Here is a 72,089-nt window from a genome sequence, read left to right as displayed (position 1 = left end):
CGACTGATCTTCGTGCGGCCAGTGTACAGCGCCGCATACGCCTCGATGTCTAGTTGCTCGCCACTAATGATTGGCCTGTGACGCTTTGACTCGTCACCATCTTCACCGCCATTAACGTATATCTCCTCCTCCTCGATCATATGTCCAGTTGCCTCGTCCTCCGCATCCATTTCGTGATCTGTAAACACCCAAACGATGATGTGCTATCTAGGGTTTTCGTTTCTCCTGCTCTCTCTCTCTCTCTCTCTGTGGATTTCAGCGCTATATGTTGTATGCGTGTAGAAAGTGAGAGAGAATAATAAACGTGGGCTTCGCACGTGTAAGATTATTTTACCATATGTTGTTGGGCTGGCCACAAGAGCCCAAATCTCTGTATCTTGTGTCTTTCTCAATAAACTTTCTTTGTAACTTGGCCCATGCTCTTCTCTAGACTTGTTATTGGGTTATAGTTCGCTTACACTGCAACTTACGGATACAAGTGGATTTCAAATCTAAGCCCTTGTTTGAGTCTTTTTTTTGAAAAAAATACATTTTTAAACAGTATTTTGACATCATTTCAATCACATTCTTCAATAAAATAATATTACACGTAAATTCAAAATTTTTCCTTATTTTTTAACCACACATTTTTCATCAATACACTATTCAAAAATTCATTCTTCTCCAAAAATGGGGCTCAAACAAGGGCTAAATATCGCCCGCAAGGACTATTTATTCATTATCAATTTTTTATTCTAAACATGGCTTCAAATTATTAAACTGGTGTGGTAACCAATTGACGAACCAATAATTTAGGTTAAAACTAAAATTATCTAATCTAATCGACGTGTGAGACTTTTTGGAAGAAGAAGACAAGGGATTAGATGGTTAAGAATTCCAATTTCACGTATATCAATTAATATCCTCATAATCCAACATCATTTAGTTTCTTTTTATGTGTTAACAATAAAATTAGACCTATTCAGTCCCAAATGTATCACCTTTCAGTCTCAATATATTTCCTAAAATTCATCGGTTGATGATCAAGCAATTGAATATAATTAAGCACACACTAAGCAATTAATACATAATCAAAGTTGTATGGAATTTTTTGAATTATATAAATATTAAAACTAAGTTACATCGTTGTTCCTAACATTTAAGAAATTAGTCGCTCATAATTGCATAATGAATCAATTAAAAGATTGAGAATATTTACAACAAAATAATACAAGAATTTCAAGCTATTGTTGATCTTCAACACGAATTTCAACGACAAATCTTCAATCTCTTTCTTGACAATAGTAGACCCCTTGACGAATCTTTGGTGTTCCGCCTTCGAAAACTCAAATTAAAGCCACAAATAGTAAGAATCTATGAATATGATATGTCGAGCCCTAAATATATTGTACAATCAACAGTTGATTCAAATTAGGAGAGCGAAATTTTGGCTGCATGAAAAGCCATGCAATTGCACTGTAACACCCTGAATTTTTTTTACTATTTTTCATATGGACTTAAACTTAATATGGGTCACTTAGCAAGTGAAATAATTCATGTTTAGATTTTTCTTCACACTAAAAGTCCAAAGATTAAAAGATAAGCTCAACTCACTTATTCGCGTAAAATATTTACCTTGCTTACAAGTTTTTAGAATTTATCGTCAGTTATTTGGATCGAATATTTAATATTTTAGAAGTTGATGAAATATATTAAATATTATAGTTATTTTGTAGCTAATATTAAATAATATAATTTGAGCTCAAGAAAAAGTAATTTTGAATTAGTCCTGTCCAAGTTATTTTAATAAAAAGAAATGTGTTAACCTTTAATATTTTATTAATATAAATAATTAAAAAACAAAGAAAAAAGAGGCAAACTTTCACATAGGAATTGAAAAGATATTTAACATAATTACCAAAATAATTAACAAAATTAAGTCATAAGTAACCTTATTGATTTTGAATTATGTCACCAACCTTTTGAATTTCTTGAAAGTTACGTGCGAATGATTATATATAAGGTATGAGGTGAGAGTGTTTTGTGTTATAAAATTTATGAGTTCATTTTTATTATAACACACACACACACTATTCACTTCCATATTATCATTTCAAATCACTTTTTTTGGGTATCAACTGAAGTAAGAATACATCATGTAAAGTGGTAAATTTTTATTCATTGATATTTGTATCATTTTTGGTATAAAATGCTATGAGGCTTTCGGGTCGAACTCTATATTAAATCCTATGGGATGGACCATTTGGTCAAATATATTAAATCCGACGGGATACGGAGATTTTTAAGAAATTTCTTGAGTTCTAAATCTAAGAAATGTTGGTATATTATGTCAGTTTTATATTTATATCATGCGAATAAGAAAGTGTACATATTCTTACTGAGTATTTTCAAAATAATCATTCTTATAATAACCTTTCAGATTAGAACGGGTCGTACGAACACTTGGCTGATTGATCGAGTGATGCTCATGGTGTTGTCAAGTAAAAGCTTATGGGATTGCCAAGAAATTTTTTTAGAAAATATAATTGTCAAACTTTTGTTTGAAGAATATCTTCATATTGAATTTTGTGCACATTGTTTATTAACTATTTTTTTGCATCTTCAACACTTAATGAAAGTGATATTTCTGATTAAATCGGACAAAGAAGATATTGGTAACATCTCGAACTATTTTTCATTTAAAAATAATAATAATAATAATAATAATAATAATAATAATAATAATAACAACAACAACGAAAAAAGATTTCGAGGTGTTACACACACCCTTTTAAACTCGTGTGATTGTATGATAAATGGTTGGTGGTTATTGTTTGTGCTTGTTGACCATTGCGATTGCAACTATCAATATTTTTCATTTGCTCAAAGTTAGGTGTTCTTCAATTTCTTTTTCAGTCCAAGTCCTTCAATATTGCAATGGGAGGTCCTTCAACTGTTAAACATGACAATTTGATCCCCAAATTCCAAAATTCATCCAACTTCGACCATTTGTCAACTAATGTTTAGTTTTCTCCTAAAATAATGAATAAAAATACAAACCGAAGTGTTACGTGTTGTCATACTTGGACAACATACTTGGGCTTATGGCCCACTCAATTCGAGCCACGTGGCACTCCAGTCGAGGTGGCATGTATGGCCAAGGCTCTTCATGCCGAGGCCCCTATACCGAGGCCTTAAAAGCAGCTGAACTCCATATACCGAGGTCTGTGAAGATTTCTGAAGCCCTGAAATGGAAGTACCACATAAGCTGCAGAAGCCCCGAACCATGAAGGAACGTTTTCCATGATCACCTCTCCCAAGAGATCTTCTACATAAAGATCTTGTTTGAATGATTGATGGAACGTTTGTCATGAATGCATATGTCAAGTCTTATCACTAGTATGGGGGTTCTGCACAAGCAATAAATGTACAGCAAGCTAGCAAGTCAAGGATGATGCATAGGATTGGATGTTTGAATTAAGGAGATGATGCCACATGCCAACTCATCTAAGGGCTGTCATTTCACATGTAACACTATAAATACTTCTCTTGTATAACATTGAAGGGCTAATGCAAGAATCAATACAAGAACCACACTTTACTCTCTCTTTCATATTATCTTACAACACAGTATGAGTTCATACATATTTACATGCACACTCATGAGCACCGATTAGTAATTATTGTACAATCGGATAAAGAACATCCCGTCGGATTTCGAACGTTCTCGTCCCGCATCGTTGAGCTACTCCCACGCCCCTGATTTGTTCGCTCTAGACCGTCCACGTGTCTTAGCGTGTAGGACCTTCGCTCACGTGTGCGCGGGTGGGTCCGTTATCTATTGGCAACACTTTTTGGGGTCAACACGAAGTATCTACTCATTAAGAGTAATCACAAACGCCTACTTTTAATGATGCAATAAGTGATAAATCACATTTATCAATTATGACTATTGAATTGCTTTTCGATTACGTGAAAATATGATGTTCTAGAAAGATGTTAAAGGTTTTAAGCAAACTTTTTAAAGCGTTACTACGTTATACTAGCGAAATTTCTATTTCCCCTCTAAGATAGTTTTTGAAATGGTATACAGAGATTTTGCTAACTCAGCTCCATTTGCAAGTGTCTCATTAGCCTAGATATACACTAAGCATCATTAACCTTATGCTAAAAACAATAACCCTACTTATTTTACTGTGTTTTTTTAATTTTGATGTGTTGCTTTTCATTTTATTTAATCTCTAATTATGAGAAAAAAAGAGATGTCTTGATGTTAATTAAATGGTGTTTTTTCCACGTGGAAGAAAAAAGGAGAGTGCGGCCCCCTAACCATGGTAACAAATTAAATTCTATGAATATGGGTAAGGTTTAGCTAAAAGTCAAAAACGGATGGATAGGAATATTTACGGTTTTGGACAGGGCCAAAAACGAGGCTCCCACATGGCCCTATCCTTCCGCCTTTTCTTAAAAAGGTTGAACCTCAATTTTGAGAGTCCCCATCGTTTCGTTTCTAGAGCTTTGTGGGGAGGTAAATCATGAGATGTGCCTTATCAGATCAGGGAACAAGAGCTGTCTTTACACTGCGCCTACAAGGAGTCCAATTCCATATTTCAGGAATTGAACCCTCACACTGTGGTTGCCAGCAAGTTTGCACCACTAGACTGTGCCTCGGGGGGCAAAAATAAAAGAAAAGAAATCCTTTCGCCTTTTCTGTTCCGACTTTGGGCTATCCGTATCTTTCCAACGTCGAAAACCTTATTTACTTGTCTGTGCTGTTAGTCATACTGAAATACATATCAAGTCAAATTAAGTTGAATTCTCGTAAATTTTTAGTTAAACTAAAGCTGAGCTATAAACTTAAATCTAATAAATTATTATTGTATTTTAGTGTCAATAATCTCAGGGTTCATGTGGCCAAATTTATAGAGTTTGGTATATCTTTAATTTTATGTCATTTTCTTTGCAATTGTTATTTTATATTAAGCTCATTATCTAAAAAACTTATTTTTTAATATTCATTTTCAATCACACATTTTTTTCAATAAAATATTTTGCACATAAGGCCAAATTTATAGAGTTTAGTACACCTTTAATTTTATGTCAATTTGTTTGCAATTGTTATTTTATATTAAAGCTTATGTTTGAATCTCATTATGTAAAAAACTGATTTTTTTCAAATTCATTTTCAATCACACATTCTTCTCATAAAATATTTTACATGTAAATTGAATTTTTCTATTTTTTACCACACATTTTAAAAAAAAAATTTACTATTTTTTTGCAGAATATGTGGTTAAGAATAAATTTGAAAGAAAAAAGTAGTATTTTGTTTTAATTATAGTCAAACGAAAAGAAATTCACCTGATCGCATGTGTACACACAGAACAAGGAACGTGCAGCAATGTCTCAATGCACTGGATAAGAGCCTTTCTGCCTCCATATTAGATCCCAATAAAACGAGTCATTCTCCTCCACTACCATTCTCTTATCTATCTCCAATACCTCTATGAAGCTACATTTCACGTGTCAACTCTTGCAATATTAACCTCGCACGATTTTAAAACCTATGAACCGCACTGCACTGCATATAATTTGTACACAATGAAAATGTAGAAACTACCGTTCCTCCCACTCTAAAAACTTGCACCTCTTCTCAAATTCTTGAATTAAAGAGGAATTTGGGAATTCCTCTCTACTCTCTCTCACTCTCTCAACTGCAATTTCATTAAATTCATTAATAGGTGTGTAAATGCATCTGGAGTTAATTGTTTTAATGGACACTGAACTTAAGTCCATGTTTTTTATAAATCACCGAAGTTTAAAAATATCTAATTTTGGTCATTGAATCTAGGTTCATGTCTTCGATTGCTCACTGAAATTTAAAATATCGAGTTTTAATCATTGAGTTTAGAAAAAATATTGTATACTACTCACTGTAAACCCAACATTTTTTCAAAGTTCAACATTTATGCTAGTGAGTAACGTACAATATTTTTCAAAGTTCAGTGGTCAAAACTCGACATTTTACAATCGAAGACATAGACCTAAGTTCAATGACCACTACTTGATATTTTAAACTTAAGCGACCAATATAAAATATGAACTTAAATGCAGTAACTATTGGAACAATTAATTCATGCATCTGCTATGACTGGGGAACCTAATAGGTCGACGAGGCCCAAGTTGGAGGATAACCAGAATCATGTATGGCCCTAGTTCTCTCCTACTTGGACCCGACGGAGATTACGAAGCTAGCACGGATCAACACGGGCTTTCTGGACTGCCGCCTACGCAGATTTCATCTAGGTCCCCAAATTGCCCTCCAACTACACTTTATTTCAAGCAAACTACCTGATCAAGGCCTGATTACCATGGATAAAAATGACATATATGCCAGGCTTTGTAGACCTAACCCTTTTGACGGTAGCACAAAGGTTTGCTTGTTCAAATTCTTATTTTTTCCCTTTCTGGTCCCGGATTATGAAATTGATTCTTCTTTTTTCTTTTGTTGGGAATAGAAAGTTTGTATTGATAAGAGAGCATGAAGCACATGTTTGTCAATTTCTTCAAAGGCCATGATAATTACGAGTATAGATGATCGGAGGTATTGGAATCACATTCAAACGAATAAATTCATGTGGGTATTTTAAACACACGCCTCTTTGTGTTGTTGTTGTTAAGATCTTCCTCTTGCTGCTCAAGATGATTTCCGGGCTCAGTTAACCTTTAAACACCGAATCAACACCAAAAAACCGAAGGTACCTGACCGCCGCCGCTCCTTTCTACCTATGGTTGCTTTGCTTCCTTTTGCTTGTTGTTTGCTCACTCACAAAGGATGAATACCACACAGGTAAGGGTCACAAAGACACAAGCAAGAGGTAGAGAAGATCAATCAATAGGATGCACGAAGAAGAAGGTAGCCTCTCTCTCTCTCTCTCGGGTTCTTTCAAAACGGGACAATTAGAAGGCAAGAGAGTTGCTAATATATATAGTAAACCAATGACAAATAATAAGGTAAGTTATACATATGATAAGTAGGCTCGACTAGGGTTATGGCCCAATAGCACACCAACAAGCCACAAAGGTTTATTAGCCATCCAATAGGTAAAACAACGTTAAGTCGGGTCATCCATTATTCGGTGTTGATTTATCGTTCAGTCATTCATGTCGACTGATAAAACTGGTTTACATCATCGCCCGAGAGATCATTTGACAACATGATGTCTAACAACCTCCACCTTGGTGTCAAAGGACCTTCAAAGAGAAAATATTTTCCATTAGTGACACCTCTAACAGAAAACCGATAAAATTGAAAATCATTTACCTGTACCGATGTTTAGAAGCTCCTTGCAACTTCTAAACTTTACCAGTGGTAGCACTTTCGTGCCCATATCCGAAGGGTTATATTGTGTGTGAATTTTTTCAAGTCTTACTACTTCTTGTGATATTATATCCCTAATGAAGTGTAGCCTAACATCGATATGTTTAGTGCGTTCGTGAAAAATAGGATTCTTACACAGGTGTATGGATGACTGACTATCAGAATACACAACCACATATTCATTCAAGACACTTAGTTCATGAAGTAGATCTCTAAGCCATAGAGCCTCTTTAATTGCTTCAGTGGTGGTTATATATTCTGACTCTGTAGTGGATAGTGTAACTATGTGTTGTAACTGTGATTTCCAACTAATACACGAATTTGATAAGGTGAATACGTAAGAGGAAGTTGATTTCCTACCATCCCTATCTCCTGTATAGTCAGCATCTACAAAACCCTTTAATTTCACGCCTTCCTTATTAGCACTAAATTTTAGACCTACGTCACTTGTACCCTTCAAATATCTTAAAAGCCACTTTAATGCTTCCCAATGTTCAGGACCTGGATTAGACATGTACCTATTGAGAGTACTAACAGCGAATCCTAAGTCCGGTTTAGTGCAAACCATCAAATACATTATGAAACCAATCACATTTGAGTATGAAATTTTACTCATATATTCCACTTCACGTTCTTTGCAGAGAGCTTGTTCTTTAGATAGAACAAAATGGTTTGCAAGAGGTAACGTGACAGGTTTGCAGTCACTCATATTAAACCTTTTCAACACCTTTGATATGTATGGAGACTGATGCAAGAATACGATGGAATTTGACCTTTTTCGTTCTATTTCCATGCCTAGAATCCTTTTAGCCTTTCCTAGGTCTTTCATGTCAAATTCTCCACTAAGATTTGCTTTTATATTGTTTATCCACTTAGGAGATGATCCAACTAAACGCATGTCGTCCACATAGAGCAACAAGAACAAATAATTGTTATCAGTCTCGTTGTGTTGAAAGTATAGGCAGTGATCGAATTTACTTCTTTAAAATCCTATAGTGAGTACAAAGGAATCAAACCTCTTGTACCACTGTCTAGGTGATTGATTTAGACCGTATAGGGATCTTTTCAGAAAACACACATAATCAGGTTTTAACTTGTCTTTAAAACTTTTTGGTTGATTCATAAATATTTGTTCATCAAGCTCTCCATGTAAAAAAACGGTTTTTACATCGAGTTATTCAAGTTCCCAGTCAAAGAGCGCAACCAATGCGAGCATGACCCTAATAGTAGTGTACTTGACAATTGGTGAGAAAATCTTGTTATAATCAACACCTTCTTTCTGTGTGTAACCCTTCGCTACTAATCTAGCCTTAAATCTTAAAGGTTCTGTACTACTAGTACCTTTCTTAACCTTAAAGACCCACTTGCAATGAACGATTGATTTATTCTTAGGTCTCGGTACTAACTCCCAAGTTTGATTCTTTTCTAAAGAGTTCATCTCTTCTTTCATAGCCTTAAGCCACTCCTTAGATTGACCACTATTCATAGCCTCTTCAAAAGTTTCCGGCTCCCTAATAACTAGTTCTTCGTAACTAGCGTATGCAAAATCCAATTCAGATTCAAACCCGAACCTCCTAGGTTCTCTCATTTGTCTTCTCTCTCTATCTCTAACTAAATTATAGTTAGCTAATGGATTTTCTTCCCCAGGATGCTCTTCTATCACTACTTTATTTTCCTCTTCAGGTTCTTGGACCTGAATCTCGAAGTACTAGGTACTGATGTGTTAAATTTTCCTAACTCCACCTTAAACCAATTTCTTTCTTCACCTGATTCAGTTTCACTTATAGGTTCGATTTCGTTCCTTAGACAATGCATCTCACTCTCATTAAATGTGACATCCCTACTCACGATGATCTTAACTCCTTTTTGGCTTTTATCCCATAACCTATAGCCCTTAACCCCTTCGAGATATCCTAGAAAGACATACTTCCTGGCTCTAGGTTCTAATTTTCCCTCACTTTGATGAGAGAAGGCAGCACAGCCAAACGCTTTAAGCATTGAGTAGTCACCCAATTTTTCAGACCATTTCTCATGTGGAGTATCACCATTTAATGTAGCCGATGGAGTCAAATTTATCAGATAACAGGCAGTTACAACGGCTTCACCCCAAAATGACTTAGGAACCCCAGAACTTAACATCACGCAGTGCACTTTATCTAGTATGATCATGTTCATTCTTTCTGCTACCCCGTTTTGCTAGGGAGTATAGGGAACCATTTTTGTGCCTTGTTATTCCACTTTCTTTACACATCCTATCGAATTCAGCATTACAGAATTCTAGGCCGTTATCTGTCCTTAAAAATTTGATCCTTTTACTAGTTTGGTTTTCCATTTGTTTCTTCCAATTGTTAAATTTATGGAAGGTTTCAGTTTTGTCTTTCAATAGATAGACCCACACTTTCCTGGTGTAGTCGTCTATGATAGATAGGAAATACCTCGGGTGGGATTACTAGCAGGACCCCACAGATCAGAATGCACATATTCAAGCATGCTTTTAGCCTTATGCATACTAGTGGAGAACGACACTCTATGATGCTTTCCGAGCACACAGTGATTACAGAACGATAGGTCAGACACACAGTCATTATCAAATGTACCTTTTTCATTAAGTAGCTTAAGTCCTTTAATGCCTATGTGTGCAAACCTACTATGTCACGTATGTGTGTGATCGATTTTGGCGGAAGAAATAGAGGAGTTTAATCCTCTAATCATTTCCCCAGTAGTGATGTAAATATCGTTTTTCTTGATTCCCTTAATAGAGATTAATGCACCCTTCATCATTTTAAACATACCGTTTCCAATTTTACCGGTGAAGTTGTATTTCTCAAGTCTTCCTACTGAAATCAAGTTCCTAGATAATTCAGGAATATATCTAACTTCCTTTAACATGTACACAAAACCCGTGTTAAATTTTATCTTTATATCTCCAATTCCAGCAATTGTATAAGCAATGTTATCACACAGAACTACTTGCCCATCATTAGATTCTTGCAAGTTTTCAAACCAGTTCTTTTCAGACGTCACATGAAAAGGCGCACCAGAATCTAATATCCATTCATACATGTGAGAATTAGTAGTTAGATTCAATTCAGTAGTGTATGTGACTGGACTAGTGATCACATAGACTTCACCATTTTCGGTATCGGAGGTAGAGGATAACCCATTTACCTCATCTCTTTCCTTAACCTTTTGTTTTCCCCCTTCTTTATGGCAGTCTTTTATAAAATGCCCCGTGCCTCCACAGCCATAGCATTTTCTAGCCTTAGTTCTAGACTTTGCCCTAGGTCTATCATTCCCCTTCTTTTTCCAACTATTACTACTTGATTCGCCACTACTTTGGTATCCATCATGACTGGCTTGCCTAAATTGAGTTCTATCCCACATCATATGCAACTTTCCACTCCTCCTATCTTTTTTTCAGCCCTCGTTTCTATCTCTTTACTCCTAAGAGAATCTACGACAATTTCAGGTGTTAACGTGTCCCTACCATACTTAATGACATTCTTAACTTCTTTATAAGAGTCCGGGATTGAAATGAGCAAGATAATAGCCTTATAGGTCTCAGACACGGTTTCGTCACAATTGACAATATTTTGCACCAATTTGTTAAATACATCTAAATTGTCGTCGAGATCCTTTGAAGGATCCATCTTAAAGCTGAAGAATCGTTCGAGTAGGTAGAGTTTATTCGGTGTAGATTTAAGCAAGTATAAGTCTTCTAGTCTTTTCCAAAGTTCTTTGGTGGTTTTTAGTTTTCCCACTTTTCTTAAGACAACGTCAGACAAGTTTAATATTATTGAGGTATAGACAAGCTCATCGGCTTTTGAGATGTCAGGTGCAAAATTGCCTTCGATGGCTTTTGACACCTTTTGTTGGACTAATATGTCTCTCATCTTTCGTTACCAGATAGAGAATTCCCCTTTACCGTTAAATATTCCCAAATCAAAATTATGTGTTGTCATTGGTTAACAAACTAATTAAACCACACGAAGTAGTATTGGGAAGCGTGATAAGGTAATATCTTGTTAATTCTTAGCAAAAGTAACAATGAACCTAAACGCTACGTCCACCAAGAAATACCAAGCACTTAAATCAAAAGAACAAGCACTCAATTAACGCAAGTAATCCTAGTTCTAGCACAAGCAATGGTTACCCCTTCACGGTAATCCCAAAACCTAACGATCACCCCACACGATGATCTTGCTATTGCTGAATTTAAATGGATTAAGCTAATTTATCAGAGTGGACCTACATGAGTCCGTAGAGTGGAGAAAAATGAGCTTGTTGTTCAATTTCAGTCGGCGTCGCACCAGGGGCAAAATCGTCCAACTTTTTCTGTGTAACCTGAAACACAAGACAAAGTATATCAGCGCGTTCAGGAGATCGAAACAAGCAAGTTACCTGAAGATAGCTTCGCCGGAATGCCGCCCACGCGCCGCCTCACCAGGGGCACCTCGACCTGCTGGTAAAGGGTATGGCCTCCGTTTGTCCAACCGAGCTTTGGTCTGTGAGTAATTGAAGAATTTCAAATTCGGGTACAATGTTGAAAACGCGAAAATCAACCGATTTTGAGCCGATTTTTGCCAACCAAGCTCTGATACTAGATGTTAGGATCTTTCTCTTGCTGCTCAAGATGATTTTCGGGCTCAATTAACCTTTAAACACCAAATCAACACCAAAAAATCGAAGGTACCCGACCGCCGCCGCTCCTTTCTACCTATGGTTGCTTTGCTTCCTTTTGCTTGTTGTTTGCTCACTCACAAAGGATGAATACCACATAGGTAAGGGTCACAAAGACACAAGCAAGAGGTAGAGAAGATCAATCAGTAGGATGCACGAAGAAGAAGGCAGCCTCTCTCTCGGGTTCTTTCAAAACGGGACAATTAGAAGGCAAGAGAGTTACCAATATATATAGTAAACCAATGACAAACAATAAGGTAAGTTATACATATGGTAAGTGGGCTCGACTAGGGTTATGACCCAATAGCACACCAACAAGCTACAAAGGTTTATTAGCCATCCAATAGGTAAAATAACGTTAAGTCGGGTCATCCCATTATTCGGTGTTGATTTATCATTCAGTCATTCATGTCGACTGATAAAACTGGTTTACATTATCGCCCGGGAGGTCGTTTGACAACATGATGTCTAACAGTTGTTACACGTATAAATGCACAAATATTTGTCAGAAAGTGAATACATATGGAAAAAGATTTGTTTTTGTAATTGCTATAGGTTTCAATTTTTAGTTTCTCAAGCTTCCAAACATGAGGGATCAAAAGAAAATGGAAGAAAGAATCCCGAAACTAAAAACTTAAATAAAAATGATTTTGTGATTGAGTTTCTGTAATCGTGGTAAAAACGAGATGGGAAAATTAGTTCAAAAAAAAGTCATTTTAAGAGTCCAGAGATGGTAGTTGAATTATGGAGTTATTGTCCAAATCTAGGTTCAAAAGAAATAATTCTTTGTTCCATTGGGTGCGCTCCTATCAACCAATTTGATTCAGTAAACATGTTTTCACTTTATATGAGCAACATACACAACAATTCTTCTATTCAATTTTATTCAGTTTAACTTAGGCGCAATAGGTAAATCTTGCATAGAATACAATATTCACATTAAAAGATCTAGAACCTTTCCGTTCAACATATAGATGTTTAAAGAGCAAGAGATGAAAAGATTTATCCGAAGAGATGGGAATGGTGCAGAAGATAATGGTCTGCTAGCTCTAACACAACTCTGCCTCCACCCCTTCGATGCTCGCTAGTTCGTGGATTTGCTTAATATTTTAATAAAATTGATTAATTATAATTGACCTACATTGTTTTGAAGGAAAAAAGTGTGAATGTATTACTAGTTGTAAGTTTGATCTATGAGATTTTGATGTTATCTTATAAGCCAGCAATGAAATAGATTACGAAGTCAAATTCAATGAACATGGTTAAGCAAGTGTGGCTGGGACATTATCCTTTTGGTAAAACAATTTGGCCCATGAAAAGTTGCAACATTGATAAACAACGAGAGCCTATATATATATATATATAAAGTTTAGAGTTTTCAGAACCAAAATTATTGCCTGAGTTAGTTCATGCAATAACGTTAGGCTTATAGTTATTTTGGCCTAATGTATTCAGATCCTATTAATTTTGTTCGGTTTTTTTATGTGATGCTTTTGAATTTATTATTTAGCAATAGAGAATGAATTGAATGATTTCTTGTTACTTCTTATTATAGATTTAATACAATTGCATATCTTCAGCAGATTCGATGGCTTGAAGTATGTGGGGACCTTGAGTTCCAATTTTTCGACAGGGACATACAATTTGTTCTCCAAACTCAAGCTGGGAAGGGTTGGCAAGAGATTGGGTCGTTAGGTCTGTAATTCAGACAACTGGTGGGATATAAAACCTGTACAATTTCAATTGTCGACGTTGGATGGGCAGCATGCTATATCCCACCACATGTTGGACAATCTTGGAAAATGAGTACACTACCATGTGGGAGATTTTGTTGTCGATGATCCTAATACATCAACAAAGATCCAATATTCTTTGACTCGGATTGATTGTACTCATACCAAAGGTGGTTTATGTGTAGATTTGATTTTGATATGCCCGATAGCCTGAGAAGTTTAGGTAAAGAGTTATTTTCAGTAGGTGAACCTTATAAAAAATAGTAATTTGCTGGATGTTGAAGTGTCCAAGAATAGATTGCTACTCGGGGTCTGGGAGGTTTTGAAGTGTGGAGGCAGTCTGTGTTTTTGTTTGAACGGTTACTTGATATTTTCTAGTTTGAAGATTGGTGGTACCTAGATAATTCTTGTACATAATTCGAACAAAATGTTCAGAATGTATTTATTGCCTCGTTGATATGCTATTTTCATTTCTTTTGTACTCAATTTTCTGGTATTTATTTAGAATGCAATTGTGGGGGATGGATTGTTCTGAATCAATCCTCAACAAATGGAATTAAATTCTGAATTTATTTAATAATGGAAAAAATCCAGAAAATTGAAAAAAAGCATATTCTATGGCCTAAACGATGAAATTTGGTCAAAGAAAGTCGAACATCAGGGTAAAGCACTGAGTTTTGCTAATTAGACTATTTTCACTGGAAATTAATTAAAACTTCTCTGAAAATGGAAAATTTACTTCTTTTGACACCAATCCCACTTTTCCATGAAATCTTCTGCTTTCTATATTGCATTAGCTTCCAGCACCGATAATTATCGAGATGAAAGTGTAGTTAATACTTTGAATCCACGGGACAGATTTATTAGGAGAGCTTCATACTGGTCTCTAGTATAGGCTAAAAAGATCCTGATGTGCCAGAGATGTTATATATAAATTGAGAGATGGTATTTGGCTTGTCACATAGATTGACACAGTTTTTGAGATTAATTTTTATCTACTTTACCTTTCCTTGTTAATTCCTTCTACTTTTGTTCAATTTGTATGCATGCGTGTGTTTGTTACTAACAGAATATTGTGTTGCCTTTAACTTTTCTCCAGCTGAGCAAACCGTTACCCATATATTTAGCAAAATTTATAATATGTAAGAATACGAATAAGCCATCCTAATCCCCAAGGGAGATTGAAAGCAACCTCAAACATTTGCCAATGCAAAAAGCTAGCTGATGACATGTTTGGATGAAGAATGTCAGTAGTCATTTTGCATAGTTATTTGTATTTTCTCTTGAATCCTGTCTTTTATCTTCAAACCCTGGGGAGATGGTCGAATAATAACTACGTGGAATGAAATACGTTGGATTTTATAGGAAATCAAAAGATACATAATTCTAGTTCAAGAGAAGGTTGATACATTTGATTTTGACATCTTTTACAAGTGAATTGGCTAGTAAAATCTTCCACTCCCTAGCATGGCAAGTGTTATTAATACCAAGTACCAATGTTGAGAGCGATAATGAACGAAACGGAAAGTAGTGTAAGTGTTATGCCCTAAATCCAATCGATTTAGGTTGTAAACGCTTTTAATATGTTTAATGCGTTTAATTTTGGCGAGATCTATTATTTATTTAAATTAATTTTGTGATAAATAATATTAAATAATAGAATCCGAAGATCCAAGTTTAAGTGATTTGTTAATCACAAGGAATTGTGATTGTGAGATACAAATTACATATAATTGGATCTTGAATACACCATGGTCGTAAGTAATAACGAGATACGGATATCGTTAATACAGTTAGACCATCACGTGTGGTATTTCTTACTTATGAAGTAAGTAGCTGATCTCACGAGTTAAAGTGTGGTTACACTTAAATGAACACGTGGATGTTTTGTTATAGAACAAAACATTGGAGACCCGCTAAGAGATTCCACATGGATAACTATCTGAGTGTCAGTGGTTAATCTCTAACGTTCGTTAATGAAATTGGTCCTATAACTTGAAGTCATCATAGTGCCTTGTATGAGGACAGTCATATTTTGATGATGTTACATCGTTCGGGTATATCAAGAACCATATGAAGGTTGTGAATTACCAATAGAGGATTCGTCACTCTTAGATATTAAAAGATTGTGATCTGCATTTCGTTCAATTAAGTCAGTAACGAAATCCTTGACCAAGGTATATATATAAGTCGAAAAGGAGTTTTCGACTCATATTGACTTAATAGTAGAATGAAAGATATGATCGATAATCGAGATTGACACACTTCCATATCTCGTAGTTGATCGGATCATATTGACGAAGGGATTATAATTGCATGGTAAACGAACAGTTTTGGTTTTGTCATGCCACGTGACATTTCTCGTCACATGTGCTGCCCTGATACATTGCTAAATGTCAATCTGGGACGACGAATGTGAATTTGTGATAAATTAAAAGGGTGTTTAATTTATCAGTTTTGATTAGATCAAAATAATATTTCACGTCGTTAGGCATCGTGGTCGGGAACTTAATAGGTCGCACACAAAAGAGAATTGAAATATTGCAAATTGCTAATTGATTAATTTAACAATTGTTGGATAAATTAATTAACTGAATTTGTTATTTATATTCCCGAATTAATTAATTGGATTAATTAATTCACGGATCGGGTTTAATTAAATGGATTAATTAAACATTGGACCGGATCGGGCCGAGCCCGTTTGGGTTTATATAAATACATGACTAGGATTTGAGGTCCATTAGGTTTTCATTATTCTTGCTGGAACAAGAGGAAAAACCCTAGCAGTTGCAGTCTATTCTCTGTGTGGATTTCATTGGAGGCTGGACAATTGGACAGCTGTGGGAGGCAGATTCAAGCTGCTGGAAAGGAATAACATGAAGGAGTTTCCAAAATCAAGAAAATGTATATTTCTTATCACAGTTCTTATCTAAATACAAAGTTGAATCTTGAATGGGAATTGAAATTTGTTTAATTTCGCTGTGCATGTTTAAGTAAATTCTCAACAGTGGTATCAGAGCCAACTTTGTATTTGTTAGGAACTGTTTTACATGTTAATTAAATTAAATGTTGATTTAATCATGTTCATCCCTAAGTCTAGCAAATATAGGTTTTAATTTTATTTTTCAGAATCTGTTCTTGAAAAAAAATGTTTTTTTTCTTGGAACGAGGGCGAGAGCGACGGTGGTCGCGCGCCACCGCGGCCCATGCAGCAGCGCCCAGTAGCGGCATTGCAGCGCCTTAGCGCTGCTAGGTGCCGGGGACTGTCGGGCCCACAAAAAACAAAACAAAAAAATAAATAAATAAATTTTAGGGTTTGGTGGTGGAGACGGGGGCCTCTTTGCAAATAAAGCAATTAGGGGCCCATAGTTGCAATTACGAAAATGGGGTCAATTTCCAACTTTAAAAATAAGGGACCTGTTCTGCAAATTTTTAATTTGGAAGGGTCTGGTGTTAATTTTCAACTTGGGTCAAATTTGTAAATTGTGAAAATGGTTTTGATTTTGAATTTTGAATTGTTTTAAAATGAGTTTTTAATTGAGTTTGACCCATACCCTAATTTTGACTCAGAATTAAAATTTATTTAAAATTTGACGACTTTTATATTTTTGTTAAAATTAGATTTTAACTTAAATATTTAATTTTGACCTTCAATTGAATTTTATTTTGTTTGGGAATTTTGTCCTAAATTAAAATATTAATTCAATTTTATTAGAGTTGGACTCTAATATTATATTAAATAAAATTTGATTTCAATTAGTACCACTTCCCAATGCAAATTAAAATTTAGAGTATGACTCTAATTTAATAAATAATTAAAATTCGATTTTGATTAAATCACTTCGCCCAATAGTTATGGAATTAGAGTTAGACTCTAATTCGGGATTTAGTTAAAATTTGATTTTAATTAAAAAGGCCCGCCAATTAAGTTAATTAATTATTTAATTATCTCGATCCCAAAATCTTTGAATTAGTTTTGATGACTATAATTGCTAGACTTATGAGACATTGCATATAATATTAGATATTATACATAGGAAACATTTATGTGATGAATGTTAATTGATGATTATGGACTCGATCATATGGATATGTTGAATGGTTGATTTACTTCTTTTTGTTTTATGGGCCTGCGAGCCCTTCATTGTTTTGGATCTGCGAGTCCGTTGTTATTATTGTTGTTATGAGCCTGCGAGCTCTTTAAAATATTGGACCTGTGAGTTCATTATTATTGTTGTTGTTATGGGCTTGCGAGTCTGATTTTTTTTAGGCCTGCGTGACAACTAGTATAAGATACATGTTCCAGTTTGACTAATTGGAGGCGCAAGAAGAGGTGGACACCATGGAGATGGTGTATTGGTATAGATCCAATGTTGTACCCCTTAGAAATTGACCAACTATTTTTCCCTTTGGTTCGGGAAAACTAGATAGAACAAGTCCATAATTAAATCCCTCGTTAAAAATATTAAGTTAGTATTATTTGCCTTCCATCATTATAGTGAAAAACGAGAATCCTAAATCAAACTTAGCTTGTTGAGTACACTCAAGGCTGGTCTATTAGGGATATGTTTGACACTATGAAATATTTGATATTTCTGAATGATGGGTTTGATTTAACTAAAATTTATCTTTTGTTGAGTACACTCAAGGAGATAAGTTTTAGAGGCATGTTGAGCTAACACATAAGATGTGTGAAGACAAAAGAGTTGTTAGCTTAATAATCTGGGAGTTGTATGGAGATACAATTGATAATAATATCTACCCAAATGTTTTATTAGGATTTGTTGAGTACACTCAAGATCTTGATACAACGAATGGGATCCCAGCCCACTGGGAATCAAGTGTGAATTCAAATAATTTATGTATGAGGGTAATGAATTTATTTTAAACACTGGGAGCACGTTTAATTAAAGTCCATATTGAATTTATGCATGTGCATTATAATACATATTAATTCTATGTTTTTTCATCATTTACAGTTTTTTGAATCATGAGTAATCATATGAATTTGAGAGGCATACTGGATGCCAACAAACTGACCGGACCAAATTTTCTCTATTGACACCACAATTTGAGAATTGTTCTCAATCATGAGAAAATTGGATATGTCCTTGAGCAGCCATTTCTAGTGGTGCCTACTGAAAACTCCACTCAGGAAGAGGTGGCTGCTTACAACAAACAACAGTGATGACGATAACACTGCATCATGTGTGATGCTTGCAGCTATGTCACCTGAGTTACAGAAGTAACATGAGGGTATGGATGCTTACACTATGATTTTTTATCTCAAGGAATAATCTTGTGTGGATAGGTATGAGACCTCTAAACAACTATACCAGTACAAAATGGCAGAAGGATCATCAGTCGGTGCTCATGTGCTGAAGATGATTGGTTTCATTGAAAAACTGGGTTCATTGGGTTTTATCATGGATCATGAACTAAGTATTGACTTGGTTCTGCAATCTCTGCCAGATAGTTATTCACAGTTTATTATGAGCTTTAATATGAATAAGATCGAATGCACACTCCTTGAGTTGCTTAATATGCTTAAAACTGTGGAGCCCAATCTTAAGGCTAGCACTGGGCATGTCTTAGCTATTTATTCTTCCAATGGTACTAAGAGGAAAATCAAAGGAAGTTTAAAAAAAAAATCCAAAAAGGCTAAGGGCAATAACAAAGCAGTCAAAGCAGGCAAGGACAATACCAAATTTGATGACCCATGCTATCACCGTGGAGTGAAAGGTCATTGGAAGAGGAACTGCAAGGCTTACCTCGCCAGCTTGAAGGGAAAGAAGTCTTTTGAAGCTTCTACTTCAGGTATTTTTGTTATCGAGGTTAATATGTCTACTTCATTAGCTTCTTGGGTATTAGATACCGGATGTGGATCTCATATTTGTATAAATATGCTGGGACTAAAGCGAAGTAGACCACTGCAGAAAAGAGAAGTTGACCTGCGCGTGAGAAATGGAGCAAGAGTTGCTGCATTAGCTGTAAGGACATACTTCTTACCACTGCCTTCAGGCTTAGTATTAGAATAGAAAATTACTATTTTGTTTCCGTCATTACTAAAAACATTATTTCTATTTCGTGTTTGGGCATGAATGGTTTTTCAATTAATGTTAAGAACAATCGTTGTTCGTTTTATAAAGATGAGATCTTTTATGGTTGTGGTGTGTCACAAAATGGAATTTATATTCTTGATACTGAGTCGTCTATTACGAATATAGAAAATAAAATGTATAAAAGTGATAATCTAAATAATACATACCTCTATCATTGCAGATTGGGTCGTATTAACAACAAATGCATTTCCAAATTACATAAAGATGGATACTTGGGGTCAACTAATTTTGAATCATTTGACACATGCGAGTCGTGACTGTTAAGTAAAATAACCAAGTTCCCTTTTACTGGAAAATGAGAAAGAACCACAGAACTGCTGGGACTAATACATACTGATGTATGTGAACCCATGTCAATAATTACCAGAGGTGGTTTCTCTTACTTCATCACATTCACTGATGATCATTCTAAACATGGTTATGTGTATCTGATGAAATTCAAGCATGAAGCACTTGAAAAATTCAAGGAATTCAAACTTGAAATAGAGAAATATACTGGTAAAAATATTCTCACGCTGAGATCAGATCGAGGTGGAGAATATTTAAATGGAGAATTTTTAAATTATCTTAAAGAGAATGAGATTCTCTCGCAGTGGACTCCGCCATATACACCGCAACATAATGGTGTATCTGAACGGAGGAATCGCACTTTGTTAGACATGGTGCGATCTATGATAAGCCATGAAAACATCCCAAAATCATTTTGAGGTCATGCACTAATTGCTGCTTGTTACACACTTAATCGTGTCCCATCTAAATCGGTCGACAAAACTCCATATAAGCTATGGAGAGGAAAAAGACCAAACTTATCTCATATGAAAGTTTGGGGCTTTGACGCTTATGTAAAGCGAAATGAATCAGATAAGTTTGAGGCTAAATCTGACAAATGCGTATTTGTGGGATATCCAAAAGAGACAATTGGATATCAATTTTATAATCCCGTTGAGAAGAAGGTGTTCATCTCAAGGCATGCCATATTTCTAGAGAAAGAGTTTATTCTAGGAGAGGGTAGTGGGAGCAAACTAGAACTTGAAGAAGTTCAAGAATCCACAGATACTGTTGACCAATTAGATGAGCCTGAGTCCGATCCTACACGTGTTGACAGACAGACTCTTGATCAGGATGTAGAGAACCCCGAGGACACTCCAGCTCAACGTAAATCAAGTAGGATCATTCGACCTCCCAGAAGGTACGAATTCACGATTACTAATCAAGTATTATTAGTCGAAGATGATGAACCTACAAATTATGTAGAAGCGAAGTCAAGTGTTGACTCGAAGAGATGACAAGATGTCATGGAATCCGAAATGAACTCAATGTATGAGAACAAGGTTTGGACCTTGGTCGACCTTTCAAGTGGGATAAAACCGATAGGTTGTAAATGAGTTTACAAGAAAAAGGTCGATGTGGATAAAAACGTCTATACATACAAAGCAAGGCTAGTAGCGAAAGTTTACACACAAAGACAAGGTGTTGACTTTGATGAAACCTTTTCGCCTGTAACCATGCTAAAGTCCATTCGAATTTTGCTTGCAATAGCTGCATACCGTGATTACGAGATATGACAAATGGATGTCAAAATTGCTTTCCTTAATGGAAACTTATAAGAGGAGGTGTACATGACACGGCCTAAAGGTTTTGAATCCAAAGGAGCTAATAAAGTATGTAAGCTAAATCGATCCATTTATGGATTAAAGCAAGCCTCTAGAAACTAGAATCTTCGTTTTGATGAAACAATCAAAAGGTTTGATTTTATAAAAAATGAAGATGAACCGTGTGTTACAAGAAGACAAGTGGGAGCGCGGTCATATTCCTGATATTATATGTCGATGACATATTATTAATGGAAAACGACATCCCAATGCTTCAATCGGTAAAATTATGGTTGTCAAATAATCTCTCCATGAAAGATATGGGAGAAGCAGCGTATATCTTGGGAATCAAGATCTGTAGAGATAGATCTAAAAGATTACTAGGCTTATCCCAATCTTCGTACATAGATAAAATATTGAGAAAATTTAATATGGAAGAGTCTAAAAGAGGTTTATATCCCATGTCGCATGGGATTTACCTCTCAAAAGATATGTGTCCTAAAACACATGATGAAAGGAGTCGCATGGATAAGATTCCTTATGCTTTGGCAATAAAATCTATCATGTATGCGATGCTATGTACGAGACCAGATGTTTCATATGCTCTAAGTGTTACGAGTAGGTTTCAAGCAAATCCTCGTGAGAAACACTGGATAGTGGTTAAAAACATTCTTAAGTACTTGAGAATGATTAAAGATGTGTTCTTGACCTAGGGAAAATTCATGGGTATACTGATGCCAGCTTTCAAACTAATAAAGATGATAGCAAGTCTCAGTCAGGATATATGTTTACTGTCAACAATGGAGCGGTTAGTTGGAAAAGTTCCAAACAGGAGACAACCGCTGATTCAACAACAGAAGCCGAGTGCATTGCTGCTTCTGAAGTAGCGAAGGAAGCTGTCTGGATCAAGAAGTTCATTAATGAACTTGGAGTCGTTCCTAGCATTGTTGACCCCATACCTTTGTATTGTGATAACAATGGAGCCATCGCGCAAGCGAAGGAACCGAGGTCTTATCAACGATCCAAACATGTGCTAAGATGATATCATCTCATCAGGGAGATTATACAAAGAAATGACGTAACGATAGAGTGAGTTCCCACAGATGACAATATTGCAGATCCACTGACAAAGCCGTTATCACAATAGAAACATGATCGTCATGTGGATGCTTAAAGTATTAGATACATAAGTAATTGGATCTAGTGCAAGTGGGAGTTTGTAAGTGTTATATCCTAGATCCAATCGATTTAGGTTGTAAACACTTTTAATATGTTTAATGTATTTAATTTTGGCGAGATCTATTATTTATTTGAATTAATTTTGTGATAAATAATATTAAATAATAGAATCCGAAGATCCAAGTTTAAGTGACTTGTTAATCACAAGGAGTTGTGATTGTGAGATACAAATTACATATAATTGGATCTTGAATAAACTGTGGTCGTAAGTAATAACGAGATACGGATATCGTTAATACAATTAGACCATCACGTGTGGCATTTCTTACTTATAAAATAAGTAGCTGATCTCACGAGCTAAAGTGTGGTGACACTTAAATGAACACGTGGATATTTTGTTATAGAACAAAATATTGGAGACCCGCTAAGAGATTCCACATGGATAGTATCTGAGTGTCAGTGGTTAATCTCTAACGTTCGGTAATGAAATTGATCCTACAACTTGATGTCATCATATTGCCTTGTATGAGGACAATCATATTTTGATGGTGTTGGATGTTGCTCTGCCAAGAGCCGCTAATACGACATCGTTCTGGTATATCAAGAGCCATATGAAAGTTGTGAATGACTAATAGAAGATTCATCACTCTTAGATAATAAGAGATTGTGATATTCATTTCGTTTAATTAAGTCAATAACGAAATCCTTGGCCAAGGTATACATATAGGTCGAAAATGAGTTTTCGACTCATATTGACTTAATAGTAAAATGAAAGATATGATTGATAATCGAGATTGACACACTTCCATATCTCGTAATTGATCGGATCATATTGAAGAAGGGATTATAATTTCATGTTAAACGAACAGTTTTGGTTTTGTCATATCACGTGACATTTTCCGTCACATGTGTTGCCCTGATACATTGCTAGATGTCAATCTGGGACGACGAGTGTAAATTTGTGATAAATTAAAAGGATGTTTAATTTATCAGTTTTGATTAGATCAAAATAATATTTCATGTAGTTAGGTATCGTGGTCGAGAACCTAATGAGTTGCACACAAAAGAGAATTGAAAGATTGCAAATTGCTAATTGATTAATTTAACAATCGTTGGATAAATTAATTAATTGGATTTATTATTTATATTCCCGATTTAATTAATTGGATTAATTAATTCACGGATCGGGTTTAATTAAATGGATTAATTAAACATTGGACCGGATCGGGCCGAGTCCGTTTGGGTTTATATAAATATATGATTAGGGTTTGAGGTCCATAAAGTTTTCATTATTCTTGTTGGCACAAGAGGAAAAACCCTAGCAGTTGCAGTCTGTTCTCTGTGTGGATTTCATTGGAGGTTGGACAATTGGACAGCTGTGGGAGGCAGATTCAAGCTGCTGGAAAGGAATAACGCGAAGGAGTTTGCAAAATCAAGAAAATGTATATTTCTTATCACAGTTCTTATCTAAATACAAAACTGAATCCTGAATGAAAATTGAAATTTGTTTAATTTCGCTGTGCATGTTTAAGTAAATTCCCAACAAGTAGAACATGCGTACATGCAAACACAGATTTATAGTGGTTCAATCTAAGTCCACTTGCCCATTTAACCTGCAAACATTTTGTAACTAAAATGACCCAACAAAGCTGTGTCATGTTTGAGTTCTTGGGTAGCCTTTGTATACTGCATTTGAAATAGAGATCCTCGAACCACACGAAAAGTTCTTGCCTGAGTATGGCCCCAGGTTCTCAAAAGCTTCCCATGACGAAATCACGCGCATGCGCTAACAAGAAGAAGAGATGATGTGGAAGAGGGTAAATTTGCTAGAGATTTTGTTGCGTGGTCTATAACGTGGGTCGAACCACTTCAATGTTTGGGTGATGACGGATGAGGAGGACGAAGATTTGGAAGAAGTTATTAGTTATAATTCTGCTGCATTCACCGACCTGTAAGTCGGGATATTTTAAGACTAAAGAAAAACAAATTCTCAAGTGCTGAAACTGTAGAATTAGTTAAGCTTTACATGTATGTAATAAGAGAACATGAATTGATAAGTGTGGGAAATGTAAATAATTCTAGAGCTTATACTTTTTTAGAAGTAATGATGCAATCCAATTTTTTTTTTTTTAAAATAAAATAAATAAGAATTGACTTGATGCCTGTTTGATCTGAAAAAAGTTAACAATACTGAACAATTTCTTGATAACAAGTGATTCACACAGTTCAGCTAAGGGTAATTATATTTTCACTACAAAAATTGTTAGTTACACTACATATTTTTTATTTACTTAAATAATCTTAAATAAAATTACATAAGTGGATTTTTAGAGGGTGTTTGAACCTCATTTTTATGAAAAATACATTTTAGAATAGTAGACTGATGAAAAATGTGTCGTTGAAATTTTTTTGATTTATGTGTAAGATTATTTTAATGAAAAATGTGTGGTTGAAAATAAGAGAGTGAAAAATGTATTTTGGAAAAATGAGAATTAAACAAAGCTTTAATAAATTAATCACATGAAATAATTTATTCTTCTACCACAATCATAAAACCTTTAGAAATTTATCTTCTTTCCAATCCCTCCAACCCCCACCCTTAAAATTTCATCTTTCAATTAAGTTTTGCCATTAAAGAAATTAAATCTCTCTCATCGAAATTAAATTGATTCCTTGAAAGAATAATGATTAAAAAAATTATGTTTCAATGATGAAATTGATAAAATTTATTCTCATTCACAACCCTGGCAACATAAATTTTTGAACAAAACATGAAAGTCGATTTAAAATATCATGTTAGAATTTTTCATAAAGATCCATACAAAAAAATGGAGCTTCAAGTACCGCATGAATTAACTTAAATCATATCAATTTACCTCCATGAGAAATAGAAAGACTTTCAAAAAAAAAAAAAAAAAAAGGAAAGAAAAAGAAATTGATGAAGAACCGGGAAAAACTTCTAGTAACTTCCATAATTTCAGCACTCTGAAAACTGCCATCTAAATAAGGGGTAAGGGATATGGAGGAAACATGGGATTGGGGAATGTTGAAGTGGAGAACCAAGAGAAGGGGGTATTGATTCATGTGAGGAGATTTTCAAGGGCTTTAGATTTTACATAGCCAGGAAGATGAGTGAACTGTGTAATGACTTTTGATTTTCAATGTTTTATTAAATCATTTTGTAATATCAGAAGATTTTATGGGAATTTTATGGGGGCAAATTTTGTTTTTATTCTGGAGTTTTCATTGAGACTATAACATGATACTTCATTGTGTCTTGAAATGTTGTTTTAGTTTATTCAAATACACACACTAACACTTCATACCACTTCATCCTACCAATTATACCTGATATAAAGTCGTTCTATAACAATTAAAAGCACACATATATGATAAGTACACTACAATATTGTATTATATTATTTTTCATTTTTTTTGTTTTTATTGAATTAGGAGTATAATTGTAAATTTATTGTGGTTTATTTATTAAAAACATATTTTAATTGTGATGTAATTATAATTTAGTGTAATAATTAAAATTTGTAGTGGTAATATAATTTCCCTTCAACTAATAGAGTATTTAGCTACCCTTGAAAAGTTTATCCAAAAGTAAATAAGTTTTAAAATCATTTAACTTATTACAGTTAAAATAAATTACTCATTTTTTCAATGATTGTTTGGTGGGATTAAAATAAGATTTTTAACAATTTTTGATAAAAATTGATGAGATGTTTATTTAAAAAGTTGTGGGTTTATAAAATTTGTAATTAAAATTATTTGTTAACTTTAATTTAAATTTTAATTTATCCCAAATGGGACACATATAGATGATTATTTAAGGGTGCGTTTGATTGCAAGTATGAAATTTGTATAAAAAGAAAATAAATTTTAGATAATTCAATTTTTTAGAACTTATTTGCATGAAAATTGTCAGACAAATGTGTTTGATTGATTTAATTTTCAATTTAGAATATATAATATTTGTCCGATTTTTATTGATGGATAGATTCGTAAATGAGATAGAATAGATAGATGCGAGAGAGAAAGAGAGGGAATCCTACTTCATCTAGTAAAAATATATTTTTTTGATTTTGAAGAAAATATGATCACGTGATTAAAAGTAAAAAAATATTTTTTATGAAAAAATATTAGTCAAACACTATAAAAGAAGAAATTTGGAGGGAAAAGCACATTTTTGATGAAGAATATTAACCCACCCTATAAAAGAAAATACGTTCTATATACACGTGTAGAGAAAAAGAATGAAGAAATACAAATTCCAAATAAAACCTAAAATTATAGACGTCTGTTTCGGTTTCCCACAAACAACATTGAAGACGAAAGATGAGGGCACCTGCCTAAACATGCTTGATTCAGTGAATTCGACCTCCCAATTCACATTATTTCGTTCTCTAATAGCTGTATATAATTGCAGTATGTATTAGGGTTCTAAGTAGGAAGGTACCCTTCTTTCCTTTTCCTCTTTTACCTCATTTTAATATATGATTGCACATATATACGTATATACATTGGGATATTGTTATGTTTTCGATAACTAATATTAATTTTGTTACAATTTGCATCGCTTTTTATTTATTTATTTTTCAGAATGTTTATTTTTTTCAATTATTGGAAATCCTCACCTTACGCGACTTTTTTTTTTTTTTTTTTTTTTTGGGGTTTTCTAGTTTTCAGAATTTGTTGATTTTCAGATGTTGAAAATGCCACCTTATGTGATTCTGAACTAGTCAAAATACTGAAGCTTTAAGGGAAAATATTAACTGAATTGTTATTTTATTTTATTTTTTCCTGGGGTGGGTATAGCATTTCTTTTGGTTCTGGTTATATTTTTCTGAAAATTGTATGATGTGTTATGGGAAAAAAATTTGTTTCGTATACAGCTAACATTATTGCAGAATTCATTTTCTATAGACAGTTATGTATAACATTACTATTTTTCCACGGTGGCAAGTCTTAATGTAGGTTTGAAGTTTTTTACAGATATACAAAAGTTAAAAAAGTTTATTAGCTCTGCTGAGTGCCAAAGCTCAAATGAAGAAAGGTATAAATTTCTTAGACTACCTGGACGTTGACTTGGCCTTGAGTATCTTGACGCGCTTGGACAACCCAGCTGATGTGGTCCGTGCCAGTGTTGTCTCACAGTCTTGGCACCATTTCGGTGAGCTGTAAAAGTTGAATAAGTTTAGCTGTTATTGATGATTGTTGCCATTATTTAAGATGTACTGCCTTAGAAAATATAATTGGCATGAACCATCTTGTTTGCAATAATTTTAATTGGCCATAGATTTGGATTTTTCTGCTATATTGGTACACACGCAGGCACACTTGAATTTCACGTATCCTGTTGTTAGTTATGTGATGTTTCATTTTATTTATATATTTATTTTTTTATATAGATGCTGATCATAATTGTCACATTGCTCTGAGCGCTTGATTCAGTTTGCTAGGGCAAGTCGGTTACATATAATGTTTAACATCTCACGGAACATTAGATGTCCTGGGTTCCTTTTTATCGTCTACAAAAAAGCACGTCTTAGGTTATGTTAACTTAGGGTTAGCCAGTGTTTTGAAGAGTGCCCTTTGACGCTCAAGTAAATGACAGGACATGTCTTAGTTGACACTGGGGCTAGCCAGAGATCAATTGTAGAGGGAAGTCGCATCTTGCGTTTAACCTGGGGACTAATTTACACCGAGTGTGTCCAACTAAAGAAATCTGCATATTTAGTCACGAATAATATGAATTAAAATTTTGAAACCTTCTAGGTAAAGTTGACGAGTATTTAAATTTGAATGATGAAAATGATTACAATTGTAAGTGGAGTCCCTGGAATTAATTCTTGTATTTGGAAATTATGAATGCTAGGCTGGACTATCCTAATCAAATGAGAGCAGGGAGTTCGACGTGTAAGCATTTGCTTGCCCCCATTTTAGTTTTACAAGCTATCAACTCACATTAGGGGGTTTCCATATAGTTCCCTTTCTCTTTTCTTGATCATGGAAGCTTATGGGAAGAGGTGATGACTTAATCCTCACTGAAGAATAATAAGCTTTGGCCTGGTATGGTCCAGCTTGCGAATGAAGTAGAAAATTGGGCCTGGACTGCAGGGGCGGAAATAAGGGGTGGCATGGGGGTCACATGACCCCCAAACTTTTGGGCAATTTTGTCTTCATTTTTGTTTTTGTCTCAATTTTCAAAATTATTACGGAATGTCAAATACAGTCGAAATATTGTATTCTCAATATCATTTCAAAGGACTCACAGCCTAGTTTTCTACGTCGTTAATGGGGTACGAAACGGTCAATAGTAACAAATGTTAGGGTTTGTCAAAGTAGGTTGTTTCAAATTATTATTTTGAGAATTTCGGAAACATGCTAATTTAAAAAAAATTTCGACAATCATATACTAACCGAATCTATATATTGGCTACATCATCTTGAAACTTACTTCGAGAACTACATAATAGACCTATTGAATGTTCCAAACAAATATCGTAAATTGTTAGGGCATCTCCAATGGTTGCACCATTTTACTCCATTTTTTCGTGCAAAGTTACTCTAACGCAACACCAAACTTTGCACCATTTTGGTGTAAAGTGTAAAATGTCTCTTTTGCCCTTATTTAACATTTTCCAAATAAATTTGTTAAGAGTATTTATGTCATTTGTGCTATATGTTTTTCAATACAATAAATTATTATTTACCTATCAAAAAAAAAAAATACAATAAATTATTATTATTTTTATTAATATTAATATTATTATTATTATTATTATTTGCATTTAAAATAAATTTTAAATGTAAGACATAATAATTAATAAATTAATTAAAAGACGAAAATAATTTAAAATACAACAACACGATTATTTATTAAAGTTAACACGAAATATATTAAACAACAACAACATACATACGATAATCTAATTTGATTTCATATGTTCGTTGTTGTGGTGTTTTTATTAATTGTTCCGTATTTTTTATATTTATTAATGAATTTAATTTTTTTTGTAATTTAACGTAATTATTTATTTAGTAATTTATGTATTTATAAAATAATTAAATAGATAATATTTCAAATAAATAAATTATAAAGAATAAAAAAGGGAAGAAAATGGTTAAACACTATTCATTTGGTATAACTTTTGGTGTAATGGTTGTATATGAATTTTAGTTTGGTGCAAGATTTGGTGTAAAATGATGCAAAATTTGGTGCAGGGTTGGAGATGGCCTTAGGTACGTCAAACTTGAGACTTAAAAAGAGACGGCTAACTCGTTTTTTCTGTAAACATTTTGAATTATTTCATTACATTGATTTTTTTTTGCGTGACAAATTTCTCGTCATAATTTACATCATTTTATTAAGAAATTTTACATGGGGTATGACATTAAAAATTTTCGAAATTTTATATCCGAAAAAGTCATACCCCATGTTAATTTTTGGATGTAAAATTCGGATGTAAATTTACATGGAGTATGATTTTTTTCTATGTAAATTTTCAAATGCAAAATTTCTCACAACTTTTTTGAAAGTTTGATTGTGCTCCCTAACTCAAAATCTATGCGTTCGCCATTGCTGGATTGGACACCTATAAATGGAGATGAAGAAATAACTTTGGCCTACTGTTGCCTCACTCATCTCATCCAAATCAAGCAAGCGAGAAGGAAAGTGACAATAGCCTAGACGTTCCCAAGCTAATTTTGCCACTGCCAAGAAGTTGGGTGTTACTTGTGTGAAAATACGTTGCTTATGCGTTTTCATGAAGGACGCCGAGTCACGTCTGCTATCATATGCCATCATCATCTAGCGCCGCCAATAGCCATTCAGTTTATATCTCTTTAGGCCTCGCTGGAAAAAAAAAATTGTCTATCCAAACATCACCCAAAGACATCCTGCCAGCAGTGTCGGACAGTCTGGTCAATCTAATCCTAGTTTTGGAACTGCCAAGAAGTTGGGTGCTACTGCTACTTGTGTGAAAATACGCTGCTTATGTGTTTCCATGAAGGACCGCAAGTCAATTGAGCTGTTATATGCCATCATCATCTAGAGGTTATCTTGACCTGGGGTCCAATGACCATTCAGTTTATGCATATCTTTGGGCCTCCCTGGAAAAAAAAAAAAAAATTCCTATCCAAACACCACCCTAAGACATCCCGTCAACAGTGTCAGACAGTCTGGTCAATCCAGTCCTAACTGGATGAGACGCCAATCTTTCCAAACTGCAGCAAAAGACCGTATGGGTTGCAAGCTCCTCCTTGCCATTGGCCCAGCCTAGGAGATAGTGAATCAAAATGCGTCTGGGATAAAATGGTTGTCTATGAAGCGTTCATCAGTCAATGGTGAGTGGTGACATTCACTGGTTCTGAGTCAATTTAACATTCTTTTGGCAAACATGTGGGACTGTAAATGGATAGGGAAGCGATTAGCTTCTCGGGTGACACAATTAGCTGAGGCAAAGTAGCGGTTAGTGCTGTATTTATCTTTGGCGAGCATGTCCTTTGGAGTCTGAGAAATTCGCTATAATTTTCATCTCTCTAGAATATTAGGCTTACATATTCACTGATCTTTCCTGGAGAGGTGGTTGGAGTGAGAGTAATGCTCTGGAAATGAAATCCTTTTGACAACGACGAGAAACTTAGTTTTGTTTTTGCAAAGCTGACGAGTGGCTACGATAATCGTATTGATAAAATGCAACATTGAAATCAGAGGTCAGTGTAGGGTCCGGGGGGATATATTTTCTTCATTTATGGGGTCAATCTTTTGCTTTTTCTCGAACCCAAGCCACACTCAAGAATCCCCACCTGTCCTCATTAGTGCAGGTCCTCAAGGATTTTTGTCATCCCTAAATTCTACTTTCAAACAACAGAACAGATAATTTTCTGTCTGAGCTAACTCCCCCCCTATTTATGTTTTTCATGCAGTCATGATCATTCTGTTTTGATATCATTGACTACCATAGAAAGACTTCTCACGTTTGCTATCTTATATAAATGTTAATAATCAATTATAAAAATTGATGATGCTCTTCTTATATCATATATGTAAATGTGGATGTCTTTACGATCATTGTTCTGTCTTAATCCTCGTTCTTTTACATAAGATTTATTGCCTCTTCCATTCATTTCATGTAAGAGAAAAATTTAACCGTTCTGAGCAAATGATAATATCAATTATATTGCAGTGGTTGCGAACAGACTTTTTAAACAGCTGTGTCTGAGAATGTTTCCTCATATTTCCGATCTTCGATTCATTCGACCAAATAATGAATCATTATCAGTGGATGTTGAAACTAGCAACCCGATGGAATGGAAGATTCTTGAGAGGGATCATAAAGCTTATGCTTCTCTAATTCAGGCCTTCACAAAGTCTAAAGATAATCCAAAGGATTGCATAGCGTGTGTAATTGGTGCTTCCAGCACAGATCGTGATCCAGAAGAAAGTGTAGTTCATACTCTTTTTCCTATCGACAGATATATGTGGGGAGGCTCATACTGGTCAAGTAAAGGACAGACCAACCCTGATGTGCCTGAGACGTTAATATACAAATTAATTTCTGATGTTTGTGTTGTTACTGAAATTGATATACGACCTTTTGCTGGTGATTACTCAGCTTTCTTAAATTTTTCCTCTTCCTTCCTTTATTGATTTTTTATCGGTTAATTTTATGTACACGTCGTGTTTAAAAACTATTAGGTGCTTGTCATTAACTGTCTTTTGCATTACCCTACAGTCTATTGGGAGCCTGGAAGTCCCGTTTACTCAGCGAAGTCTGTGCGATTCCGAATGGGTCATCTCAAATCCCCAAGGAAGAATGGGATAGATTTCTGGCATTTACCGTTGCAACAACCTGCTGAAGACAAGTTTATATGGTCATACACTTCACCAGAGTTCCCAATGACACAGGTGACCTTTTGAAATAGATATATGCAAATTTTAGGAATTTTTTCTCGTGTTTTTTACCACTCTCATTGGGCCTGCATATTAGTTTCCGTCCGGGTGACAATCAACTTAAAACTGTCACATTCTATGATATGAATAATCCTTATAAGCAACGTCTTGTGAGCGTGAAACCAAATTGAGTGGCAGAAAAGGATTTATGTGGCCATTTTCAAATTTATGGGGAACTAGACTTGGTTATTGCCATTTGGGTTGACTTCCCCAGGGGAAATAATGTCGGGTTTTAACCATTGGCAAGTTAAATTGCTACTTGGAGGAATTGGATAAAAACTTTGATAATCAGCAGTTGGCCCGAACATTGTGATTTTATGCATCCAGAGGAAAGAAACCATAACCATTGCGTATTCTACAAGAATCATGCTCGAATAACTCTTCCTCTGCAAACAGGAAAATCATCTGCAGCAATTCAAGCTACCAGAACCTGTTCTTTGCATTGGTGGATGTTTGCAGATCGAACTGTTGGGGAGGGCTCAGAGAGAAGAAATCGACGGATTATTCTATATATGGTTAGTCCCTTCAGTTAGTCCATTTTTCCTCTTTCATCAGAATTGGGATTTGTTAATTGTTAAGATTTTGTTCAGAAGAAACCGATTGATCATTCTTCTTTTTTTAGAGATCATGGTAAAGCAGTAATTATTGTATGGGTCGTGAAGCAATTTCCTTTACCAGTGGCTGCCATTGGATCTAACTGCTATATTATTTGCATGCTGCAGTGTGTGTTATGTTCGGGTTCTGGGACGTCCCCTGAGTCCTGCATTTGAATTACAGGGCCTTGAAAAATCTGGAGACTTGCAACTGAAGTATAATCCTGAGGCTTTCCATTCTGTTCTGAAAAGTTTTTCTCATGAAGAGGAGACGGATACAGCTGAACCAGAAGAAGGGGCACGGTGGGAGCACGTCCGTCAACTGGAGAATTTGTTGCAGATACAGAGTATCCCCAGCCATCAATTTGTATGGAATGATGATGAGGATTAATTGGATGAATATCTCATTCTGCAATATAGTTACATCTGTATTGACTGGATAAATATTATGTCACACCCATCTGATTTAATAAAATATCGACGCTCTTCTATGATAATGAAACCTACGAATGCATTCAGTTTTGGCAACACACTCCCAAACATGCTAGAGTTGGACCAAGGATCTGTATGTTTTTCAGTGTGTGTGTGCATATGCATATATATTTATGCATTTCCTAAGCCATTAAATAAAGGCGCAAGAAAAGTGGATAGAACTGAAGTAATACTACTTGTAGAGTACAAGTACTGCGTTTTTTTACAAAATAAAGGCATTGATCACATTGATTTCATGTTTATGCTTCTCAGCTTATACCATTATCACTACGATTCATTCAGGCAATGAAACAATTATCAAATGTATACTTCCATTGGACAACATTGAGTTCTACTTCTTGCTGAACAAGCTTTTCAGTTTTCCTCTCTCTAGACGCTCAAGTAACTTCTTGGCACCGGGAATGTCCATCTCGGTAAGCTTCTTGAGATAACCAATAGCCCCATATGAAATCATCAACTTCTTACACTTTTTGCTCAAGGAAAGCAAGGAAAGGCAGGAAATTGCATATTTCTTGGCTGTGTTCTGAGGACTTGGATCGAGCAAGACCACCAAATTTGGTACGCTTCTGTCGTCTCTTTTAACTTCCCTACAATTATGGGAAAGGGTCATCAAACTTGAAATTGCTTGTGATGCAATCTCCCTCACACTGATAGATTTAGCCTCCAGCATTTTTATGAGAAGAGGAATGCATCCAGATTCACCGACTAATCGTTTTATTTCAGTTGAGTTGCAGATTAGACAGATTGCTGAGGCTGCTGCTTTTTGTGCACCAAGAGAACCCGATTTAAGCACTTGGGCCAGCCTTGGTACAAGGCCTAATGAAACCAAAACATCAACTGAAATCGCTCCAACCAAGTTTCTCAATGCCCCAACTGCAGATTCTTGAGGCAGTGGACCATCTAAATAAGCCAGAAGACTTCTTATTCCACCTTCTGAAATAACACATCTCCGAAGATTGTCAGTACTTGATGTGAGATTTTGTAAGCAATCTGCTGCATACTCTTTAGATCTCAACAGGGTTCTTCCGCAATCAAGAAGATCTATCATCACCTTTATAATCCCTTCTTCAGTAAGGGCTTGCCGTACCTCAGGCACAGCGGATATATTCTTCAATGTACAAGCCGCGGCATCTTGCAAAACAGACGCATCATCAGTCTGACAGATCTCAATCAGAGGCCTAACTCCACCATGGCCAACAATTGAGCGCGACATTTCTGCTGACATGGACAGCCTCTGGAGAGAAATCGTAGCCTTCTCTCGACTCACTGCATTACCAGATTCGACAAGCCTTATAAGGGGCGGAAGAACACCTTCGGAAACAAGCCAATTCTCACAACTTCCAGATTCTGCAAGCCAACAAATAACAGTAACAGTTTTTTCTCTGATCCGAGGAGTAGTAGCAGTGAGCAATTGAACTAAAGCTGCAATATTGCTTCGTCCTAAAACGGCCAAGACGTTCTTCTCATCATTTTTCATGACTTCTACAAGGCAATCAAGTGCTTTATGCTTAGCTTCGAGGTGTCCAATCTGTAGTCGAGCGAGCAATTCTCTTATATTGCCATGATCTGCAGCAGCCACGTGTTCAGCCAATGGCAAACTAACCTCTCCAAGCACTCCAGTTTTGATCAGAAGCCCACAATCGCGTAGATTTAAATCAAGTTTACCCGAAAGAGAATCCAAATCACTTTGCATTCTAAGTTTTCCCTCAAATTTCTCTTTCACACAACACTCTGCCAACTCAAATGATTCATTCAATGTCCTTGAAACAGCCTGCAATTGCTCCTTACAGAGTGCATTCTTGGAGAAGAAAGGGTGGCTAGACAAATCCGATAATTTTGAAGGGATTTGTTCCAATTTCGAAATGATGATCTTCCACCTTCCAGGGAATCCTTTAACTTCCCTGGCTTTCTCCAGAGCCTTCGGAACAAGCCCTTGAGCACGAGATAGCCATTCCTCAGCCGACACATTATTAGCCACCAAATTTTCTTTTCCGTCTTCGTCCATGATTCAACTATATTAAAAAAATCAAACCTTAAACAAAGCTGGAAGTACCTGAAAACAGGAAAATCAAACCTTAACAACAACGACCCATATGAGAATTAATGCAGAAAATTCAATTTTTTCAACATAGATCGATCAGAATACCTTATTAACACCGATTATTCAAATTTTGACTACAACCCACGGACTTAAAATGAAAAACTTGGATAAGAAAAAATGAACAGGTAGGTACCAAATAGATCGGAAGACACGAAAGAGAAAACTTCAAAGGAAGTACGAGATTTCCATGTCGGTGGCTTGTTTTCGCAAAATGGTAAAAGGCACAAACTTTTGAAATAGAAAAATTAAAGATGTGGACCAGTTGCAATCATAAAATATTAATCAAAAGCATTAATAAAGAAGAAGGGGATAAAAGATTGGAGGTTCGAGAATCTTGCATTATCACAAAATGCCCGTTTACTGAAAATGATGGCTGGCCGATCCGACAGGTAAAAAATTATCATGGACTAACCAAAAGCCCCCACGAGTTTAATCAAAAGCCTTTTATCAATGATCTTCAAATGCAAAAGAACGTAAAAATAAATAATTATGAAGATGTAAATCGACTGCTGAAAGCCTGAACTGACGAAAGTGAAAGTTCCAACGGCGTTTATTGCCGTCCAATAAATGCAGGTGGAAGAGTTTTGATATCTCGAAAATGCCCTTACACCCATGAAGTACAATCAATTATTTGCATGTTAGATACGGAAGAAAATAAAACAGATTTAAGGGGTATAAAGGTAATCTGGTGTAAATAAGCAGCTTTACTTTTCAAAACCTGTCATGTGAACTGCATGCAATGGATGCTTAAAGATAATCACAGCAGCTTTGGATAACAGTTAAAATTAAAGGTTGACGTTGATCCGTCGAATCCAACGGCAGGCAGGATTCCCAAAGGGCCCCACAAATTCTAATTTTGATTTTTTTTTTTCCTATTTTAAACTTCTTTTCCATGGATTAAGAAATGACTGTCTTGAAGAAAAGATAGGAATCTCCATCTCCAGTTGTTTGCATATACACGAATTTATTTTAATTTCTGATAAATATTTCAAAAAAGAATTAATTACAAAGTTCGTTTTTAAACTAAGTGTTAACAATATTCAGGCCATTGATTTTCAGATTAAATGTATTTGATTGTAGGTATGCAATTTGCATGGAAAGAAAATATATTTTAAACAATTGAATTGCCTGGAAATTATTTGCATTTGTCAATTAAATGTATTTGATTGATTTTATTTTTAACTTATTTTAAAGGAAAATATGATTACGTGACAATACAAAAGTAAGAATTTGGGTGAACCATTTGATTGCAATGATGAAATGTGGTTGGAAAGAAAACAAATTTCGGGAAATTGAATTGCCTAAAATTTGTTTTTGTGAGAATTATCAATTTAATGTGTTTGATTGGCATAATTTTTCACCTGAAAAATGTTGAAATTTTCTATCTTTTGGTATTTGTTTGACTTTATTTTTCATGAAATTTGTTAATTAAAGGGACAAAATTTGTTATAACGGGGGCTATAATTTATTCCAATTGCAAAAAAATTAAAAAAATCCGGCTGAAAAATCAATTTTGATTAAACAATTTGTATGAAAAATATTTGCTATCAAACACTTTCAAAAGCTGGAAAATGGAAAAAAAATCATGGAAAACATGCCCAATAAAACAGGGAAATATTTTTCATGGAATTCAATTTGATTTTGTTTCACCATGACCACTTAATTTCATATAACATTTTACCATGACCCCTCAACTTCGTTTCATCCTTCGCAATAATTTTAAAAGGGTAAAACAATAACTTTATATTATATATATAAAAAAATTGAAAAAAAATTTATTTTAAATTTAGAGTCCGTTTGATTCGAGTGAATTCCATGGAAAATGTCACATCTAAGAAATTCGATTTCTACTTTGGCTATTTGATACGAAAGGGGAAATGAAATTCGAATTCCAAGGTATAAACAAGCATTTTTTGGCCAATTTTATAGAAAATGCATTCCTATGATTTTTGTGGTTTTTTCTTTTCCAATTTACATGGAATTTGTTTCTCTTTTTCCACCTTTGCAATCAAACGAGCTCTTAGTGGAAATATGAAAAGAAATTAGATGATCATTGTGAAACGTTATATAAAATTATGTAGCTATGGTGAAATAAAACCAAATTGGGTGGCTATAGTGACACTGAGTATAATGTCAGGTGGTTATAATGAAACAAAATCAAATGAGATGGCCAAGATGACGCTAAGTATAAAGTTGGGTGATCATTGATGAATTTAACACTTGATTTTCATTGATTTCAAAAATTGTTTTTGAAATGATTAATTGATATTGTCAACACATAATTAGTAAATCTAGTTTGTAAACTTAATTTGTACAAATTGCATGACTTTTCAAAAAAATAATTGAAGCAAATACGACCCCAAAAAAGGAATATTACCTCAAATTGAAAGCTTGTTTGGGAGTGATTATGAGAATTAATTTTTTAATCGTTGGAGAAAAATGGGGTTCACCTGTAAGAGAAGAAGTCAAATATGACGGTTAAAATAGTGAAATAACGATCAAAAAATTAATTTTTTGGGGCAAAAAATCGCCCCCAAACAAGCTGTGATTCATTTATCGAAACCAGCCAAAATGCTATTCAACTCTCTCCGCCAAAAAAAATGTCAGCGTTAGAGAAATCATTCAGAACATTGATAGATCGATCAGTACCTATTTTATCCATTTGGCCCCTATTAAATTACATTCTATTTTTTTCTCTCATATTTTTAACTACACAATCTCTCATAAAATAATATTACACGTATATTGAAAATTTTTCCTTCTTTTTCAACCAATCATTTAAAAAAAAAAAACACCATTCCACCAATTTTAGAAAAATATATTTTTAAATAGTGAATTGACGTTATTTTAACAACACATTTTTCAATAACATAATATTACACGTAAATCTAAAATTTTTCATCATTTTTTAACAACATATTTTTTATCAATCTACTATTTCAAAATATGCTCTTTAAAAACAACGTGGTTCAAACACACATAATCTCGGAAAAATTTGAAACTTTCACTATCCATCACTTTCCAAGGGAGAAGATCCAACCTTTAAGACTAGACCACCAGAATCAACAAACTCTCTCTCCAGAAAGAAGCCAGATTACACAATCCGAAATTTCACAAAAATATTGTGACCGAATATTTAAAAGAACTAAGGCCTTGTTTGATTGGCTTTTTTTTTTTTTTTTTTTTCCATTTCCTACTTTTTCCTTGTTTTTTACCCCAAATTTTCTTGGCAATCCACTCGCGCGCCTCTTTTCTTGAATTTTGTGGAATTCCAATTTCCGGATACTGTAGGGTTTTTCTTTTTTTTCTTTTTTTTTTTTACAATGAAAACAAATTCTAAGAATTATTGTAAAAAAATATTTCTCTTTAATTGACAATTTTCATGTAAAACAAAATCAAACGAATACTAAAAGATAGATGATTTTCTTGAATTTTTTATTTTATTTTTTTGACAATGGAAACAAATTTTATCCCCAATAACAGTAAATTATATCCATTTAATTGACAATTTTCATTTAAAACAAAGTCAAACGAACACCAAAAAATACTTATATTTCAACATTTTTCACGTAAAAAATTATATTAATCAAACACAATAATTGACAATTCCCAAGAAAACAATTTCTAGACAATTCATTACCTGGAATTTGTTTTATTTCTACCCAAATTCCATTTTTATAATCAAAGGGATCTAGGAATTTGGGCAGAAAGAAAACGAATTCCAAGTAATTGAATCGGGAATTGTTAATTATTGTGTTTGATTAATATAATTTTTCACGTAAAAAATGTTGAAATAGAAATATTTTTTGGTGTTCGTTTGATTTTGTTTTACATGAAAATTTTCAATTAAAGGGATATAATTTACTGGTGTTAGGGATATAATTTGTTTCCGTTTAAAAAAAAAGTCAAGAAAATCATCTATCTTTTGGTATTCGTTTGACTTTATTTTACATGAAAATTGTTAATTAAAGTATATTTTTTTACAATTAGGGATATAATTTATTTTCGTTGCCAAAAATAAAAATAAATAATAAATAAATAAATCGACAGCATAGCCTAGAACTTGAAAACCAAGAAAATGTCCATGTGACAATAAAACCAATTACTTGAAAAAAGATATGCTATCAAACAGTCAAAAAGTGGAAATTGAAATTTGAATTTCATTTTCCATGGAAAATAATAGTCTATCAAACGGACCCTAAAGAAAACTGCAAGCAAAGTACCTAAATGTGTATGATGCAAGGCTATTGTTTCAGTATCGGATAGGGCTGGACAAATCTCCCGAACCGAATCGATCGAACTGAACTGAACCCGACGGTTCTTGTCAAATTAAATACCCGAACGGGTATCTATATTGAGAACCGACGGGTACGATTTGGTTCTCGGTTCTAGACCAAGAACCGAAGAACCGAATAAGAACCGAATCTTTTTAATTTTTTTTTATATTGAATAAATCAAATTATTTTAATTTTAATTTTTTCTAAACAAATTAACAATTTCTAAATCCAAAATTTTGGCCCAATAATTTGTTTCATTTCTAATTTTTGGCCCAATTATCCCTTTTATTGTCTCATTTTTTAGTCCAACAAGATCCAACTTACTAAATAACCCTAAACACCTACACTAAAGTGCATAACGCTGCCTCGACCTCACAGCCTCGCTGACATTCCAAAACATATACAATCGTCGACCGACGTTGTGATCTCCGATTGAAGCTATGACCTCCTCTAATTGAAATTTTGACTATAACGATCATTTGAACAAGGTAATCTACGAGTTTCTGACATTTCAAAACCATTGAATGTGTCATTAGTTATATTTATATAATGTTGTTATAAATGTTAAAAAAATTAATTATAGTACAGAACCGAACCGAACCCGAACGGTTCCATAATTATATTTGGATCCGACGGTTTCATTTACTAAATACTCGAAAATTTTAATTTGGTTCGGTTCTCTTTAAAAACGAACCGAATTGACCTGCGCCCACCCCTAATATCGAACACGTTTTGAAGATAAAAATAAAATTAAGAAACATTTCCATTTGGAATAGAAGTTGATGCCAATGCTCTCTTATTTGAATCTTTAAAGAGAAAACCGGGAAACTCAAGCTTAGAACCAGAGGTGGCCCTGAGATTTTGGATGTCCTGTGCGAGATTTAAAAATGACGCCCCCTCAAGTAACTAAAATATATAATAAAAAAAATATTTTAATATTATTATTTCATTACAAAAATATGATTTTTAAATTTATTTATTTATTTATTTTACATACATGAACAAGAAAAACATAAATAAAGCTCAAGAGCATCTCTTGAACTTCATGAAAATTCATATTTCATCAACAAATAACCATCCAAGCCACTAGCCTATTCGTGCAATTCCATATAAGCAAACTTTGAAAAAAATTATATATTAAGTGTAAAGTTTGAAATGCAACAAATCATGTAAAAATATTTCTTTTCGCATTTTTAAAAGCAAAATCACTAACTAAACTTTTGTAATCAATATTTTCTAAAAAGTCTTGCTCAATATTTTTTTAGTGTTCAACTTTTCTGGAGGAAAATTATGTCGTGCTTCCTCAATCCTTAGTCCCCACGTTCTGGCAAAACGAATTCAAATCAGTGAAATCACGGAACGCGATTGACGAAAAGATAATAGGTAATTCAGATTTTCAACGAGGGTTTAATAAAAAATATGAATCATCAATCATCGCTTAAGGAAAAAGAGAAATTTTTTTGAAATTTTTTTGAAGCCAGATCAAAGATAATTGGAGAAAAAGACGATTTTTTCAAAAAGATGGTTGATTTCTCTCTTTTCTGTCTCAATTATCTTTGAGGCAATTGGAAAATACGGTTGGTTTCTTTAATTTTTTTCTCCAAAGAGATGATTGGAAAAGGCGGTTGCTCAATTTTTCTTTCTTCTCTCAATTCTCTAGCTGACCTGATCTTTTATCGATTTTCCCCTTTTTTCTCGCATTATTTAAGATAGGAATACTATTTAAGAATATTATATTCAAAGAAGTTATAATTAGTTAGTCACATTATTCTTAATTTTAATATCTTATACATAATAATAAAAATTTTATATTTTAAACACTTAATTATAAATAAATATACAATTATAACCAAAATTTTTTTGATGCTCCTACAATTTTGAAATCCTGTACGATTGCTCAACTCGCGTACTCTTAGGGCTACCTCTGCTTAGAATTTCACTGTAACAAAAAACTGAGATCGTCAACTTATGTTCAATTCAAAATACAACACGACAATGCCAACAGAGACAACACTCACTCCCATTGACAAATCCAAAAAAATTCAAAATCAAAATCATCCCACCCCCGCTCTCTCTTTATCGTGAAAGAAATATGTCAGAGCCATCTGTTTAAAAAACACACTTCTCCCTATGCGTATATTTTGTGGAGTCAAATCGAACAATAAGCAAGCAAGACAGCGAGTTGAGGAATGGACGGCAAGGATTAAGGCGATGGAACAGTGCTAATGACCGTTGGGATTGGTGGATTGGTTGAAATTTGAAAGTTTTCTCCACAACTGAGGAGTGGGGGCTGATATGGTAGATTTTTATTTTTGCACGTGTGAGGTGAGGATAGCTCAGTTGTCAATGTTAATCCAATCATGGTTTGTGTACTGTAAATCAAATTTTACACTCTTAACAACATACAATTGAATAGTTTAAAAAAAATAAAAAAAATTTACCAATCAAATCTTGACACCAAGAATGATGTCAACAATGATGTACAAGTTGCTTTATTCATGTTAATCATTTTTGTGAACTTATCCATAATTTCTTTAATAGAAATAAAACTTCAATTGTATCATATATGTATGTCCCTCTTATATGAAGTAGTCAAGTTTCTAATTACTCAACTAACATAAATGATACCATGGAATGGACCTCGAACACTTAGTGAAATATTAGAAGAAAAATGAATTTGAGAGCAGTTGTAACATTAAGGGCATGTTTGAGAGCGATTTTTTAATCCAAAAAATTGATTTTTTGACCGTTATTTCACTATTTCAGCAGTCATATTTGACTTCATTTCTCACATGTGAACCCCACTTTTCTCTTAACGTTCAAAAAATCAATTCTCAAAATCACTCTCAAACAGGCTCTAAATAAGAACGTGTTGACTACGAATCAAGTTGTTCATGAATAGCTCGATTTTACACCTTATTTTTGCGTGCATTTTTTTTTTCTCAATTCATTAACGATAAAAAAACGAAATAAAAACTTGTTTATTTAAGCTAAAATTCATCAAATTTGAGAAGTAATTTAAAGTCCACTAAGTTACTAATCAGTCAATTATTTCTTAATAATTAGAATAATCTTAGATATCAGAATATGGCAGATGAAACAGACCCACGTGACGGTGTCGGGTGCACCACACAATGTATTCAAATGTGGAACTTTTGCATAGGCTTCCATTCCCATATGAGTCGGTTTATTCAGAGAGATAGATAAAATGTATTATGTAAGTCGAAACGAGTGCTTAAAAGTATTTTCATTTTATGGCATGTAAGGTGATGCTATGAAAAAATGTACTTTTAAACACAAGTTAAACTTAGCCAAACGTACTAGCCTGTTTATGAATACTTCTTTCAAGTTTTTTCTTAGAAATAAAATAAAATTTAAAATAAAAATAAAAATAAAAAAACCAAAAAATTGTAACAATTATACTCTAGGCCCAATCAACTTTGAACATAAATACTTTTGATATATAATTAATGTAATTTAATGACATATCTATTATTTAATTAATAGAAAATTAAATAAATAATAGAGCTAGTAGATTCAAATATTCGAAATTTGTTAATTACAAGGAGTTGTGATTGTGAGATATAAATTATATCTGATTGAATCTTAAATCGTCTGTAGTCGTAAGTAATAACGAGATGCGGATATCATTATTACGGATAGACCATCACGTGTGGCATTTCTTACTTATGAAGTAAGTAGCTGATTTCACAAGCTAAAGTATAGTGACACTTAAATGAACACGTGGATGTTTTGTTATAGAACAAAATATTGGAGACCCGTCGAGAGATTCCACATGGATAACTATCTGAGTGTCAGTGGTTAATCTCTAACGTTCAATAGTGGGATTGGTCCTTTTGACTTGAGGTCGTCATAGTACCTTATATGAGGACGGTCATGCTTTGACAGTGTTGGATGTTGCTTTGCCAAGGGCTGCTAATACGGTATCGTTCGGGTATGTCAATAATCATATGAAGGTTGTGAATGACCAATAGAAGATTCGTCACTCTTAGATAGTAAGAGATTATGATCTGCGTTTCATTCAATTAAGTCGATAAAGAAATCATTGGCCAAGGTGTACTCATAAGTCGAAAAGGAGTTTTCGACTTATATTGACTTAATAGTGGAGTAAAAGATATGATCGATAATCAAGATTGGCACACTTCCATATCTCGTAATTGATCGGATCATATTGACGAAGGGATTATAGTTTCACGGTAAACGAACGAGTTTGGTTTTGTCATACCACATGACATTTTTCGTCACATGTATTGCAATGGCACATTGCTAGATATTAATCTGGGACGGCTACTGTGAATTGATGATAAATTAAAAGGGTGTTTTAATTTATCAATTTTGATTAGATCAAAATAATATTTCACGTCGTTAGGCATCGTGATTGGGAACCTGATGGGTCGCACACAAAAGAGAATTGGAGGATTGCAATTTGTCAATTAATTAATTTAACAATCGTTGGATAAATTAATTAATTGGTTTGATTATTTATAGGCATGAATTAATTAATTGGATTAATTAGTTCAAAGACCGAATTTAATTAAATGGATTAATTAAATATTGGACCGGACTAGACCAGACCCGTTTGGACTTATATAAATATATGGCTAGAGTTTTCAATCCAAGTGGTTTTTCATAATTATTCTTGCTAGTACAAGAAGAGAAAACCCTGATAGCCGCAATCTTGTTCTCTGTGTAGATTATCGTTGGAGGCTGGACAATTGAACAGCTGTGGGTGGTGAATCAAAATTGTTAGAACGAAAAGAATAGCAAAAAAGTTTGTAGATCTGGAAAATGTATAATCTTATCACAATTTTTATCCAAACACAAAGACGATTCTTGGTGGGAATCGAAATTATTTTAATTTTCGCAGCGTATATTAAATAGATTCCCAACAAAAATTAGGTAAATGTTGTGCCATTTTTCTGATAGGCTTCACGTGCCTTAAAAACAGAATTTTGACTTTACAATTTACGTAGACGGACCAAATCAAAGAAAATCTCTGTAAAATAAGAATAATTCTACTCCTACAAAGTTTGTGTGCAAAAGTGGAGTGCCAAAGTGTGTTGGCAAAATCTGGACCCTTGATTTCAAATGATTTAAAAATCTGTTTTTAAAATGATTGGTATAGATTTGATTTTGTAATCTAACTTTGTAAACCCCCTTTGTTATTATAGCATAGCTCGTAAAATAACGTGTGAAATATAAAAATAAAAAATTTCTTCCAAATAATTGAGGCTCTTCATCCTCAAAAATATAAAAAATTAAGGCTTTTCATGGGCTGGTCGGGCTTGACAATTTAGATTGGGCTCCATCGTTTTGCACAGATTTGTACACTATTCATTACGGAATAGTACAGGCTTGAAAATTCACTAATTTGACAACTTACCACCCGATGTGGACAATTTATGTACGGCCCGACCACACCACAACCTTGGGCTTGAGGCCCCTGGACTTCTCTTGCCCCTCGTTACCCTTTTCCTTTCTCTACCAGGTTACCTAACACTCAACCACCACAGTTCTGGTTTTATCCAACTACAACAATTCTACATTTTCAACAAACTTGTAATGTCCTGTTTTCATAGTACCCTCACGTCCTTCAAGACTCTTAAATAAATTAGGCATTCGAGCGACCTAATCCTACCATGATTACATTTCCCAACTCTATAATAAAAGACCTTTGATCATTATTTAGGTAAGCTTTACATTTTGTTTAGTTCATAGCCTCAAACTTATTTTTTTCCCTTTTCACTAACTTAAGCATTGAAGGGGCAACAATGACACACTTTGGTGCCTTTTGTTTCAAGTTTTGAAGATCTCGTTTGTGCTTAAGCTTTGTTATTGAGCTCGAGTATCCAGAGCTCAAGCTTTGTTATCGAGTTTCATGCTCAAACTTTATCATCAGGCACGAATTATGAATGTCTTGTACTTGCTCATTTCCAATCATCAAGTTTCGAGCACCTGTGCAGATTTTTGGATAGCAGTACCGCCCAATAACGATGCCAACAAATTTAGGTAAAATGTGTTGATGGAGACATGCAAATAAAAGTCTAAACATGGATAATACTCCTACACCTTATAGGATGGAATCCCAAGTCGTAACAAAGTTGTATTATATATTGGAGGCGAAACAGCAATAAACCACTTGTTGACGAAAAAATCACCTTGAGATTAATGGCACAATATAAAGTATAAGATCACAATGACAGAAACAAGATTTAAAGTAAAAAAGGAGAAGAGAAATTGACAGATGAACCGATATTTTATTAATAACAATAAGGAGGGAATACAAAGAATTTAACAATAATGTTTCATAGCTTCACAAATCTAGAAAAAAGAGTCTAGTATTTATAGGGAACAATCCAATCCCTACAAGTAGATTTGTACATGAAATGAAATGTCAGAAGTTTTCTTATTTTGACCTCTTCAAATCCAACACACAAATTCCAACTCCCAATACGAATTCCAAATAGAGTTTTAACTAAAATTTGACAATTAAATTTGAATAAGATTCCACAATAGCATTCTAATTAGAATTTCTCTTGATGTTTACTTCAATTAGAACTTTACAATTATTTCGATAAGAAATTCGGGTCACGCCCAAATTCTAACAATTTCCACCTTGACATGAATTCCACTTCAACGAACAAAGCACCAAAATTTCTCCACCTGAAAAAATGAATTTGACTGCAGTGAAATAAACTAAACTCTTCAACCAAAATCAAACCTTCCAACACACGAAAAATACTCTTCCTCCACTCCAGTATCCACAAGCGATACCTAAACCCAAATCTCGGGTTCCCAAAATTTCAACAAGGAATCCAAAATCTACCAAATAGGGTCGAAGCGCACCCTTTAGTAAAATCCACACCAATTGTTTTAACTGAAGGCCCCTTGCTAGTCCCGACACCTTCAAACCCACCGAAAGCATAAACACCAACATCTGCAACACCATACCTATTCTTAATGAGTCCTCCACTTGCGATTGAACATAATGGAACTGCAAAAGTGGTGGCAAAGTAGAATTATCCATATCATCAAAACTCTCCGAAGTAGTGTTCCTTAACGACTCAGAACCAAACTCAAAAGGTATAGTACCAAACTGTATGTCCACCACGGTACCAAACCTGTCTAGATGTGTAATACATTAAAAAAAAGTCAAACAAAATAAAAATAAAATATAGTATGTGAGGCGGTGGTTCAAAACAAAATTAATAACACCAACACACACAACACAAAACAAAAAACGGTGCAGAGAAAGAGAGAGAAGAGAGAAAAAGAGAAAGGAAAAAGAGAAAAAAAAAAGGAAAAAGAGGAAGAAAAAGAAAAAAAAAAGGGGAAAAAATTTGCCAATGTGTTAGGAAATAAGCGCTCTATCCTATTAGACTTGAATTCCTAAATTTTGAAAGGTAAGTAAAAAGTTACTTATTGTTAAGTTATGTTTGATTTTATAGTTGTTAGATTGTTAGGTTAAATTTAATTTTATTGAAGGGGTTAAGTGTAATAAACTATGAAATTGAGTAAAATGAAAGAAAAATTAATTTTAATAATTAAAGAGACTTTAGAAATCGCCTAAACGTGAAATAATTATGTTTGGGTATCGCCTATTTAATTATTGAAGTTACTTAAATTAGTTAATTATTAATTTAAAAATTATATTATATTTCAGGCGGCAATACGAATATCGGGACAGCGTACCAATTGAATTGATTTTGGCGTACATAGGTCTGTGAGTGAAAAAATATAAATATTTTTAAAATATTTATAAATTAAGTATATTGTCAAAGTATGTGCAATTATGTGTTCGAATTAAATGGTTATTATGAAAATCTCTTTTATTATAATATATGTGGAATATCAAAGATTATTTATGGCATATTTGTGATTTGGTATGTAAGACATGTGATATTGAGATTTGTTTAACATGTGAGACATGCAATATTGAGAACGGCCAGAAAAGTACCCGTGATTATACACTTCTTCTAGTTCACAGAGGGGCCTTGGCCGTGTTCTATCCTCCACGGAGGCTCTTGACCCGACATTGGTCTCGATCGTGTACATATAGTTCACAGAGGGGCATTGGCCGTATTCTAAAATTGATTATAAGAGGTCTTTGAAACCGACTTTCGTTCACGGAGGGGCCAAAGGCCCGTGGCAAAAGTTCTTAGCCTGAGAAGCGGATTATATATTTTAGTTAGAGGGTACATTTTTTATGGATTCTTCAGCACGTTTGATGTGATAAGATTATGGCGTGGTTATCACATGATGTTATATCATGATTTTAAGATGATATTTTTATGACCTTATGTGAATATTTCACTTTTTGGCTATAATTACATGATGATAGCTTGTGAATTATCAAATGATATGAATTTAATTTTCAATAAAAATGCATAAATGAAAAAAGTATATTTATTTTGAACTTCTCCACTCACTGAGCTATCAACTCATATATTTTTTCACGTTTTTCCTTATCAGGTAGCAGTTGAAAATCTGGGCATCTTTTGGAGTTGAGCCTTGATTTTGGAGTCAGAGCCATACGACATAGTTTGTTAGTATGACTCACTTCATGGAACATGTAGTCAGTGTTTTGGGACGCATGTTCATGTCTAGATGTGATTTTACATCGGTTGTAGATAGTTATTGGGCTCAGTATGTATTATGTATCCATATGTATATTTCATTGTATTTCTTGGTAAAAGTGAAGATTTCGGCTTATCTTTATTGTGCTGTGCTATAGTTTGGGATTTGTGTGAAATTGATCACAAGTTGGTTAGTCCTGTTTACAGGGGAGATAATGCCGAAATTTTGTTAGAAAAATGATATATAAAAAGTGATATATTGTATTTGTAGTAGCCTTGATAGTGGGTCCGACTTTTAGTTGGTATCTATCATCGGCTCATGCCACATCCCGATCTAGTGGTGTTACACGGGACGGTGTGTGTCAGTTTGGTATCAGAGCATGCACTAGAGTTCATGGGTTTGCATTGTACATGCATACATTCTAATGTTTAGCTTATCATGCATAACTGTAGGTGAGTCATGCCTCGTGGTGGCAAAACTCGGAGGCTCCAAGATATGTTGCCCCAGTCTCACATTGCTCCTGATAGAGATGAATTGAGAGAGCCCGAGAGAGTAGATGAATCAGTTCACCAGCCTCCTGAACAACAGGGACAGGGAAATATGATTGGAACTGATCCTATTATTGTTGAAAGAATTGCTATTGTCGTTGCATCTGCTATGCGTAATACTGACACAGATTTTAGTATTGAAAGGGTTACAAAGTTAGGGGCTAAAGTGTTCACTAGCACAGCTGATCCTGCAGTTGCGCAGGCATGGATGACAAAGATAGAGAGGGTATTTGACGTTATGGGTTGCTCAGACGATCGAAAGTTGTGTCTTGCCACCTTTTTATTAGAGGAAGGTGCGTATGATTGGTGGCAGTCGGTACGAAGGGCATAGCTAGACCCTTCCATCATTACTTGGACAGGTTTTCGTTGTATCTTTTACGATGCCTATTACCATTGGTCCTATAAAGATGCAAAGCATGAGGAATTTCTGAAACTAATACAAGGCCAGATGACTATTGCAGAATATTAGGTGAAATTTATTGAACTTTCAAAATATGCCCAAGTTCTGGTAAGCAACGAAATTAATAAATGCTGACGGTTTGAAAATAGGTTAAGGGAAGAAATCAGGTCAGTTGTAATAGCTGCAGGCTGGAATGAATTTGGCAAATTAGTGGAATCAGCTTCAAGAATAGAAAAGAGCATTTCTGATAGTCCAAGTGGTAGAGAACAAACAATGTTCAGAGCAAGCGGTAGTCAGACAATGGCAAGTGCTTCTAGCTATAGACCACTATGGAAGGACAGTAGAGGATTTTGACCTGGTCAATTCAAATCTCGACTTCGAGGAAGTCAGGGTCCTAGATTCAGTCCCAATACTATACAGCAGCCATTGGCCAGTCGTGATTATACTCAGGGTTCTTTCCAGAGATCATTTACTTCGAAACAGGGAGAGAATTCTATTGGTGCCAGATTCTCTTCTTGCCAATTATGTGGAAGATCTCATCCTGGAAAGTGTTTAAAGTTCAAGGGAGTTGGTGTTTGCTATCGCTGTGGCCAAGAAGGACATCTGAAAAGGAATTGCCCAATTTTATTTCAAGAGGGTAGTATGGCACAGGGGATGTTTCCTCAGCAGAGTGTTGGTAGTACAAGATAGAAACAGACTCAGAGAGATGATTCAGCTAACAGAGCAGGTACAAACAGTGTGGCCCAGTCTAATATCGCAAGCGGTAGTGGTGCAAAATCAAAAGGGCAGGCAGGACGACCGAAGACCCAGGGCAAAGTTTTTGCTATGACACAGCAGGCGGCAGAGGAGTCACCAAATGTTATCATGGGTATGTTGTATATTTTTGATAGACATGCTCATATTTTGATTGATCCTGGATCTACACATTCTTTTATGTCATTTGCATTTGCTTTATATGCGAATCAAAAGCCAGAACTTTTAGGCAGTTGTTTGGTAGTGAATACATCAGTAGGATAATCATTATTAGCAAACAATATATATCAAGATTGTGGGATTAAGGTAAAGGAGAACGAGCTGAAGGCAAATTTAATACCTCTTGACATACATGATTTCGATGTTATCTTGGGTATGGACTTTTTGGCAACAAATCGAGCTTCAGTTGATTGTTTTCGAAAGGAGGTTGTGTTTAGACAGCCATGATAGCTTGAAATTATATTCAATGGACAACGTAGAATTTTACCGTCTTGTGTGATATCTGCTATTGATGTTAGAAGATTACTCAGCAAGGGCTACCATGCATATTTGGCTCATGTAATTGATACAAATGTTAGCAAACTAAAACTTGAAGATATCCCAGTGGTCAAGGACTTTTCTGATGTATTTCCAGAAGAATTACCAGGCTTACCATCAGACGGAGATATAGAGTTCACTATAGATCTGATTCTAGGAACTGTACCTATTTCACGGGCACCCTATAGAATGGCACCAGCATAATTGAAAGAGCTAAAGGTTCAGTTGCAAGAGTTGGTAGACAAGGGTTTTATCAGACCCAGTATGTCTCCGTGGAGAGCACCAGTTTTATTTGTGAAAAAGAAAAATGGCACCATACGACTGTGCATAGATTACAGACAATTGAACAATGTGACAATTCACAATAAATATCCTTTGCCACGTATTGATGATCTGTTCGATCAGCTTCAAGGTGCTGCAGTATTTTCAAAGATTGATTTGCGTTCTGGATATCATCAACTTAAAATTAGGGACAGTGATGTGTCAAAAACTGCTTTCAAGACAAGGTATGATCATTTTGAATTTCTTGTGATACCATTTGGGTTGACCAACGCACCAGCAGCATTTATGGATATGATGAAAAAAGTGTTTCGCTCGTATTTAGACAGATTTGTAATTGTATTCATTGATGATATTTTAGTATACTCTCGAGATCATGATGAGCACACAGAGCATCTCAGAATTATCTTGCAGACTCTACGTGATGAGCAGTTGTATGCTAAATTCAGTAAATGTGAATTCTAGCTTGATAAAGTTGTATTTTTGGAACATGTCATATCAGCAGAAGGAATTTACGTTGACCCGCAGAAAACAGAGGCAGTGGTAAAATGAGAAAGACCTACTAATGTGACGAAAATTCGAAATTTTCTTGGCTTAGCCGGTTATTACCGTCGTTTTGTAGAGGGATTTTTCAAAATTGCTCTTCCTTTGATCAGTTTGACTAGAAAGAATGCTAAATTTGTTTGGAATGAAAATTGTTAGAGAAGTTTCCTCGAATTGAAGAATAGATTAGTGTCAGCTCCAGTTCTTACCCTTCCATCTCCCGGTGAAGAGTTTGTGATATATAGTGATGCTTCACGTCAGGGTCTTGGTTGTGTTTTGATGCAGAATGGAAAAGTTATAACGTATGCTTCCAGGCAGTTGAAGAAACATGAACTGAATTATCCTACTCATGACTTAAAGCTAGCTACAATTATCCTAGCCTTGAAAATTTGGAGACATTACTTGTATGGTGAGAGATGCCAGATATATACAGATTATAAAAGCTTAAAGTATATTTTCGATCAGAAAGAGTTAAATTTGAGGCAAAGAAGATAGTTAGAGCTGATAAAAGATTACGACTGCAAGATTGATTATCATCCAGGGAAGGCTAATGTAGTTGCTGATGCTCTCAGTCGGAAAATATCGAGTCCTGTGACCCAGACTAATGCAGTATGTTCATCTTTGTTTGGTGAGTTCAGAGGTTCTCATGCTCAATTATCAGTTACCAGTGTAGGAGCATTGTTTACCAACTTCCAAGTGAGGCCTACTTTGATTGACACAGTTAGAGAAACTCAAACTCAAGATCCCGTGTTGAGTAAATTGAAAGAAGAAGTTAGTAAAGGTAAGCATACATATTATACCATTCGAGATGACAGAGCTTTAGTTTTGGGAAACAAATTATGTGTTCCAAATAATTCGAAATTAAAGAAAGAAATTCTAGAAGAAGCACATAGTTCAGCTTACGCAATGCATCCAGGTAGTACAAAGATGTATCGTGTACTCAAAGAACACTATGAAGAGAGAAATAGCTAAGTTTGTATCCAGATGTCTCATTTGCCAGCAAGTGAAACTAGATCGTCAGAAAACAGCAGGATTGTTACAAACGTTGCCTATTCCTAAGTGAAAATGGGAACACATTACTATGAATTTTCTATTTGAACTTCCACGAACTCAGAGTGGACATGATGGTATATGGATCATTGTAGACAGATTGACGAAGATTGCTAGATTTTTGCCTATTAAAGTCACTTACTCGTTAGATAAATTGGCAAAAATATATGTTGACGAGATAATCAGTTTATATGGGACACCAGTATCTATTGTTTTAGATAGAGATTCTCATTTCACTTCTAAATTTTGGCCCAGTTTGCAAAAAGCTATGGGTACTAAACTTCATTTCAGTACAGCTTTTCATCCACAAACAGATGGTCAGTCAGAAAGAACTATTCAGACTCTGGAAGACATGTTACAAGCTTGTGTACTACAGTTCAAAGGGAATTGGGATACTCATCTTTCTTTGATGGAGTTTGCTTATAATAATAGTTATCATTCGAGTATAGAAATGACTCTTTTGAAGCACTGTATGGTAGGAAATGCAGAACTCCAATAAGTTGGGATGAAGTTGGTGAAAGAAAGTTATTGGGTCCTTAATATGTCCAAATTACTGCTGAGAAAGTAAAGATAATTAAAGAAAAGTTAAAGACAGTCCAATATAGACAGAAGAACTATGCAGATAGATGTAGAAGAAATCTTGAATTTGATGTTAGAGATAGAGTTTTCCTGCGATTGTCTCCATGGAAAGGTGTTATCAGATTTGGTAAACGAGGTAAATTGAGTCCGAGGTATATTGGCCCATATGAGATTGTTGAACGCATCGGTCCAGTTGCATATCGATTGGCTTTGCCAACAGAATTGTCCAAAATTCATGATGTATTCCATGTTTCTATGCTTCGTAAATATATTCCAGATCCATCTCATGTTTTGAAATTACAACCAGTAGAGCTGAAGGAAAATCTTACCTATGAAGAAGAACCAGTTCGGATAAGAACAAGTTTTGTGTAGTAAAACTATTCCTTTGGTTAAAATCTTGTGGAGAAATCATGTTATAGAAGAAGCGACATGGGAAAGTGAAGAGCGGATGCGTTCTCAGTATCCCCAAATTTTTCGCGCTTAGTCAATTGAATTTCGAGGACGAAATTCTTTTAAGGAGGTGAGTTTTGTAATACATTAAACAAAAAAAAAAGTCAAACAAAATAAAAATAAAATATAGTATGTGAGGCGGTGGAATTGGATTGATATCAATCCAATTCCACCCAAAACAAAATTAATAACACCAACACACACAACACAAAACAAAAAATGGTGCAGAGAAAGAGAGAGAAGAGAGAAAAAGAGAAAGGAAAAAGAGAAAAAAAAATGGGAAAAGAGGAAGAAAAAGAAGGAAAAAAGGGAAAAATTTGCCAATGTGTTAGGAAATAAGTGCTCTATCCTATTAGACTTGAATTTCTCAATTTTGAAAGGTAAGTAAAAAGTTACTTATTGTTAAGTTATGTTTGATTTTATAGTTATTAGATTGTTAGGTTAAATTTAATTTTATTGAAGGGGTTAAGTGTAATAAACTATGAAATTGAGTAAAATGAAAGAAAAATTAATTTTAGTAATTAAAAAGACTTTAGAAATCGCCTAAACGTGAAATAATTATGTTTGGGTATCGCCTATTTAATTATTGAAATTACTTAAATTAGTTAATTGTTGATTTTAAAATTATAATATATTTCAGGTGGCGATACGGATATCGGGACAGCGTACCAATTGAATTGATTTTGACGTACATAGTTCTGTGAGTGAAAAAATATAAATATTTTTAAAATATTTATAAATTAAGTATATTGTTAAAGTATATGCAATTATGTGTTCGAATTATATGGTTATTATGAAAATCTCTTTTATTGTGATATATGTGGAATATCAAAGATTATTTATGACATATTTGCGACTTGGTATGTAAAACATGTGATATTGAGATTCGTTTGACATGTGAGACATGAAATATTGAGATCGGCCAGAAATCACCCATGATTATATACTTCTTCTAGTTCATAGAGGGGCTTTGGCCGTGTTCTATTCTCCACGGAGGGTCTTGACCCGACATTGATCTCGATCGTGTACATATGGTTCAAAGAGGGGCATTGGCTGTGTTTTAGGATTGATTATAAGAGGTCTTTGAGATTGACTTTCGTTCACGGAGGGGCCAAAGGCCCATGGCGAAAGTTCTTAGTCCGAGAGGCGGATTATATATTTTAGTCAGAGAGTACATTTTTGATGAATTATTCAGCACGTTTGATGTGATGAGATTATAGCATGGTTATCAGCTGATATTATATCATGATTTTAAGATGATATTTTTATGACCTTATGTGAATATTTCACTTTTTTTGGCTATAATTACATTATGGTAGCTTGTGAATTATCAAATAATATGATTTAATTTTCAATAAAAATGCATAAATGGAAAAAGTATATTTATTTTGAATTTCTCCACTCACCGAGCTATCAACTCATAAATTTTTCCACATTTTTCCTTATCGGGCAGTAGTTGAAAATTTGGGCATCTTTTGGAGTTGAGCATTAATTTTGGAGTCAGAGCCACACGACAGAGTTTGTTAGTATGACTCACTTCATGGAACATGTAGTCAGTGTTTTGGGACGTATGTTCATGTCTAGATGTGATTTTGCATCGATTGTAGATAGTTATGGTGCTCAGTATGTATTATGTATCCATATGTATATTTCATTGTATTTCTTGGTAAAAGTGAAGATTTCGGCTTATCTTTATTGTGTTATGCTATAGTTTGGGATTTGTGTGAAATTGATCACAGGTTGGTTAGTCCTGTTTACAGGGGAGATAATGCCGAAATCTTGTTAGAAAAATGATATATAGAAAGTGATATATTGTATTTGTAGTGGCCTTGATGGTGAGTCCAACTTTTAGTTGATATCTATCATCGGCGCATGTCACGTCCGGATCTAGTGGTGTTACACGAGACGGGGTGTGTCAAGATGTATCTTAATTGATTTTGTGCGACCTTGTAAGATATACAATTGAAACTTCTTCCGTCTCTTCAGTACAACCTGGACACCCATTCGAACTTTGAAGACTCCATCTCCTCCAGAGAACATGTACCATTTCTCATCCAGGGTACTCAGCGAGATGAGATTTTTTTTCGAGTTTGGAACATATTGAACCTGGCTAAGATATCTAATTGTCCCATCCTTCAACCTCAATCTGACCTTTCCAATTTCAGCTACCCCACAAGGTATGTTGTTTCCCATGACAACTACGCTTTATATGCTTCAAATAAATTCCAATTGGAATACATATGAAATGAACAAGCTAAATCCAAAATCCACTCCTCTTCAAGCTTAGATTCCATTTCAGATATGGTCAACACCACATCTCCGCCATCCAAATAGTCCTTAGCAATATTAATCTCGTCAGAATGATCCAATTGCTTCCCACGACGAATTACCTTTATTCTGCAACTTATCACAATCTTTCTTGATGTGTCCTTTCCTCTTGCAATAGAAGCAGAATTGATTTTTGAAGTTCAACCTTGTCTTACTCCTTCGACGATCATTATGAATAACAAGAGCTTCTTCGCCTCTGGACTCAACTCCAACCAGATGCTTCATCTTCTTCTTTAAGAATAAAGCATCAAAACGTCATCAATGGTAAGAGTGTCACGACTGTACAAAATCGTGTCCCTAAATGATGAATACGAAGCAGGCAATGAGCACAACAGGATCAAGCCAAGTCCTTTTCATCATACTTTACCTCTCACGTTTCCAAATTAGCGACGATCTCCTTGAACACGGCCAGATGGTTTTCCAAAGATCATCCTTCTGCCACGCGATGAGAATATAGCCTCTGCTTCAAATGCAACTTGCTGGTCAGACTTTTGGTAATACAAAGTCCCTTCAATTTCAACCGTAATGCAGCAGTTGTCTTCTCCTTCAAAACTTCCTAAAGAATATTGTTAGAGAGATGGAGATGTATTTGCTAAAGAGCCTTTCAATCCTTCCGTTACTTCTCCTCTGTTGTCCAAGTTGTGGGCATCTTGTCAAATCCCAACAATGCATAATCCAAATTCATTTGTGCCAAAATAGCTTGCATCTTCACTTGCACAACGAAAATCATATATTGCGATCCAAATGCAAAATTTCATACTTCATGACTGCCATCGATAACGAAACCTCAAACAAAATCCGCAACCAATAACTCTAATACCATTTCATTTGTTGGAGGTGGAATGGTAATAAACCACTTGTTGACGAGAAAATCGCCTTGAGATTAATGACACAATATAAAGTATAAGATTACGATGACAGAAACAAGATTTAAAGTAAAGAAGAATAAGAGAAATTGACAAATGAACCGATGTTTTATTAATAACAATAAAGAGAAAATACAAAGAACTTGGCAATAATACTTCGTGGCTTCACAAATCTAGAAAAAGAGTCTAGTATTTATAGGGAACAATCCAATCCCGACAAGTAGAGTTGTACATGAAATAAAATGTCAAAAGTTTCATTATTTTGATCTCTTCAAGTCTAACACAAATTTCAACTCCCAGTAGGACTTCTAAATAAAACTTTAACTAGAATTTGACAATTAAACTTGAATATGATTCCACAATAGCATTCCAATTAGAATTAGACCTCGATGAATTTTGTAATCTTCCTAGTAGAAGTAAACAAAATGTATTTCTTCTACTAATTAACATACATAACGCAAGTGTAATCACTAATGTTTGTTATTATGTCAGTTGAACTTGGAAGGACAAACCATTCACAACATGACAACGGGAGACTTCCGATCATTAACATTCTAGTATTGTGATAATCTCAAGTGTTAGTTCTATGAAAAGAACCTGATCTTTTATTATATTTATGGAAGAAACATCATCGATGGACTCCCATCCATCTTATGCAAGTATTGACAACATGGTTAGATAACTTTAAGGTACTCTTACGGGGTTGTCTGTTGCTTCAAGGCCTCCTCAAAGTGGGACGGTTTGGCTGATGTGGCCGGCCAGAAAGAAGTCCAACCCACCACAAATCCCAGGTTGTCTTTAAAAACTGTTCTCGTCTTGACGCCACTCTCTACACCACAACTATAGCGCATATTAGAATTTCAATCAATGTTGCTGAAATCAGCAATATTCTTCTTGTGATGAAATGTCCAATTCCATTGTACTTCACCCAGCTAAAAGTGACATTACATAAAATTTAATTTATATAAATACAAGACTACCTACTTGATGAATAAGAATGATTCTTAGAAAGCAAATTATAGTATAAACTATGTTGACTGAATGCAGAATTCCAATTAGTTTTGTCTGTTTAAGCACTGTTGTTACTTTCTCTAGTACTTGAACAGTAAGTCATTTTGAATATTAACCTGATGGTGTTGCCTGTTGGAACAGCAACTAATTATTAATAGATCAGAACACAATCCTCTATGATCGATTTTAGTAGAGGTTTAATCCCAACAAGATTTGGGGTCGATATTAGCAACTCAACTTTAAAAGCCTAATTTGAGCAATAGAGTTTCGACACAATCAGACCCGAACGAAGAATAATCTTTCATTTCAATCCACGTAAAGCAAACAACTATTGATATTTTATTGATTGAGTTGACCTTCTTTTTCCCACCTTCACTGTACATGTTTTAAGAACTAAAAGGTAGAAGTAAGCATTGGCTTTTCGCCATTTGGAAGAAAGCATTTTGCATTTCAAGCATCATCAGTTTCTAGACTAGTGATTCAACAGGAGGCTCCAATAGAACAGTTTTCGTTTCACGGTTTACTGAGCTGCTATTTGTTTTCACCAATCACCATGGATTGGAGATTCGCCAAATGTTGGTGGAACAACTACCGAGGAAGAAACCTTAAACCTCTTGCTTCGTGACTCTTCGCTTCCAATAGTACTCATCACATCTGGACTACTAATCCACCCCATATTTTGATCCCCGAACCCTTGTTCGCCAAAATTATAAAATTCATTCATATCTGATCCGTCTGAATCCACTCCATGGTACCGGAAACTAGCCCATTCATTGCTGTAATCTGAGACGCTCGAACTCTCCCATGATGAGGGATCATCAGAAACACTTGGCACGATAACACTTGGTTGCACCGCCTTCTCTATTTTCTTAATATCAGCAAGGTTTTGATTGTATTGATTTTGGCCTCTGAAGTGAAAAATACTAGCAAAAGTAAAGTGGTCGCTTACTCTACTCTTGGTTGCCTTATTCTCCGAGTTCCTGGCCATGATACCCTGCAAATTCTTGCTTAACTTAGATTTCAAGGAAGAAAAACTTATTCCATGCCTGGTATCAGATTCAGATATCATTCCATTCCCATTTGAATCAGATGAAATGACTTGGTTTGTATTCACCGCAGCAAAGTTTGTTCGTGCATTTTCTCCACGCAAGGCACGAGCTGCTTCATCATAAGCGTGTGCAGCTTCTTCAGGGGTGTCATAAGTTCCAAGCCACAATCTTACGCGCTGAGATGAGTCCTTAATTTCAGCAACCCATCTGCCTGAAGGCCTTTGTCTCACACCAACAAATCTACGAGTTGCTGTAGATTTTGTTGGTTGTGCCCTCGTGGTGGTACTCGAGGTTATGGGAGTTTTTGTCGCGTCACATCCGGCCATTGATGCAGTGGTTTTATGGTTTGCTTGGGAACTACAGATGACAAGTTATGATCTCTATTTATACTAGGCCAACCAAGCACAAGGCTTTAGCGTAATTTGTGTATACTCTTCTCAATTATTTGCTTTGTCTGTATCCTAATTAATCATCTGTTACACGCTTTAACACTTGGATTTAACTGCAAATGCGTAGCTATTTAAAACTCCGATTAAAAAATTTGAAATATCATCATTGCATATAAAACAAAGATAATAAAAGGTAAAAAACAGTTTAATCAGAGGTTGGCTACCAACTGACATAGGTGAATTCATATATTTCCCAAATCCCACCTGAGGGAACTGGTATGCCTTACTCGATGATACAATTCATAAGAATTTAGCGTTCATTTCTTCCTTATTAGTGTTTAGTAATATCGAATCCGTGCCAGTACAGATTGATCACATTTGACATTTTCCACTTGGGCAAAAGGTTGGTCATATTGTCCATGCTATTCAAATCACGTTTCTGTATAAATTATAAGCAACAGCTTAAAAAAAGAATACAATCATATAGAAAAGGGACATGGAGGAAGAGACAAAATAAAGGCACCTTATTTTAATCAATTTTGTGAATCAACGGTTTTGGAACGTTAGTTTTCGGATATTTAAAATCCAAATGGAAAAAAATCAGATTAATGTATTGATTGTGGGGCTTAACAAATGGATTTTTGCTATTGGAGATAGAATGATTTGTGGGGCTCCAAAGCATGGTGCCGTGTCGTTTCAAGTGTTTGTTTCTCTTCGATTAAAACGCCATTATCATTCATTAGTTTTTGATAACTATAAACTTGATTAATTTAGGCTTGGAAAATTCAATTGAAAAGAAGAGTTTTGTCTAGTTTCTCAAACCATGGCCTTGGATTTAGACTCTGTTCATTCAAATGCAGCTTTGGATTCCTTACATTTTCATTCTCTTACAAGTGGGATTGAGACATTTATTTGTTTCCTAGTGTTATCAGTCCATATTTGTGCACCACCAAGTACCTGAGCCTTAATTTATCAGATTGTATTTGTTGTAAAATATTTTGACTGTAATAACAGATTCAAGATTGCAACAAAAATAAAGCCATTTTCTCGATAAATCTGGGGGACAGCTACATGATTCTGGTTAATTGCTAGCTCTACTCGAAGATGCAACTTGATATTAGGGAAAACCTAAAGCATGTTTGGGTTGAACTAGGGAGAGAAGCCTGCCAAAACACGCTTGGGCTTAAAAGTTACTTCTACGAAGCAGTAGGGAAAAATCGACTTAAGAGTAACTCACTCAATGGCGCTTTTATCACATTGATTACTCCATCATTTTTGGCTAACTTATCAATGGAAGAGCAAAATTTTGTCTGCAAATTAATGTTTCTTTGCATGCATAACTTTCTAGACTTCGATAATCTCATAGTTAATAGAGAAATGGCTTTGAGTCACTTTCTGGTTCCTAAATCTGGAGTTGGATAGGTCAACATGTATTCTAGGAAGTAGCATTTTAGCTACAAATTCAAGTCCCGTATTTTTTTTTTATATTGGATCAATTATTGGGTTTCAATTCAAAAATAATTTTCAGTATCTTATCTTATGACAAAAAAGCATCTGGTATTCTCTTGTGTGGACAATGATATAAAGATTATGCTCATTACTGCAAAATTAATACTTGATTCAATTTTACTTGTCCTAATTATACTTCACTGTGCAGCCTGCATTTGTTGATCTCCCTTTGGATTTTAGAGAACAGTCCGTCCCACAGAGAAAGCTTAAGCTGCAATAATTATATTTCAACATGAAACCTGAAAAATATTATTCCTTCTTTCACATTACAGAAAAATTTTACAAGGTTCTTGAACTTAGTTATATCGCTGCAAGGCGCCCTAAACCAAATTGTGTACAATAATTCGAGAGTAATGTAGACGAATAATGGTAATTTAGTAATGTGAGAAGCCTTGGAAGTTTTTTTTAAATTCTGTATTACAAATTTAAGTTAAGAGTAACTCTGCATCTCTAAGGCCATCAGAAAGCTTTGTTCAAATTATTTTTTCTCTGGAAAAACGGTAGGATTTCATTGAAAAATGTTCGATTTACATCTAATGATGTAGCGAATCAAATTCCTCCTCAATCCATATGAAAATGTCACCACACAAAGACTTATCTAGCTAAGAAGAGTGTGAAGCACATATTTCGCATTTTATATCTAAAATTAGCTCTCTAGTGCAAACTTAAAAATTCTATTTCCAATAGTACAATTGTTATCAAATCTTTATAAGCTGCCATCAAGTTCTCATGCTAAAATGCATGCAGTTTCTTTTTGGTGTAGATGATAAATAGATAATAAGTTTGATTCTACAAAATGTGTAGATAAAAAGTATATTTGATTGTAATTAAATAATAATTAAGATTACGAATGAATTTCCACTAAGTGAGATTTAGAAAGTAAACAATTCAATATATTTTACATACCAATGAAGACATCATCAATAAACAATGTTGACTTAAATATTTATAAAGAAAGTTTTTGTTGGGAATATAAAGAAGTTGCAAAATTTTAAACGAAAAATAAAATGAAAATTTAGCGAAATATTAAGAAAGAATAAATGCTTTTTCATCGGCATTCATAGACATGGCGATCAACTGTTACTTAGTGATCATGGACGATGTGGCAACGATAATTATTAACAGATTTGTCGAAACTACCGGCATAGTAAGGTACGGATTAATTGTTCTAATGGTTACTAAACTTAGACCCATGTTTTTGATTGGTCACTAAAGTTTAAAATGTCGAGTTTTGATTATTGAACTTAGGTCCATGTTTTCGATTATTCGCCAAAATTTAAAATATCGAGTTTTGACCATTGAACTTTGGATTGTCTTTGATTGCTCATCGAAGTTTAAAATACCAAGTTTTGGCCACTGAACTTTAAAAAATGTTGCATCTTAAATTTCAGTAAGCAATCAAAAACATGGACCTAAGTTCTGTGACCAAAACTTGACATTTTAAACTTTAGTAATCAATTGACGACATAGGCCTAAGTTCAGTGACCATTGGAACAATTAACTTATAAGGTACTATTGACAATTCTGTGTGCTCTAACATATCATGTCTAGTTAAACTTTATTAAAAATAAGAGCTACTTGGGATGGATAACCTTTCAAAATAAATCCAGTGTGGGATTGTAAGAAGGCTTTGACTGACTCAAGAACTTGCAAGTTAGGCCCTGTTAACACAATGTCATCCACATATACAAGGAGTGCCACAAAGCTATTTCCTGACCCTCTAGTAAAGAGAGAATAACCAGCTCTAGACTGATGGAAACCATGTCTTATAAGGGCATGGGTGAATTTAGAGTTCCACTCTCGAGAGGCTTGTTTAAATCCATACAAGGACTTGTGAAGCTTACAAACCAATTTCTCCCCCTGATTGTGTGGCTTGAGGAGATCATAACCTAAGGGAAGGTCCATGTACACTTATTCAAACAAATCACCATTCAAGAAGGCATTATTGATGTCTAGCTGAGACAAATGCCATCCATATTGAGCTGCAAGAGCCAGAATAAATTTGGTAGTAACACTTTTGGCCACTGGTGAAATTGTGTCAAAGTAATCTAGCCCCTCTTGTTGTGTATAGCCTTGTGCAACGAGGCGGGCCTTGTGTCTTTCAAGGGAACCATCTGATTTAAACTTGTTCTTATAAATCCACCAGCATCCAACAATGTGTTTCCCAGGTGGTAGGGGTACAAGGGACCATGTATGATTGGTTTCTAAGGCCTCCAATTCAAGCTTCATGGCATCACGCCAATGAGGGAACTTGACAGCCTGATGAAAATATTGAATTTCAAGGTGAGATGTGATGTTAAGGTTCAGACAAATGATCATATGGAAGGAAACAACCAATGTGAAGTGGTGGGAGATGAGTAGGCTGAGCAGAATGTGACATCAAATTGCAATGGTAGTCAAGAAGGTATTTGGGAGGTTTGGACATTCTTGTGAATTTCCTAACATCATGACATGTAGCTGTAGTTGGTGAGAGGGTAGGCAATGGGGACTTAGGGAGTGCTCAGAAGACTTAGGAGTAGTATGTGTATTAGCGTCATTGAGAACAATATGTGGCTAGAAACTGATGTTGTCAATTGGGGAAGATATTACAGGTAAAGGTAGGGCTAGATCAGGAAATCGATCAAGTATTTGATCAACCTCTACAATAGTGTGGAAATGGAATATCTCTTCGTGAAAAACAACATCTCTTGAGATGAAGATTTTTTTTGATACTACATCAAGAAGTTTATATCCCTTAACACCAGCTGGATAGCCTATGAATACACACAGCTTGGCTCGAGGTTGGAATTTATCTCTGTGAGCAGCTAATGTGGAGGCAAAACTTAGACAACCAAGTACTCGAAGATGAGAATAAGTAGCTGGACTGCCATATAAAACCTCATACGGTGTTTTATGTTGTAAGATGGGGGCTGGAGTTCTGTTGATGAGATATGCCGCTGTCAAGACACATTCAGACCAAAAAGAAACAGGAATTCTGGATTGGAAAAATAGAGAACGAGTCACATTCAACAAATGTTGATGCTTTTGTTGTACAACCGAGTTTTGCTGTGGTCTCTCCACGCAACTAAATTGATGTAAAACCCCTTTTTTAAAAAAAAAAAAAAAAAAAATACAGTAAAGCACAGCTCATATGCATTATCTGATTTGGAGCCTTTTATTTTGGCATTGAATTGAGTGGTGACCATATTAAAAAATCAATGTACAACATTTTTAGCATCAGATTTCTGGCGTAGTAAATATATCCAAGTAAATCTTGAACAATCATCAACTAGAGTAAAAAAAAATACTTATGTCCCGAGTGTGATTGAATATGGTATGGCCTCCATATATCACAATGCAACAAATCAAATGGCTTGCTAGAAAGTCTGTTATTGGATTTAAAACATAATCTTCTTTGCTCAGCAATGGGACACACATAACATGGAAGATGTTTATTCAATTTTGACATATCACAAGCTACCTGATTTTTCAAGATATCTAATCTTTTGAAAGACAAATGACCAAGACAATTGTGCCATATGTGTGCAAACACATTACCAACAAAAACATGTGTAAAGGAGTTAAGATTTCTAGTGTCAAGTACGTATAACTCCTGAAGTTTATCACCTTTGCCAATCATCTTCTTAGTTGAAGCTTCCTGAATAATGAAGTAATCAGGAAAGAACTTCAGGATGAGCTGAGATTCAACAGTTAATGCACTAACTGATATCAAATTAAATTTGAATTGCGGCACATATTAGACATCACGCAGCACCAAAGCATTGCTCAACTTGACATCACCACATAGACTAACTGATATACGTGTGTGGTTTGGCAAGTTAATACTTGCATCATTAATTGGTCTTAAGTTCAAAAATGCATCAGCAGTAGAACAAACATGTTTAGTAGCCCCCTAATCAACAATCCAAATACTTTTATCAGTAAAGATGGAAGTCATTAACATAGAATGACATATACCTGAGGTGGTATGCTTATTATGATTAGTTGCAGTAACAATGGAGCTTGAAGTCAGATGGTTGGATAGCACACTCATTAGCTGTTGATACTGTTTAGGATTCAGATTTTGTATAACATTTTCCATACCAGAATGCTGATTCATCTGAGTGTTAAGTGAAATCTGATTCACTGGATTGGAGGTGGAGTAGCCTTGGAAATTGTCCTTCAGCCTCGACTTGTATCCTGGTGGATACCCATGGATTTTGTAACACTTATCCACCGAATGTCCATGGAATTTGCAATGAGTGCAATAAGGCATCTCCTTCTTCTTGAGGTTTCCAAGGGCACTAATTCTAGGATTAGATACTGTCCTTGCATTTTCTGATTTTAAGGCAAATGCAACAGCACCATATGCATCATTCCCAGTGGATTGTGTATTCGGCCATTTCTGATTTTCCTCCTGTGAAATCAGTGCAATTACCTTATTGATTGGTGGTATGGGATCCATGAGAAGGATTTGACCATGAGCTTGAGAGAAGTGTTATTCAGCCCCATATGGAAGGACATGACATGCTCCATCTGATAGTATTCATTCGATTTCTTTACACCGCCACATGTGCACTTTCCATAGCTGCAATTTGGTCGAAAATAGCTCAACTCTTTCCATACAGTCTTCAGTTTGGTGAAGTAAATGCTTACATTGTTTTGATCTTGAGTCAAATTCATCATATCTTTCTTCAATTCGAAGATCCTTGACCCATTGCTTTGCTGAAACCTCTCCTTCAGGTCATTCTCTCATGAACAGTGGATGCATATATAACACTTGCTGAAATGTCCTTCGAAACTAAGTTAGAGGATCCACAACATCACCATGTTATTATTTTGGATCCACGAATTAATCAAGTCAGGATTCATATCCTTCGATTTCTTCAATGATCCATCAATGAATGGTAGTTTGTTCTTCACTGAAAGGGCGATCATCATGGCACGAGTCCAAGAGGCATAGTTATCTCCTGTAAGTGGTTGAGAAACACTAACAAGCATGGACTGTCCGAATGATGCAGAAAATATGGACTTGACGGTTCATCAATGGCTGATTTTCTCGTGGATGAACGTGATTCAGATGTGTAATTAGATTGTGCTTGCTCCATTACATAGAGAAATCACGAACAGAAAGGGGATGAACGAAGGGTGAGCACAAGGAGGGTTTGCTCTCATACCGTATTATAATATGAGGGAAAATTCTAGAATCTTATTTCATACAAATGTCGTGATTGTACAGGATATAAATAGGTGTCAAAATGGAGCCAAAATGAAAAGAAAAATACAGCTGGCAAAATGAACCAACAACTGACTAACTTCTAATAATGGCCCTAATTTCAGCTTCAAGTACTAAGTACGAAGCATACAAATCATGGAATGCTGATAGAACATGTCCTTTGTTGTCTCTTAACACTTCCTCCAGAAGTCATCAGTATATAACTTTTTCCTTTCAAGATAATCTGGGTTCTGGCAGAAAACAAATCAGAATCACACCTTCCTCTAAATTATGCGATGACCTCATTCAAATATACCACAAGATAAGTAAAGGATGAATCAGCTACAAAAAATTCATTTACAATTATAAACTAAGTTGTTCTTAATGCAACTATGAACTCTACACCTATACATCATATACCAAAGTATTGTAAAAAATTTGAGGGGCGGGAGATGGTAGTTTACTCTTATTTACATTATTGATTTATCATTTTTAAAAATTTGCTCAAAGTTCAAGTGGTCCAAATTAACTTGAAGTAACGCATTTTCTGTCTTCGCTGTATTGGCAAAATCATTCATTTGTTGCGGCGTTTGTGGTAATGGTAGCGTCCATACTTGATTCCAATCCATATCTTGATCAGAGAGAAATGCTGAAGAAGTTTCTAAGAATTGCATAGAAGGTTGCTTCTGCAAGATGCTGTTTCCTGATGTTGAAGTACATTGGAGATTGTCTTTATTTGCTGGACTTGGCAATTCAAATGAGTATTGAACTGCTGGATTTTCATTTGTATTGCTTAAAATTGGCTTAGAGTCTTGTCCATTTGGAGAATTTTCTAAGAGAGATGGCTCTTGGGAAATGCAGTCGAAAAATGTTGACGGGTTTTGATTTGGAGTGGGGTTCAGTTGGATATGACATAGCGATGGCAACGGGGCGGGGCGAGCCTCGTTTAATTTTTTTTTAATTCTGAGTTCAATAAAATACGGATAACATTCAAGTTGAACTTTTAATAAAGAATGCCCTTACTTTATGTAAATTTAAGTTTTTGTTTTGGGATAAAATTATTTATAGTGTAAAATGATTTTTAGAGAATGTGTGAATAAAAAGTATGAAAAAATTAGGAAAAATTACAGCCAAGATACCAAACCTTTCGTTTATTAGTAGACTTTGCCCAAACCTTTAGTTTGTGCCACTGGAGGTACCAAACCTTTCAAAAATCCGCACTCGAAGTTCAAATGGATGGAAACCGTTCGTTTGACCGTTAGTTGACCAATAAAATTAAACATTGACCAATTTTTGACTAATTGAAAAGGGTAAAAAAGTAAAAGTACTTAACCCTATAATAAAACAATTAAAATAAATAACTAAAACAAAAAAAAATATTATTCATCTCCACCCTACCCCCACCCCATCCAAACCATACTATTCATGTCCAGTGAGTTCCACAACCATCGTCACTTCTCCTTCCACTATCCTCCACAACCATCGTCACTTCTCCTTCTATTCCGTGTCTCTTTAGTTTTACATTCAAACAGGGCGGCACCAACCAACCTCCGGCATCGGCAGTTTAGCTCAAGCTTTGTTTTGAATTTATTTTTTCTTTCTGTCTTAAGAGAAAGAGAAGGCGTGAGATAGGGTGCACGGTATCGAAGCTAGATAACGAGGACACAGTGCGACGGTGCAAGGAGCGGCGCCTCCTGATGAAGGAAGCAGTGTACGTGCAAGGAGCGGCGCCTCCTAATGAAGGAAGCAGTGTACACCCGGCACCAACTGGCCTCCGCCCACTCTGATTACTGCCGCGCCCTCCGCAGCACTAGCTCTGCCCTCGTCACGTTTGCTTCCGGCGAACCGCTCTCCATTTCTGACCACACCCCGGCGGTCCTCCTCCGTAATCCGTCCTCCACCTCAAATGCTACTTCCGACAACACTTTCAAACCCACTTTCATTTCTCCTCCTCGTCACATCCCCTCCCACTCTCACTCACACGCACTCACTCGTGTATTGGAAGGAGGAAGAGAATAGTTTACAGTATGGTTTGGATGGGGCGGAGGTACCGTGGGGGGTGGGGTAGGGTGAAAAAGGAGATGAATAGTATTTTTTTTTGTTTTAGTTATTTATTTTAATTGTTTTATTATAGGGTTAAGCACTTTTACTTTTTTACCCTTTTCAATTAGTCAAAAATTGGTCAATGTTTAATTTTATTGGTCAACTAACGGTCAAACGGACGGTTTCCATCCATTTGGACTTCGGGTGCGAATTTTTGAAAGGTTTGGTACCTCCAGTGGCACAAACTAAAGGTTTGGGCAAAGTCTGCTAATAAACGAAAGGTTTGGTATCTCGCCTGCAATTTTCCCAAAAAATTATAGATCTAAATGTAAATTATGTTATTAAAAAAATTGTGATAGAAAATAAGTTTAAATAAAAAGCGATTTTGAAATATGTTGCATAGATTAACTCTATGAAAAAATATTAATAATAATTCACGGGGCTGCGCCCCGCGACGGGGCGGGTTTTTTTGCCCCATTCGGGACGGGGCGGGGTAAATTGTCATCACTAATATGATAAATGGATGTTGTCCGAGAAAGCTGTTGAGAAATGGAGTCGATCATCGGTGAAGGGTAACGATTTAAAATCAAGTCTTTATTCATGGATGATGCTGGCTCAAGGACATTAAACTCATTTTTAGTAGTTCCTGATTAGAATACTTTACTTTTTCCACTTTCCATCGTTTGCCAATTTCAATCCAATGAAGTTACCAAAATTCTTAGTTTGATCATATAGCATAAAGTCTTGTTCTTTGGGAATGTACATATGTTGCAAGTGTTCTAAGCTATCTTGGTATCTGTATCCCGAACTTCCAAGATCTGAGTAATTGATCGTCTGTGGAATTGTCCCAAGAGGTATATGTTGTGTTTTTAGGTATAGAGTGTCCATCTGATAGTTCAACAAATAAGGACCTTGTTTAAAATTGTTGTGGAAGCTCTCTTGAAAGATCTTCAAATCAGTGATTTTTGGGCTCAATTCAACGTATCTTTCTCTACTAACAATCATTCCAATCGACTCCAAACCACAACCAATTAATTCACTTCGGTTGCTATTCAATCTTACCTACGTAGGACAAGAAAAGATGATGATTTGTGGCCAAAAGGCTAGGAGAAGACACTATAAAGGTATACTATGAAGGAACCATCAATTGCACACGTTAAACAAGCGTTTTGGACACTTCTAGAGGCCTTTTTTTCGCACACAAAGGGGGCAGCCGGATTCCTCTATTTTTTTTCTCTCAAAACCACACAAAACATCACAAGAAAATAGCTAGGGTTATACCCATATATATATATTCTAGGGTTAGGCTTTAAGTTGGACCTTTAAAGAGGTAAACGGGTCAAGATTCAAGCCATCCAAGATGAAATATAATTGGGCCGGGTGTAGCTCATGGACTTGGTTGTTGGACTTATTTCATTCATCGGCCTATGCCTATGAAATAATATTAACCCACGTTAACATCATAACTCGGGATTTATTCGGTATAAAAAATCCAACAAATCTCCACCTTGATACCCAATAAATCTGTAAGCAATCAAAACACATAGTTAGCGCTTGCATAATCAAGGTAGCAAATAAAATTGGATTACAGACCTTACCTCGTGTTTCCAACTTGAAACACATACCATACTTGTTCCATGTACTTACTGGAGCTAAGGTAAAAAACACCAAAGTAGAAGCAAATATTTAACAGTAAACAATCAAGGGCAAATACACATGCGATGATGATATACTGTAGGGCAACATACATAGATCTTTTCAGAAACACGTTCACATATAACCATAAATTAACACCAAGTCAATCAAATCACGGTCAACCACATATGCAACACATGCATAAATGATCCTATGAAAAGATCTCACCACACTTATCCTATCCCATTACGTATTACTCACACCTCGAGAACACATATATCCTCTCATCGCCCAACATGCTCACTAAACGGATCACTCAACTCATGTCTAACTGACAAGTCACAATAGATCCTAAGTCCACGGAATAATCCTCTATCTCCACATCATTTCTCCCAACCTACGTGGATAATGGGTCTCCACCTAACAGAAGTGATAAAAGTGTCTCTTTTACACTCCACCTAATCAGGGTCTCTTTACAGATAAATAATTCTAGACATTTGATCACATCTCCACTCGTGATCCAAATGTCACACTCTACATCCTTGGTACAAACCACAATGTACCCCTAGGCATCTATACTCCACCTTACCAAAAGACGTCTAACAAACTACTAATGCATCCTGACCCACTATGCATGCAAACAATTACACCAAGTAATCCTATTGTCTCAAATTCATACAAATGTACTTATCAAACACATTGAAATGTAGCAGATAATCATGCAACAAAATTTAGACAATCACACACATGCATAAATGATCACACACAGATACATATGCAGTAACTAGGTTTACTCTCAATAAACCTCATTAGGGTCATAACTCGACTCCTCAACCAAATTCGGCTCACTTCTCATCTTACCCTTCAACTTATCTTTCTTCTTAGGACAATCCCTAATAAAGTGTCCAGACTTACCACAACTGTAACACTTCTACCACTAGACTTGTCCCGTCTTTTGCCCTTCTTCTCACTACCATCATCACTCGAGTCACTGCTCGAATCACTACCGTCTTGAGTTCTACCCAAATTCATTTGCTTAAAATTCATCATATTCCTCATCATATGAAATTCGCCATTCCTCTTATCCTCTTTTTCAGCCTTAATCTCCATATCCTTACTCCTAAATGAGTCTATGACAATCTCGAGTGTGAAGGTATCCCTACCGTACTTAATTGCATTCTTAGCTTTCCTATATGAATCAGACATGGAATTAAGCAAAATAATTGTCTTATAACGATGTCTTGAACTAACTTGTTAAAGACATCTAGATTGTCATCAAGATCCTTTGAATGATCCATTTTGAAGCTGAAAATTCGTTCAAGTAAATACAGTTTATGAGGAGTATATTTAAGCAAATATAAGTCCTCCAACTTTTTCAAAGTTGTTTTGTAGAATCCAGTTTTCCTACTTTTCTCAAAACAGTGTCAGACATATATAAAAAATTGAAATATATACAAGTTCATCATACTCTTCTTTTTGTGCTTCCGTTAAATTTGCAGAAAATTTGCCATCTATGATTTTTGAAATATTTTGTTGGACCAAAATACCCTTCATCTTTTGTTGCCAAATAGAAAAATCATCTTTTCCATTAAAAATTTCAACTTCAAAGTGTAAAGACATTTTAAGAAAAACGGAACAACCAAAACACAGATATTTCACACAAAGTAATCTTAAGGTCGCAATATGCACCGTTCTAGATTCCCAGAGTTTTGTAAGATTCACGATCTTAGATCAAGGGAATGTTCAAACGGGTCAAGTTCAGGTGTTCTAATGGGATAATTAATGCAAACACGAAGGTATATAAACAAAAAATTTCAAATTTTCACGCAACAAGTCTTACACAATGACTATATGACAGATAAGCACAAAATCAACTACCAATCTGCAATCAAAATTCAACACTTCAAAATAGAGCAAATAATTCCTAAATTTTTTAGCACAAGCAATGGTTGCCAAATAATAACAACCCCCAATCCTATTGATCACCCCGCACGATAATCTGCTAGTACGATAATGTTAAAGTTTCAGCCAATTTACCAGAGCGGACCAATCCGAATCCGTAAATTATGAGACGCTCGAATTTAACACTTTAGGATCACCATTATTAGTCCTAAAGTCTCTGAAAACTGCAGCAACCAAAAAATCATGATTGAGTCTCGAACGCCCGAAGAACAACGCTGTCCAGATTCTTCTGTAGGCCTTGAAACAAAAAACTTTCAACACGAAAAATGTTAG

General features: G+C 35.0%; 3 protein-coding genes and 1 pseudogene across 6 annotated transcripts in view; 2 read left to right on the top strand and 2 right to left on the bottom strand.

The window, feature by feature from the left end:
* LOC111391569 (COP9 signalosome complex subunit 1) overlaps window positions 1-278 on the bottom strand; it is a 4,541-nt gene extending 4,263 nt beyond the window's left edge. Inside the window, exon 1 of the mRNA XM_023016808.1 lies at window positions 1-278. This exon is cut by the window's left edge and continues 235 nt beyond it. Coding sequence (XP_022872576.1) covers window positions 1-170 — 170 coding nt within the window. The 5' untranslated portion in view covers window positions 171-278.
* A 5,799-nt stretch (window positions 279-6,077) lies between these two features.
* On the top strand, window positions 6,078-13,987 carry LOC111391568 (annotated as a pseudogene).
* Window positions 13,988-26,928: 12,941 nt separating this feature from the next.
* On the top strand, window positions 26,929-33,751 carry LOC111391556 (F-box protein At4g00755-like). 3 transcript variants are annotated; one of them, XM_023016796.1, is made up of 6 exons: window positions 26,929-27,127; window positions 27,668-27,845; window positions 31,864-32,280; window positions 32,413-32,585; window positions 33,027-33,145; window positions 33,353-33,751. In XM_023016796.1, the coding sequence occupies exons 2-6, from the start codon at window positions 27,719-27,721 to the stop codon at window positions 33,612-33,614; spliced, it is 1,098 nt and encodes a 365-aa protein (XP_022872564.1). In that variant the 5' UTR covers window positions 26,929-27,127; window positions 27,668-27,718; the 3' UTR covers window positions 33,615-33,751. The 3 variants fall into 3 exon arrangements, with proteins under 3 accessions (XP_022872564.1, XP_022872565.1, XP_022872566.1); XM_023016797.1 differs by lacking the exons at window positions 26,929-27,127; window positions 27,668-27,845 and adding an exon at window positions 30,074-31,021; XM_023016798.1 differs by lacking the exons at window positions 26,929-27,127; window positions 27,668-27,845 and adding an exon at window positions 31,030-31,390.
* Window positions 33,752-33,850: 99 nt separating this feature from the next.
* LOC111391555 (protein CELLULOSE SYNTHASE INTERACTIVE 3-like) lies at window positions 33,851-36,370 on the bottom strand. 2 transcript variants are annotated; one of them, XM_023016795.1, is made up of 3 exons: window positions 35,862-36,370; window positions 34,021-35,768; window positions 33,851-33,932 (listed from the first exon to the last, which is right to left on the bottom strand). In XM_023016795.1, the coding sequence occupies exon 2, from the start codon at window positions 35,718-35,720 to the stop codon at window positions 34,047-34,049; it is 1,674 nt and encodes a 557-aa protein (XP_022872563.1). In that variant the 5' UTR covers window positions 35,721-35,768; window positions 35,862-36,370; the 3' UTR covers window positions 33,851-33,932; window positions 34,021-34,046. The 2 variants fall into 2 exon arrangements, with proteins under 2 accessions (XP_022872563.1, XP_022872562.1); XM_023016794.1 differs by having other exon boundaries at window positions 33,851-35,768.
* Window positions 36,371-72,089: the final 35,719 nt, after the last annotated feature.

This window comes from Olea europaea, unplaced genomic scaffold (assembly GCF_002742605.1).
Source record: "Olea europaea var. sylvestris unplaced genomic scaffold, O_europaea_v1 scaffold806, whole genome shotgun sequence".
NCBI classification, from domain to species: domain Eukaryota; kingdom Viridiplantae; phylum Streptophyta; class Magnoliopsida; order Lamiales; family Oleaceae; genus Olea; species Olea europaea.
This window is presented reverse-complemented; position numbering and strand designations above follow the sequence as displayed.

What these genes read in the sequence shown, in the direction of transcription:
- LOC111391555 (XM_023016794.1), bottom strand. Translation starts at nt 35,720, where the DNA reads ATGGACGAAGACGGAAAAGAAAATTTGGTGGCTAATAATGTGTCGGCT.
- LOC111391556 (XM_023016796.1), top strand. Translation starts at nt 27,719, where the DNA reads ATGAAGAAAGGTATAAATTTCTTAGACTACCTGGACGTTGACTTGGCC. An exon ending in TGATATACGACCTTTTGCTG is followed by an intron (nt 32,281 to 32,412) that starts GTGATTACTCAG and finishes ATTACCCTACAG; the next exon opens with TCTATTGGGAGCCTGGAAGT. An exon ending in CAGAGTTCCCAATGACACAG is followed by an intron (nt 32,586 to 33,026) that starts GTGACCTTTTGA and finishes CTCTGCAAACAG; the next exon opens with GAAAATCATCTGCAGCAATT.